General features: G+C 48.5%; 1 protein-coding gene and 1 long non-coding RNA gene across 3 annotated transcripts; one reads left to right on the top strand and one right to left on the bottom strand.

Annotated features, from left to right (window-relative positions):
* Positions 1-51,680: 51,680 nt before the first annotated feature.
* Positions 51,681-54,876, bottom strand: IRX5 (iroquois homeobox 5). Of its 2 annotated transcripts, none has more exons than XM_032424611.1 (3): positions 54,628-54,876; positions 53,161-53,566; positions 51,681-53,006 (listed from the first exon to the last, which is right to left on the bottom strand). In XM_032424611.1, the coding sequence occupies exons 1-3, from the start codon at positions 54,874-54,876 to the stop codon at positions 52,210-52,212; spliced, it is 1,452 nt and encodes a 483-aa protein (XP_032280502.1). In that variant the 3' UTR covers positions 51,681-52,209. The 2 variants fall into 2 exon arrangements, with proteins under 2 accessions (XP_032280502.1, XP_032280503.1); XM_032424612.1 differs by having other exon boundaries at positions 51,681-53,003.
* Positions 54,877-57,246: 2,370 nt separating this feature from the next.
* LOC116644543 lies at positions 57,247-67,201 on the top strand. The gene is made up of 4 exons (XR_004301778.1): positions 57,247-57,308; positions 60,841-60,963; positions 62,387-62,452; positions 67,081-67,201. It is a non-coding gene; the product is annotated as an uncharacterized LOC116644543 (long non-coding RNA).
* Positions 67,202-70,896: the final 3,695 nt, after the last annotated feature.

Genomic DNA, 70,896 nt, shown 5'->3' with positions numbered 1-70,896 from the left:
TCTGTAGTGAACTCTGCTTTCAGAGTCCAATTCGAATGACTCTTCTTCCAGGAAGCCTTCCCAGATTGGGAAGGTTAATTTTATGTGTCAACTCGGCCGGGTTATGCGGTGCCCGGATATTTGGTCAAACATTATTCTGAGTGTGTTTGTGAGGATGTTTCTGGATGAGATTCACATTTGAACTGGTAGACTGAGTCAGGTAGACTGTCCTCCCCAATGTGGGTGGGCTCCCTCCAATCCATGGAAGGCCTGAAGAGAACAAAAAAGCTGGCATTCCTTGGAGAAAGGAGCAACTCCTCCCGCCTGACTGGTTATTGTTTTTGTTTTTGTTTTTTTCCCCGCCTCTGAACTTGAACTGAAACATCAGTTTGTGGGTCCCCACCCTCTCGGCTTTGAGAGTAGAACTATACCATAGGCCGTCCTGGGGTTCTAGCTTGCTAACTACAAATACTGGGAATTGTCAGCCCCCATAACCACATAAGCCAATTCCTTATAGATGTGTGGATACATTCCTTATATATGTATGCATATTTATTTAAAAAAATTTTTTTATTACTGAGGTATAATTGACATACAATGTCAACTTGAACAACTTGGGAGTTGAAGCACCAACGTCCTGGGTGATTGAAAACTCGAATATAACTTTTGAAAATCCTCCCCCCCCAAATTTAACTACTGACAGCCTGCGGTTGACCAGAAGCCTCACCAATAACATAAACAGTCGGTGCACACATATTTTGCGTGTTGTATGTATTCTATACTGTATTCTTACAATAAAGTAAGCCAGAGAAAAGAACGTGTTACTAAGAAAATTGTAAGGAAGAAAAAATACATCTCCAGTCCTGTACTGGACAGAAAAGAATATTCATGTAAGCTTATGTTGTTCAAGAGTCAACTGTAAATATATATGAATAACCATACGCGTGTGTATAAATATATATCCCAATGGTTCTGTTTCTCTGGAGAAACCTGACTAATGCACTGATCCATCCGGGAGTTTCTCATTTCTGTTGCTCTTGTATTTTCAACTTATACCAGGGATTTCAGCTTATACCAGTAAAAATGCCTTGGCTTTATTTTAAAGCTCCACTATCCCATAAGATAGCCACTAGGCATATGCACTGGCTGAGCGCTTGAAACAAGGAAGTAGGAATTGAAATGTCCTATGAGTATAAAATACACATCGGAATTTGAAGACTGAGTATGAAAAAAGAACGTGAAAAATCTTACCAGTAATTTATTGTATTGATTACCTGTTGAAATCATAATAATCTTGATACATTGGATTACATCAAATATATTATTAAAATTAATTCTACCTGTTTCTTTTTTCCCTTTCTAATGTAATTACTAGAAAATATGAAGTTATATGCATGTCATAGTTTATATTTTTATTAGACAGTACTGCTCCAGAGCAAGGCACGGAGTGAGAAGTCCAGATTCAACACTGTGGAAAATGCTGGAACTTACCAGAGCCTTCCAAGCTCCAGAAGGTGAATTCCCTCAAGATGGTTTCATAATAAAATATATCTCAGGGCACTAGAGTAGGGATAGGCCAGGAGGCTGAATCCAACCCGACATCTACTTTTGTAAATAAAGTTTTATTGGAACAGAGCCACGCTTAGTCATTGGTCTGTTATCTAACGCTGCCTTCAGGCTCCAACAGCAGAGATGAGTCGTTGTAGAAACCATCTGGCCCTCACAGCGTAAAATATTTACCACGTGGTCCTTTATGAAGAAGTTTGCCAACCCCTGGTCTAAGGCAGAAAGTTGAGACCGTAGCTCTGGGAGGCAGAGGACAGTGATAGGGGACTGGCTCCAGTGATAGGTGACTCTGGGCATGTTACAGTGGATTTCGGAGCCTCAGTTTAGTTGTCTGTAAAATGGGATAATAAGTTAATGGGCCAATATGAGGATTGAGTGTGATGATGCATCTCCATTGGCTGGCACCTAAATAATAGTAATCATTTACTGTTTATCTTTGTTTGCTTTGCTGACTTTGGGGCCCTGCCCTGTGCCTTCAGGGCCCCCTGCAGGGCTAACTCTGTAAAATATTTGTCTGCTTCCCTGGCTGTCCCCTCCCCTGGACCGTGAGTTCCTTAAGGGCCAAAAAGCCTGTGTCTTCTTGTCCCTTGCATCCACCAAACTTGGCCCGAGGGGCACTTACTGGCTTCCTTTGTTCCATGTTCCCACTCCTCTTCTCTGTGGACAGCTAAGAGGGGCCTTTTCCGAGGAAACTGGGCGAGCATGTGGGCACCATGAGGGCCTCCTCCACACGGAACTATCCGAAGTGGCCTCTCCACTTGGGGCTGGGGGCTACGGGACCTTGGGGGGCTGGGACAGGCCCCCTCTCCCCGCAGTGCTTTGCCAGACCTGGGATGTCAAGTGGTTTCCACCCCGGCTGCTTACGGGGTGCCTCTGAGTCATCGAGGGACCCGAAGCAGCCCTCCAGATGTGACGGAAACCTATTTTTATCCTCTATTGATCTCTCTTGCCCAAAAACCATCATTATCCCGGTGTGAAATGGCAGCTCCCAAAGGCAAGAGCCTCTTGGCCTCTCTGGCCGATGGGTGCCCAGCAAATTGCTCTGAGCCACCAGGCAAGGAACCAAAATAACTTCATGAGACAGCTGTCCAGGCCCGGCCCTGCTGGGGCTCTCAGGAAAGGGCTAACTTTGACCCTTTCTAACATTATCCACGGCTTTTCTTGTCTCGTCTTTTTTTGAAGCGAAGATGAAGCTAGCCGCTAATTGGTCTGTGTCTGCAGGTCTCGGCTCCGCCTGGCAGCTGCACAGAGGTGAGGGGCCTTTGCCAAGGTCAAGCCCGGGAGGCGCTCATTCTCATGGAGCCGTTGGTGGCCCAGGGTCCTGGACTCGCAGAGGACTAACAGGGACCTCCGTACACCACTGGGTATCTGGAACCAAGAAAGAGGGTGATGTTTCGTCCCCCCCCCAAGTCAGAGCCCTCCAGCCCAAGTCCCCCTCCCCTTTCCAGCAGCCTGGAAATCAGTCCCGGCTCTTCTGCGTGGACAGATGAGCAAACCTACCTCTTACGTACCCAGAAGTGCCCTGGGGTGTGGGGATCGGCGGGGGAGATACAAAGACGCCCCAGATCATAATGCAGCAAGCACAGGCTTGGAAGCCGAACAGCATGAACCCTGTCCCGTGGTGTGCTCGCGAATGTCAGACAACTGACTTTCGGGGGTGGGGGTGGGGGGGCTCATAGCCCTTATGGTGGCATTTGCTAATGATTCTTGTGGCATAAATATTACCACCAGGGCCGATCTCAAGGCACCAGGGTGACTAAATGCAGACTTGGGGGAAGATGCGCCTGACCAGGTCTCACAAGCCCTTACCCACCAGCTCCAGCTCACCACCAGCTCCGTCTCTGCTCTTTGCTGCTCTGTGGCCTCAGGCAATGTACTTAACCTCTCTGTGCCTCAGTTTCCGCAAGTGTAAAGCGAGGATAGTATAGTGTCTACTTGTAAGATTGTTGTGAAGATTTAAATGATAAATGCCTGGAGGATATTTAGTGCTGTGCCTGGCATACAGCGGATGCTCAGGGGTTAGGAAGCGCGTGACCGCGTAGGCAGAACAGTCGACCCTCGAACGACACAGGTTTGAACTACATGGGTCTGCTCGCATGTGGATTTTTTTCGATAAGTACAGTACAGTGCTGTAAATGTGTTTTCTTTTCCTTATGACTTTCTTAATAACATTTGCTTTTCTGTAGCTGGCTTTATGGTAAGAATACAGTATAGAATACATGTAACATACAAAATATGTGTTAATCGACTATTTATGTGATGGGTCGACAGTAGGCTATTAGTAGTTAAGTTCTGGGAGAGTCAAGGGGCGCCTGGGGGACTCAGTCAGTTAGATGTGTCCCTTCAGCTCAGGTCATGATCCTGGGGGTCCTGGGATCGAGCCCTGTATTGGGCTCCCTGCTCAGTGGGGAGCCTGCTTCTCCCTCTGCCCCTCCCCCCTGCTTGTGCTCTCTCTCTCTCTCAAATAAATAAATAAATAAAATCTTTAAAACAAAAAAAAGAAAGAAAAAAGTTCTGGAAGAGTCAGAAGTTCTATGTGGATTTTCAGGTGTGGGGATCGGCCCCCTTAACCCCCCCCCCCCCCCCCCGTTGTTCAAGGATCAGCTACACATGCTCTCACTTGGAGATGGATACAGGATAGTGAATCACTAACTTGTGAAAGATCAGGCAAGGCGAGATAAGCCTTGGGCGGAGGAGTCCTGGAAGGCTTCCTGGAGGAAGCAAGATCTGGATCTGGAGGAGAGAAGAGGAAAAGGAGTGAGTGGAAGATTGGGGGCCAGGACACAGAGAGAAGGCCATGTGAGGGCACAGAGATGGGGGTGGGAGTCAAGGGGAATGAGAATTTAGCGCAGAGAGCAGGCCCGAACCCACCATTAGTACGGGACCTGAGCCAATAACTAGGGCTCTCTATCAGGGGCTCCCGATAGCCAGGCCCAGAGCAGAAGTCTGGGCCACCCAGCAGAAGCAGGGTGCCTGGAGCCCCAGGGGGGTTTCTCGGGCAGGCAGTATCCTGGACAATTGGCCTGAGCAGCAGGTCCTGTACCCCCCGTCGCCCAGAATTTTTAGAAGTCCCTTCCCCGCCGTGCCTGCCGCCCCAGCACAGCTCGGCAGCCCCGACTCGGGTAATTTCCAGTGATAATTATTGAGTGTGCACAAAGGCCTGGCTTGTTTTCTCGTCCGGGTGGGGGCCCGGGCAGCTCTGTTTGGGCCGGGAATTGTCGGAGGGCCTCTGTTTACCAGCTCTGTCTCCTCTTTGTTAACATTCCTCACTAACTGTGGCTCCTCTAGGGCTGAACCAGAGAGAGAAAAGGCGGCACCCGGGTCCGCTAGCTTCTGTGACCCCGCTCCCAGTCCCTCGAGCCCCTGGGAACCTCTCCCCGCACCCGCCGGGGACAGGAACATGGGGCAGGCTGCTGAAGGGGCCCAGAAAAAGCTCAGCTCACCTGGCAGGTGCAAGCCCCACATCTCAGGCAATGGCATTAAACACGGGGCCTTTCCCGTTACCCATTGTGGGCTGAAAACAGTCATTAGGTGTCACTTTCTATGGCAGTCTTCTCTCTTTTTGGGGGCAGAGCGGATAATTACACACCTGGCCCTCTGCTACCTTGCACAGTCCCCCAGGACAAATGCTACCTAGGTCTCCGCGGTACTTGGAGCCCATTCCCACCCAGCACTTACACGGCCGACAAATGAATGTTTTTGCCTGTCCTCGGTTCACATAAATAGCCACAAATTCCTATAATTAACTACAGTAAGCTAGGCTGGGATTAAAACAAAGACGGGCTTGTTTACTGGGATGTTCTGAAACAAGCAATTTTCAACATTACAGTGTTAACTGCTGTCTCTGTCTTTGTTAAGCAAGGCATGGGGTAAGGGGGGGCAGGCATGAATGGTGAGGGGCCCCCCGCTGGGAGATGGGAAGGAGGGGTGGGGATGATGGTTTCTGAAGTCTCAGCCAAAAACCCTTTGTCCATGGGTCATTGGGTCCCTAAGGCTCCAAGACCCACTCAGCCTCCAAGGGAGCCAGGCGTAGCCAAGTAGACACCCTGTCCCCTTCCCAGATGGTGGGGTTTGAGGGCCCCCAGAGAGCGGGGTGCCTTACTCTTGGCGAAACTGTGTCCTTCCACCTACCTGGCAAAATCCCTGAAATTTCCACCATTAAGTATTCAAGTGGGATAGAGCTTGGGAGACCATCTGCCCCAGGCCCTCCTTTTCCAGATAGGGAAACTGAGCCCCAGAGAGGCAAACATAGCTAAGTGCTCAAGGTTGCCTGCTGAGTTGCTGACCAGGCGAGATTTGAACTCAGGTTTCCTAGGTACCTACCAGGGGTCAGCAAACTAGGGCCCACGGGGCGACCCTGCCTGCCACCTGCCTTTTGACAGCCTGCGAGCTAAAAATAGCTTTTACATGTTTCAATGGCTAAAAAAAATTAAAAGAAGAATAATAGGATAGGGCATCTGAAAATTACATGAAATTTAAGGGTCCATAAAGAAAAAGTCTTCCTGAAACATAGTTTCCATATTATCTCTGGCTGCTTTCAAGCTATAGGAGCTGAGTGACTTCCAGAGGCGGGATGACCCCCAGAGCCTAAAATATTTACTATCAGACCTCTTGCAGAAAAAGTTTGCTGATTCCTGCATTGTATGTTGCCTTATTGCTCTATTAAAAATAAGGCAGGATTTTTTTTTTCCAATAGTTTATTTTCTACCTAGTGGGATTCTTTCCTCAAACAAAATCTTGGGCAGACCTCCCATGTGTAAAGCTCATGAAAGGGGCCCTGTTCTGTTCAGTTGGGTGGGAGTGGGGTAAGGACCGTGAGGAGGCTCTGTGGACTGCCCGAGTAGCTGGAAGAGAGTCTGAAACCCCCAGGTGAAAAATAGCATCTCCTGCTCAGGCCTCCTTGTCCACACCAGAGCTGCATGGTCTACACGCTTGTGTCCCATTTCAGCGGAGGAACCAGGTCTCTGAGGCGGACCCCGAGAGAGGAGCGGCCTGACTCCCAGGGGATACTGAGGGGAGCAGTTGGGACAAGGCTCCGGCCCTCACAGGGCTGACATTCTAGGAAGAGAGACAGCATGAAGATGTTGAGGAATGTCAAGGAGTTACTCATATAAGGAAGAAAAATAGAGGAAGGAGAGAGAGAAGGACAAGCGTGCAATGCTGGTTAAGGAGAAAGGGGAGGACACTGAGGAGGTCAATTTGAGCAGGGAATGAATGAATGAATGAATGAATGAATGAATGAATGAATGAAAAAATGAAATGGGAGAGAAAAATCCAGATTGTGGACGGGGTTGGGGCAGGCTGGCCCACATGGGTCACTAGATCGAAGCCTCAGGGAACCCTAGAGAGGCAGATTTGACATTGAAAAATGGCTTTGAAAACTTAGAGATTTGTGCGAGGCCACGGGGGGGGAGCGGTCCCCCTGCAGTCACACCTTCAAACCCTGTGTCCCATCACTGTGATCCTAGCCAGACCCCAAACCGCGGACGCATGTCCCCGTGGGCAAGACCAGGTGTCTGGGGCACAAAGAAGTCAGTGGAGAAGGCTCTAGGGCCTGGGGCCCCTGAGTTCTGGGGAAGCCTTCCATCGGAGCAGGGGAGGCCGAAAGCCACCCTGCCACGGCGTCCACATCTGCCACCCGTACTCTCGGATACAACGGTCTGGCGTCCAACCCCATGGAGGTTTCTTTGTTCACCTTGATGACTTGCATTAATGGTTCCGCCATAAAGGCAACTCGGCCCGTGGCAGGGTGACAAAGCTCATAAAAAGTCAAAAAGGTGTTTCACAGCCACCCAGTGGCCATAAGGGCTCCTGGCAGCCCTACCTCCGGAACCAAGGGACCAATAGCCTCGCAGGCATTAGCCAGAAGCGGGGCGAGGCGCCGAGGGGGAGAAAGGGAGGCCAATGGGGTGGTGCCCGGAGAAAGCAGGGCAAGTCAGGAGACTCTACCCACGCGCCCTTCGGCAAGTCACCCCCTCTGGGCCTCTGCGGCCACCTCTCAACCATGGGGCTGAATGGAATGATAGCAAGACAAACTCTCGGGGTTGCCGTGAAGGGCCGATGAGGTGACATGCATGAAATCCCATAAAAACTGTCAAAGAGATGAGCCAGCACTGCAGAGGGAACGACTAACAGACGCAGGACAACGACAGTCCAGTCTGGCCAGGGAAGGCCTTGAGCTATCCGAACGTCGGGGGTCTCATGAGACAACAGGCCATCCGTGCAGAAATGAAAGGCAAGGCCTTCTGGGGCCAGGCCACCTGGATTCAAATCCCACCCTGGGCTCGAATTCCAGCACTGATGCTCAGGGGTCGTGCGATTTGGGCCAAGTTGCTTTATTTCTCGGGATCTCAGTTTCATCCTCTAGAAAATGGGGACAATAAGGGGTGTCACTTGTACTTAGGGCTTCCCACCAGAGCTGCCTGTGTGAGTTACAGAAATGACGCAGTCCGAGAGCGCTCGGGTCCTTGTTCCTAAAGGGTACCATCTCTGCTGCCCAGGGCTGTCGTGAGGACAGACGGTGGGTTCTGGGCACATGGAAAGGATTGTTCTCGAGGGTGCCTGGGGGCCAGTTTGGGGAGTTTGACGCGGGGTGGGGGGGCTTGCTTCTTGCTTCTTTCTCTTCTGCTGGCCTGTCCCACACTGCGGGAGTCGGGACCTGGCCAGATCTGCTCTACGCTGTAGCTTTCTTCTTCAACCAGTTATTGGCTAATGTTGACTTTATTGAGCTCCAGCCATTAGTCCATGTGCTGAAGACACAAAGGGGACGGAGCAGACCAGTGCCCTGCCTTGGGGGGGCTGACTTTTTGGGAGGAGGCAAGAAGTACAGATGCGAACAGATATAGGCTGCCAGCCACACTATGAAGAAAACAAAGGCAGGTAAGGGGCCAGGGGTTGGGGGACGGTTTCCACAAAGTGGGTGGCCAAGGTCAGGTATCTGAATGGCTCACACTCTCACTACTTGCGAATCCCGGTGCGGCTATGACCTTCCCTGATCACCATTCCTAGCCCTTGCCCAATCACACACAGGCGCATTGGAGTACACACATTGGTCCTTCATTCATTCGTTCATTCCCTGCTCAAATTGACCTCCTCAGTGTCCTCCCCTTCCTCCTCTGAGGAGGCGATGGCCAAGTACGTGTATTTTCTTCTGTGTGCCAGGGAGACCTGAGTGAGACGTTCTCTCTGGTCCCTTGGCACACCTTGCTGCCGCCTTCAGGGCAGGGGGAGGCTGTCCTGCTCTGTCGCTGAGGGCCGTGTCCAGACCCCGAGGTGTCCATCCTCGGCGAGCCCGGCGAGAGGCCTGCACCTGGTTCCTCAGAACGAGTGCTGCAATCAGCCCTGAGGAGAGCTATTTTTTATTCGGACCAAAGGTACAATTAACAGCCTCCGCTTGGGCCTTGCCCAGCCCCGGGGCCTCCGCTCCTGCCTGACTGACCAGCAGGAGGGAGGGGACCCTCTCAGTACCCCTCAGTCAACGGCCAGGGCTATTTTGGTGACTGTTATTTGGGCAAGGAGTGGGCTAGTGGCTTGTGGGAGGGAGGGAAGGAGGGAAGATGCTAAAAATACGGAGGCCAGACTGAGGTGACTGGCCCCTACCCTCTCAACAGGCCTGGCCTCCCTTCCTGGGTGAGGAGAGCCTGGTCCTGTTCTGTCCTGGGGATAGGCTGCTGAGGGCCCCAAACCACCTGACAGCACTTTTGTTTTGGCTGATGTTAGTCATGGCCACCATTAGTCAGGAGGGCCCACTGGGGCTCGGTGACCCGCCGAGGTCACGCAGTGGGTAGGTGGAGGACAGATGTCTGGGATGTTGAGAAGCAGCTGTAAGTGGAGCAGTGGACAGCCCAGTCAGAGTGGCCTCCTGCTGAGGATATGGTTTGGAAGAAATCCATGATGACATCGCCGCCCCCAGGCTCCTCCAACCCTCCCCGAGCTGCAGAAAGACCCCAGTCACCCCACCACCTCAGCCCCTCGTCCACACACCTGAATCCCGCCAGCCAAGGTCAGCTCCTCGAGGACGGCCGGAGTGAGGACCCCAGGCAGCTGTGATCTCCCTCATTTCCTAAGCAAGTGGGCTTGGGGGGCCAGGGTCAGGAGGATTCTCAGTTACACCTTGATTTCAGGTGATCATGGACATACCACCCAACTTCCTGGGCCTCACATCGTTGGCTTTGACCACCTTTGTGAACAGCTCTCTGGTGACTCCCCCAGGCTTCTACCAGATGGCAACTCTACCACTGGATCTGTGATGTATTCAGCTTGAAGGTCAAGGTCTACTGCGTGGGAGCGCCCCGCTACCTGGCGAGATGGGGCCCATCAGACAAGAGAACCTAAGAGGCCCTTGATGTTGGATTTAGTTATTCATACATTCACTCATTTGCTCATTTGTTAATCTGTTCCTTAAATACCTCATGAGGGAGCACCATCTACACGTAGGAATTGTTCCAGGCACTGGGAATCCAGTGGGGAAGCGAATGAAAGCCCACGTTCTAGTAGAACTTACAATACGGAAGAAACTGACAGCACAGAAGTAAATGAACCACTATGTCCGGAGGTGATGGGTGTCATGAAAAGAATAAAACGGGGTTCAAGAAATAGTGTGTGTGTGCGTGTGTAATCCAACGCGCCTGTGTGTGATTGGGCAAGGGCTAGGAATCGTGATCAGGGAAGGTCATAGCCGCACCGGGATTCACAAGTAGTGAGAGTGTGAGCCATTCAGACACCTGGGGGGAGAGCATTCCAGGAGAGGGTGTGAAGTACAAGGTGCCGAGGGGGCAGCAGGCTTGCAGGAGAACGGAGAGACCTCCGCACCCTTCATCCACCCTTCTCCTGCCCCCACAGGTCCTGGGGACGGAGGTGACCCCTGCACCCTCTCTTGCCCATCGCAGCACCCTCTCCCCAGGGCAGTCCTCTCTCCCCTCTGAGCCCCTGGTGAACCTTCACCCTACAATTACCATCCTCTGCCCAGGGCTATTTCCTGCAGCCTTGTAAATAGAACCTCTTTCAGCTGCACACACATTATGGTTTGTCTAAAACGGTGTCAAAGGAGCCAATTTTCCTGAACGGGGACCATTGACAAGAGGTAAAGTTTACAGAGGACTCCCGCAGGCCCGCAGGAGTCAAAAACAAGGGCTTGGCGGGTGACACAAGCACCCAGCAAAGTCTGCTGGAATAGACTAGAATAGACGGGCAGACCTGGGGCTTCTTGAGGGGTGGATTTTTCTTTGGGACATGGAAATAAACAAGATGGTAGGCCCACAACTTGACCAGCGTTATCGGGGAGGGGCCCCAGCTCAGGCTCAGGGAGCACCTGCTTACCCTTTGTGAGCAGAAGCCAACAGTATTTGATGTGCTGGGCACCTTGCAGAAGTGAAGAAGCTTTACTGTCAGAGAGAGGAAAGAGACATAGAAAGCAAGGCAGCTCCAAGGCCTCTCCACCCTCCATGCCGGCCATCCGGTGACAGCCCCCGTGGCCCCAAGCCCATGTGACATGTGAGCCCACTCCGGGCAGAAGCAGCCCCCAGTCACAGGGCTGGGTTGAGTGGAAGGCAGGCTGGACCGGGGTCCCCCTGTGAAGTTAGGGTTATTATCCCCAGCCTACAGATGAAGAAGACAAGGTCCAGAGAGATGTCAGATGTGTAATGCTTCAGTCTCAGGGAATGCTTTAGACTTTACTGCTTAAAATCTCATGTTTGGCAAGTGGCAGAGGCAGGATCTGAATACAAGCCTGCCTGACCCCAAAGCCTGGAAGTCTTCCACTGTTCCAGAAACTTCTCAATTCTGACTCTGCTCTGCTTTAGCGAACCCCAGGCAGAGCCCTGGGAGCAGGAACCTCAGCAGACCATGACCTTCCCGCGGCCCCAGAGCGGTGTCCTGTACCAGCTCTGGGGCTCCTGGCCCTTTCCAGGACCCAGACCTGAACCCTACAAAGCAGATGCTGCCTGCTTTGGCCCAGGTTCCCGCCTCACTTATGCTTCTATGAATAAAGGTTCAGAGAGCATTTTAGGAACCAAAACCACATAGTAATCTTCCCTGCCTTTTTTTAAAAACAAAACAAAACAAAACAAAAACCTAGAACAGATGTTCAAGGAACATCTGAGCTAGAAAAGTACGCTCACTTGGATCACCTAAAGATGTCCCAGAAAACAGAGGTCCAGGATCGGTTCTGGATACAGATTTATCCCAAAGTCATTTAACTTCCCTGAGCCTCAGTTTTGTCATTTACCAAGTAAGAGAGATGTTAGTATCCACCCTGTCAATATCCCATTTGCCTCAAGAACTGGTTGGATGAGGGGCACCTGGGTGGCTCAGTCATTGGGTGTCTGCCTTCGGCTCGGGTTGTGATCCCAGCGTCCTGGGATCGAGCCCCGCGTCAGGCTCCCTGCTCCGCGGGAAATCTGCTTCTCCCTCTCCCTCTCCCTCTGCTTGTGTTCCTTCTGTCGCTGTCTCTCTGTCAAATAAATACAAATTTAAAAATCTTAAAAAAAAAAAAACTGGTTGGATGAGAAACACGGGCGATACGATCAGACTCATTTGGGTTTGAATTCGCAGCCCCACCGTTTCTAGTCATGTGATCCCTGGTATCTGAGAGTCCCCCCACTGCGGGTCTCAGTTTTCTCAGCTGCAAAATGGAACTAACAAGCCTCGCTCTGCCTCTCTTCCGTGATGAGTGTGCGGCTCCTGGGAAGGAGGGGACTATAATGTATCCTGGGTTTGCCTCCTCCCTCTGGGGACTTGTAGTTGTTAAAGGGCATATACACACACACATCTCTTTATATAGATGTAAACACATACACAAATAAAAAGTGAACATGCATTAAAGATTTTATTTAACGCATTAATTAATGAGGCAACAACTGTTCAATGGAACATCCAAAGAACCACATGGACAGGCAATCAAGAAAGCTGAAATGAATTTAGAAATAAATGCAAAAAATAACCTACCCACGCGTCATGAATCAACTGTGTTCTGACCAAACAAAATTCATTTGCATTCCTACGGACAGCAAGTATTTGAAGTATTATTCATTTTCTATAATTTTCAGAGATGTAAAATAGCTCAGAGACTATGAAGTGTGGGGAGAATCCAGAAGGATGGGCCAGACAGGACACACAGCATCGTTTTTTTCTGTTTATTTCAAAGCCTTTCACAATGTTTGCTGACATAGTCATGGTGCCCTCCCCACGCCTCCCCTCCATTTCCAAAACGGAGTAGCAAAGAAATGTGTGTCTCTTGAGCCACTCAAATCAAGATGGTGGCAGGAAAAGTTTCACCTTAGGGATGAGCTTCAGTTAATCAGTAGCAGCTAAAGAGCTGCGTGGAGAAGACTCTGAGGCTGCTCAGCACGGAAGGGAATGGGTCTGACCCGGGGGCGATGGGTACACAGAACTCTCTTGTAACTGTTCCTTTCCAGTGTGATCCTCTATGCTCTTTTCCTTTCTGGCTGGCAGGACTAGAAAAGGACCCCAGGGTGACATTGGGAGTCAAGTGCTATAAAGGACAGAGCTACAAGAGGGAAGGTGCCCGTGTCCCAGGATGGCAGGAGAACCTCCCAGTCAGAGATACTGGACCCAAGTGACAAATTAAACTTTTTCTCTATTTAATCGTTGAGGTTCTGGGGGTTATGTGTTGTGGCAGCAGGTATTACCTTATCTTATGCAGCCCTTGCCTACCTGGGTTTGCAATCTTGTTCACAGGCTGTGTGATCTTGGAAAAATGACTTTACTTCTCTGAACTGTGCTCAAATGCACAAAGCAGGGATTATGATCTATCCGTCACAACTCAGCTGGGAGAATCTATTAAGAAAATGCATATGGTAGGAGCCCGTGCCCTCTTTCAAAGGGTGACTTAAAATCTAAAACATCTTCTAGGAATTGGTCCTTTCCTTGGGGGGTGCACAGACAGACCTCTTTACAATTCTATAAGAGAAGTCAGCTTCAAGTAGGAGCAGAAAGAGAGAACTGGAAATGCTTGGTAGACCAATAAGCTTGGGGGGGTGGAGGTAGCAGTGATTTCCAGTACACAGCAGCAAAGCCCTGCTAACTGGGGAAATGGTCCTTCCTCCACACGGGAATAAACTGAACTGACTCCAAAGAAGATGAATGCTCGCTGTGAGGGGTGTGCCAGCCTCACAGGTGATCTAGAAGGAACGTTGGTACGTGTCTCTCGGATGGGGAGACCGAAGTGGAATTGGAGCACCCACTTTTACCCTCAGTCATGGGGCTTGATCCCATCCTTAGCCCCCTTTTCGGGCTTGCTGTGGCTGAGCTGGGAAAACCTCAAAGAGGGTCTGTTGGGGGCACAGGAAGCAACCTGTGTGTAGAACCCCTTTCCCTCCATCCTGTAGGAAGCAGTGTCTTGGGGACAGGTTGCAGTCACCATTTTGCAGAGCTCAAAAATGCCTGCATACAGAGAGATGTGGAAATATTTTTAAAGAAAAATTTTAAGAGAGAGAGTAATCTAGAAGATAAAGATCATCCGTGGTGGTGTGGGGTGGGAGAAGTAGGGAACCATCCCAGTGAAGGTCTGGGTTTGCAAGGACCTTCATGAAACAAGGGAAAGACCAAGCTAGTTATCATTCCCTACCTTTATCTCTGCCACCTTGTCTTTTCTGAGAAGTAGTGAACCTGAAAGAAACGTTGCTGTTACAACTAATAAATGAATTCAGTACAGTTGCGGGATACGCATCAATATGCAAAAAGCAGTTGCATTTCTATACACTAATAATGAACGAGCAGAAAAATAAATTAAGAAAACAATCCCATTTACAATTGCATCAAAAAGAATAAAATACTTGGAATAAACTTAACCAAGGAAGCAAAAAAAGACCTCACTGGAAAATAGAAGCCATGGATGAAAAAAACAATTGAAGAAGACACAAATAAGCAGAAAGGTATTCCATGCTCATGGATTGGAAGAATTAATTTTGTTTAAAAAGTCCGTAGTACCCAAAACCACCTACAGATTCAGTGCACTCCCCATCGAAATTTCAATTTCATTTTTCACAGAAGTAAAACACACAATCCTTACGTGTGTGGAATCACAAAACGTGCCAAATAGCCAACACAGTCTTGAGAAAGAAGAACAAAGCTGAAGGTATCACTCTCCCTGATTTCAAACTATATCACAAACCGGTAGCAATCACAACAGTATGATATTGAGGGGCGCCTGGGTGGCTCAGTCGGTTAAGCCTCCGACTCTTGATTTCAGCTTAGGTCTTCTTAGGTCTTAGGTCATAGCTCATAGGACCTCAGCTGGCTTCATCCGTTCATGGACATGCCTCTCTCCATTGCACACTCTTGAGATGCATCCTGGTGTGATGGTTAATCTTATGTCAATTTGGCTGGACTGTGGTGACCAATTATTTGGTCAAACATTAGATGTTGCTCTGAAGATGGCGGGGCTGTGAGTTAAAGCCCTGCATTGGGCTCCATGCTGGGCGCGGAGCCTACTTAAAAAAAAAAAAAAAAAAAAAGAGGCACTGTATCTAGAACAAGGGAGACATTGGCCTAGCACTGATCAGACCCTACTATATTATCATCAGTACCATCACTAAGACCTTCACCTTCTTCACCATCATCATCATCACCACTACCATTACTAGCATTCTTATTCATTATTACACCCTTAGCACCTAGAACAGAGTGAATACAAATGTTGTTGCATGGGTGAGAGGATGCATAAATGAGAAAACTTAAGAGCTAACAGTTCTGGCAGATGCAACTCTGTAGGTGTCTCATTCCCAGATAAGAACTAAGCTGAGCCTGGAGACCTGGGGTTCTGGGTACCACGTGACAGAAAGCAGACACTGAGCATGCTCAATCCCAGAATATTGGTGTTCCCGGCTCCATGCTGAAGAAAATAAAATGGCGACTCCCTTTAGAATTGACTGTAGGGGAAGTTTATGAGAAAAAGTACAATAGAGGATGAGAAAAATGTGGGTTCCGGTCCTTACTGCTTCATCTCTCTGTGGCTCAGTTTCCCCTTCTGTAAAATGGAATATCAATAATCCTTATTTCACAGGACTGTTCTAACAGTTAAATGAAGGCATGAATGTAAAACATCCGTTTGACTAAATGCTATCTGCTATCATTATTAGTACTTTTATCAAACGCTATTACTCATCAGAAGATTCCTGAAGCTGGAATTGGAGCTAGGAGCTTGGAGACATCAGAAGTGGAAAACACCATATATGGTCATAGCTCATAGGACCTCAGCTGGCTTCATCCGTTCATGGACATGCCTCTCTCCATTGCACACTCTTGAGATGCATCCTGGTGTGATGGTTAATCTTATGTCAATTTGGCTGGACTGTGGTGACCCATTATTTGGTCAAACATTAGATGTTGCTCTGAAGACGTTTTTAAAGATGTGATTAACATTTGCATGAAATTGACTTTAAGGAAAGGAGGTTAGCTTCATCCAATCAGTTGAAGACCTTAAGAACAAAGACTAAGTTTCTCAGAAAAGGAATTCTGCCTCCATATTGCAACAGAGAAATTCTGAGTTTCTAGCCTTTGCACTCAAGACTGCAACATCAACTCTTCCCTGAATCTCCAGGCTGCCAACTTGCCCTGTGAATGTGGGACCTAGCAGCCCCCACAAATCACATGAGCCAATTCCTTAAAATAAATCTCTCTCTCTGGATATAAATATATACATATATATGTGTAAATATGTGTAAATAGATTTTATACTTATAAATATATTATTATGTATTATTTATATATTATATATATTAGAGAGAGTGTGTTGGAAATGCTCAGAAACCTGCAAGAAGCACTTGGTTCTCAAAAGGAGATCAGAATTGAGTCTGCCTCTGCCACCCCCCCCAATGAATACCGCTTCATTAGGAGAAAATATTGGCTAAATTATGCAATCTCTGCTGACTTCCAGTCACATTCCCCTAATATCATAAGTGTGATAGTTGGAGTGACTGTGAACTCGACAGTGAGCCCTGGTGTTTCTCCGAGCCACCTGTCTTACAAGCCACATGTTCTGTCTTCAGATGAGCAGTTTGCTGCTCAAGTGGCGGTGGGTGGAGCCCGCAGGCAGAAAGGAGAACCCTTCTCCTGCACTCTGTGTGGCCACCCACAGACATGGGGACACACATCACTCTTGTGAACAGGTTTACAGCCAGGAACGGCTTCTTGGAATGGAAGCTTCGCCGTTCCAAATGCATCTATCATCTTGTCAACCTCCCTGGCTGTTGGGGGGAATTTGAGAACTGACTTTTTACATTGAAACATTCAGAATGGCTCACTCTTAAACTTAGGACTCTTTGAAGTGGAAATGTACTTGGCACTCAGACTGTTCTTTTACATAGGCTCTCAAAACCTGCACTCTCACCACCGAGACACGCCATGTTTTCCATCAGTCCTGCCTGCTGGTTACAGAGACTGCATGCTCAGCCGTGGGGGTTACTGGGAGAAGCACGAGATTTGGAATGACTTGGACGGGGACTTGAGTTTTACATCTGAATTTTTTTAGCTGTCTGACTTTGAGCAAAGTTCTCAAACTCTCTGTACTAGAGTTCCTTGTTGTGTAGAAATGAGATAGCAGCAATTGTAATCCCTACCGTACTAAGTTTATCAGTCAGCTCAGGCTAGGTCATGCTGCATAACAAACAATTCCAGTGGTTTAAAACAGGAATGATTTATTTGCTCACTCACACTACATGTCCATCACATGTTGGCATGGAGCGCAACTCCATCTTCTTTCGCATAGGCTGACAGGGGCACCAGCTGAAATACCACCGGCCATCATGACGGGGGAAGGGAATGTGGAGAATCATGAATTAACTCGGAAATGCTTTCCACCCAGAAGTGACACACTCATAGATCTGGGTAGATTACAAAGCCACACCTAACTTTAAGGAGAGAAGGAAGTGCAATCCCTCTGCCTATCTGGAAGGAAAGTAGAACTAGAAATTTGGGCTAATATTCCCCATACCAAAGTCTGAGGAGGAGCATGTGGGAGAATCCCTTAGATCAGAGAGGGTTTTGGAGACTGTAAAGCGTTTTCACATTCATTACTATCCTCAGAATATTCTGGCCACTGGGATGACTACCTTATAACTGAGAACCACCACACCTTCCAATGTCATGTCTATTTTCATGTTTACAGTCACATTGGTGTCAAGAAATACAACCGTAATTATTGAGAGCTAAGGAGAAAAAAACACAGATAAACTTAATATGAAAAGATGCAGTAGTGCAAAATGAGGACCAACTGACAGATTATGGAATGCTTCTGGAACTCCGGAAGAGCATTGGTGTAACGGTCAGCACCAAATTCTTATTTCAAGTGGTGATTTGGTTCTGTAAAACAAAAATATTCTTCACCTTAAAATATTTTTATTTTAAAATTTGAACGTTTATATTTTGAAATCTGAATGTTACTACTTTTTAAAAAAATTTATGTATTTAAGGAGGCTCCACACCCAGCATGGAGCCCAGTGCAGGGCTTGAACTCACGACCTTGAGATCAAGACCTGAGCTGAGATCAAGAGTCCAATGCTCAACCGACTGAGCCACCCAGGGACCCCAAATATTACTGCTTTTTTGGCTAAGTTTATATTTAATTCATCAATGCATTTGCATTAGACTGCTGTATAAGGGCTATAAGCTAGTTTCATATTTGTACTTTGTAGGGGACACTTGTTGACCTTTTTCGCCACCAAGGCCTCCTTCCATATAGAGAAGCTGAAACCAGGGATTTGCTTTCCCAGCTTCCCTTGCAGCTAGAGAACAATCACATGACCTGGGCCCACCAATCAGATGCACCCTCACCAGACTTCGATCAGAAGCTTAGGATGGGAAAAAGGAGAAAGGGTATAGAGAACCCTTTCAGAGGTGGTTGGCAGCTAGGGTGGCGAAGGGGGGTTTCTGCTGAAACAGCTTTAGCATCTAAGCCAGGACAGGACCCAAATGGGTCTACGTAGGGCGAGTTCTGCCTTTGTTTGGATGTTGTGGGGTCTTGTTCCTTGTTCTCTGGTCCTCAGGGAGTGTCTAGAAACCACTCTACGTCTTTTCATTAATACGTTTTCTCTTTTTCTTGGCCACCGCTGTTTTCTGTTGTTTGCGTCATACATCTGAATATTGAAGTGATATTAAAAGAAAAATAATCTGTGTCAGTCGTCAGCCTCCACAAGAAGCATCCCCTCCCCCAAAAGGATTGGGTACATAATCTAAATCTGATCGTTGCTAACCCAGTGAGCCTCTTATTTTAAAATGACAAGACGGAGGATGTGAAAGGAGAAGGGAAGTGCCAGGGTCCCGCAGTGGGTGAGCAAGAGCCCAGAGCAGGACCCAGATTTCTTGCCTTCAGGCTCCAAGTGCCTTCCAATGAAGCAGCCCAGCTGGGGCACGCTGGCCTTCTCTGGGGCTGTGGCAGGTGGGGGGGACATGAAGCATGAACAGGAGCTGATAAAGGAACCTGCACTTCTAGTTATAGCTGTCTGCAGCCCCTCTGAGCATCCAGGCAAGGGGCACCCCAGGACTCATCACTAAGGGCTGCTGGCCACGGACCTGAATGCAAGGGGGGGTGGGGTGTGGCAAACAGCCCGGGGCCCCCCGGAGCCACCAGACAATCGCCCCACAGTCCACAGCCCTCCTGTAAACAAGCTGTTGTGCCTGAAAGAACATGATAATAGCAGGTCCTGCCATCCTGCCCTCTCTCTGTGTCGGGGAAGGTCTGCAATTACCGTCTTAACCGACTCTGATATGGTTCACAAAGGGTATACATTTCCCAAAGCTGTATACAATTTCTGCAAACTCTCTCCTCCTCTCTCTCGTCTTCTAGGGCTGGGGGCTCAGGCTCCCTCCCTCCAGCCACACCCCTCGGACTTCTGTGAGGCCAATAGTGAGGCATACACAAGAGAACATAACAGCAGAGCCTTCCTTCCTCACCCATAATACATCGCGGCACCAAACGAGTTGGGTTGGAGCTGGGGGAGGTGTGGTGAGGAAGAGTCCCCATCGGATGTCCCTGCCTGACCTTCACTGCACCTGGACCTTCTATGTCAAAGAGCCGGGCCTTTTGGCAAAGTACGGCTCTCATAAACTACCTGCTGAACAACCTTTATCTTGGAGAATACCGAAGGATCTTCTACACACAAAGCCAAGTTAGATGCCTGCAAAGGCGTCTAAAAAGTGTATCTGCCCCAGGCATGAGCCAAGGGACAGGGGGTGGGGTGAGTGGTCTGGACAGGCTTGACCCGAGTCTCTGAAAAGTGGTTCTTGGCACCCACCACTCACCGTACGCCCCTCAGGCCCAGAAACTGGTGTTGGGGAGGTGCCACCAAATAAGGAGAGGGGCTGGGAAGTGCAAAGAGCAGGAGCCAAGGAAACTTCGGGGCTGGAGAGAAAGCCATCAAGAGTGCCTGAATCCAACCTCATCTTCACTTAATCTCTGTGTGCTTTTGCTCCTCACCTGCAATATGGGGGTGATAATTCTACCAATCAGGACAAGCTAGGTTATCCTGCAATGACTAACCACCCCCAAAAGCTCGGCTTCCAACAACCCAGGCTTATTTCCCACTCAGGTGATAGCTCTGTTGTGGGTTAGTTGGGAGTTTCTGCACATTGCAGTCGGAGCAGGGACCAACTCAAACGTTGCTGGTGAATGGACTAGAGGGAGAAAGACTGATGGAGGTCTTGAGCCAGCAATCCCTATAAACAACATGTGTCTCTTTTGTTCATGTTCATGGGCCAAAACTAGTGTCCCGATCCATCCAACCACAGGGAGCCAGAAAACAGAGTCTTACCATGTGTCCAAAATACCCAGTGAACAGCAGTAATGCTTACCACAATAATCACAGAATGGACTTCTAAGGATATTGAGGAAAGGAAATGACCTAAATTTGCAATAAGTCCTATATGAGATATGAGTATAGGCTGTTTGTATTGTGATGATGATGGTGGTGGTGGTGGTGGTACTTATTAGTAAGAATATTAAAATAGGACCCGAATAGGGGCGCCTGGGTGGCTCAGTTGGTTAAGCATCTGTCTTCAGCTCAGGTCATGATTTTGGGGCCCTGGAATCCAGCCCCAAGTCAGGCTCCCTGCTCAGCGGTAGTGGTGGTGGTGGTGGGGGGGTCTGCTTCTCCCTCGCCCTCTGCCCCCCCATTCATTCTCTCTCCCTCTCTCAAATAAATAAATAAAATGTTAAAAAAAAATAGGGCCCAAGTAAACTATCAATGAAGGTAATCACTGTTCTAAACTGCTATTAAAATGATATTAGAAAATTTGATGTGATGTCAAGAAGGGCTAAATCCTGGCTCTGCCACGAATTTACTCTGTGATCTTCGGAAAGATGCCGTCCACCTCTGATCTTCTGATTTCTCTTTTGTACAATAAGGATCTTGGGTTGATTACCCGACAATGAACTTGGGGTTAGTAGAATGTAAATCAAAGGAGTCAAGGGGTTGGCTTTGGCTCACCCCACTAGCTGGGGTGGCATGCGTCCCTTGGTGCTGAGCTCAGGAAAATCCTTGACTTCAGAGCTGTCTGTGTCAGGCTTATGAATCTCAATCCCTAAATTATGGGTGACAGTGGCTTCTTAAAGAGGAAATGAATTGTTGCAACACAATCCAGCCATGTTGTATCGATATGATTAGCTAGTTATCCATGGAGTGCAGTAATTTGCTTTGATTTTTAAGTATCCGTTAGCAGCCAAGTCCTAATGAGGCGGCTCTAAATTGATTAGATACTCCAAGATACAGCACAGTTCACAGATTGTTTCAGAAAACTGTCAAGATCCCGAGACTGGCATTTCATTGGATTTAATGATTGCCGGAGAAGGTGTGCATCCCAGCCAGATACAATCACATTTGTCAGCATGATCCTTTTAAGCACAATTCAATTAAAGTGTTATTCTCTAATTTTATTAGAACCAGAGCCCAGAGCTAATGCAAGCTCCTGATATTGCGTCAGGAGGGGAGTGTGCACAATTTAATTTCCCTAATTGGAGTTTAGTGATCTAACATGCTTTTCATATCTTAATTCTTGGGATAATCTCCAGTTTTTGCACCTGCTACAATTCCTTTAATGGAAATGAAGAATCAGATGCAGCGGTTATCCCTGGCATGGAATCACCGGGTCACACCTGCCTCACTGAGGGGAATTTGCACATCTGGATCTTTTGCTTTGACCTTATCCTTTCCCACTCATCTTGGTCTTGACTTTGATAAGGAGCATCTCTAGCCTGCATATGATCAGCATCTCCAACTAGGCTGCCAGTCTCAGAATGAGGCTGTGGGAAGAGCATGGGCTGCTTGGGAATCTCAGCCCCGTCATGCAGCCATCCATCCCCTTGATCGATACTTAACGGGTGCCTACTGCATGTGGCTCTGTATTAGGGGTTGAGGATCTACGCATGAGCAAATCAGACATGGTCTCTGACATCAGGGAATTCAGAGCCTGCTGGGGAGAGGGTCATAAAATAGTAATCCCTTGAATGACAAAACAATGGCCCTTGTGATAAAAGATGGGAAGGGACAGAACAATGTAAAAGAGACCCTGTCCTACTCTAGGCTTGGTCATAGGGAGGGCCTCTGAGGATTTAACCCAAGACTCTAAAGAGTTCCCATGGTCTTGGATGAGGGCCAAGGGAAGTGCTTTGAAGGCCTCATGCAGGGCCCTCCTCCTGGCCGCAAGTGCCAATCCCCTGCCCCAGAGAAGTCCATCCTCCAGGTCTTGGGCAGTACCCCAATGCAGGAAGAAGCTTGGGACATTTGTGGAGCCAAGAGTGGGCCATTTAGCTTAAATGAGGTAGAAGGTGCCAAGAAATTATGTTAGAGAGGTAGGTGGGGGCCAGATCCCCTATAGAACCTTATAGGTCTCAGTTTATATCTTTTGTCCCCATGCCCCAGTGTGGATGGTAAATTATAAGGCCACCCACTTACCAGTCAAGGTGGGGAGGAGTATTTTATTACTGACATTGTCTAGAAATGCTAGTGCTTGTCGATGATAAGAAGAAATATAGCTCAAATGTATGGAGGTCTATGTGTTTGGCCATTCTTTGCATTATCATTGGTTTCTTTGGATGCCCATAGGAGGGCACTGTGATTGTGTCCTTGCTAGAGATGGGAAAACAGGCTCAGGGAGGTAAGTACCTTGTGCAAGGTCATCAGCTAGTAAATAACAGAGCAGTCTGGCTGAGCCTTAACCACCTGATCTGCCTGACATCATACCCTACCCCCAACCCTGAAGTGCAGGGCCTGGGAAAAAGGGAGGGTCCAGAGCTTCATCCAGGCCAAGATGGATGTCTAGAGCCCTGTGGACCCCACCTATCCCCTCCTCAGCTCTAGACTGGGCTAAGCCAGTTTGGCTCAGCATTCAATGGCAGGATCTCCAGGACCTCCCTCATTCCTGACACGGTCACTCCTGGGACCTGGCCTGGCCACACTGGCTGGTGCTGGTCTCAGTGAAGAAATAACACTATCACAGTGGTCACAGCTACATGACAGGCAAGGAGGCTTCTCACTGGTCAGAAATGGATTCCCATTGCACTTAGAGCCAAACCTCAAGTTCTTTCTATGGTCCAGAGGGCTCTGGAAAATCTGGCCCCTGCTCTATCTCCAGCCCTGTCTCCTAACACTCTCCCTCTTCTGTGCTCTGACCACTCTGGCCTTCTTTTTGCTCCTCCCTTTCTTCTCAGTACCTTTGAATTGATTGAACCCTCCATCTAGAACATTCTCCATCTAGAATATTCTCCCCACAAATCCTTTTTCAAATCTGAGCTCAGATGTCACCTCTCACACAGGCTTTTCCTGATCAGCCAATCAAAACTATCCCTCTGTTCTTGGTACTATCCATCTATTCTATTTTTCTTATAGCACCTATCACTCAAAGTGTATCTGACATATGTATTTATTTGCTTATTTATTATCTCTCTCCCCTGACTAGAATGTAGTTCCATTAGGGCAGTCCTAGTCTGTCTTATTTTATCCAGCACCTACTACAGTGTCTGGTGCACAGTAGATGATTAATAAATATTTGTTGAGTGGATGGATGGGTGGACAGATGGATAGGTGGATGGATGGATGGATGGATGAATAAGTGGATAGGTGGGTGGATGAATGGATGGAAGATGGATGGATGGATGATGGATGGATGGATGATGAATGGAAAGATGAGTGAACATATTCATGGAAGTCACAGGAATAGCAACTGTAGAACCATAGACCATCAGGCCAAGAATAATTTTCAGAAAGAAGGTCTAAGCCTCTCATCTTCCAGAAAAATAAGCTGAAATCCTGAGACCAGAATAGACTCATCCAAGCCCAGACATCTGGATTATAGTGTCTTTGATTCTGGAACCGCCCCCCCCCCCCCGAAAATCCTGAGCTGCTGAGTAGCTAGAGGATAAAGTGGAAAGAGCACTGGATTGGAACTCAAGTATTTTGCCAAATGGACTCTAATCCCCATTCACATATCTAGCCTCATATTCCTTGATCAACTTGGTTTTATCCCACATGACCACCCCCCAACCGTGGCCGCTTGGCTAAAAGAGATCAGCAATCCAAAACCAGCAAATCCATTGAGGAGTCAGCAACCCTGCCTAAACACATGAGCTAACCAATCCTAGGTCCTTCCCGAGGATCTAACCCAGGAAATATCAGGAGAAGAAGAGTAGCAGAACACCGAGTCATGATAAAGAGAGAGCAGAGTTGCAGACTAGGACCCACAAACTTGTTTTATTCAGCCTTCAGAATAAAAGCTTAAAACTTAAGTTAGCTGCTAACCTATAAAACTCAGACATCATCTAGAAATCCAGCTACCTACCTTTGCTTGAGAGATAAGATCAAGCAAGCCTAGGTCCGCCTGCAGGAATTCAACAGAGGGAATTTAATGCAGGTACTTAGCTACAAAATTGTTAGAAGAGCTAAAAAAAAAAAAAAATCAATGAGGAAAAGGTGAGGCAATCCTGAGACTAGGAACTGGGACAAAAGGGACAGACGGAGGAGGGGATGTTACAACAGCTCGGGCATAGACACAACTGGCAGAGTCTAGAACCATGGAGGGCCTGCCCTGCAAAAGCGAGGATTGTGGAGAGAGGGGCCAGCCAGCAGGAGGAATCACAGACCAAGAACACCTGCTGCCAGAGACACTATCCACAATAGAGAGAGGGGGAGAAATACCCCAGCTTGTCCCTTCTTCTCGTCCCCCAGTCTCCCACCAGCAACTCCTATTGGCCGAACCTAGCTGGAAGCCAGTGGTTAAAGGATCATGGGAAATGTAGTTTACAGGGATGCACCCTGCGATGTAGCACACAGCAGGAAAGGGAAGGGGGACCCGACTGAGAGCAAACAGGTGAATGACCAACCACCCTTCAGATGTCTCAGATGGTATCCGCTTGCCACCTGGCCCGCTACACCCATTATGTTAGCTGCCTGGATCCATGAACAAGTGCATTTGTGACCCACAATCCTGAGAGAGGACCCAGAAGCCAAGCAAGGCCATGGGCAAGTTGATGTTTTAAGACAGAAAACTCTGAGGAAAGCAGGTGTAAGAGTAGAAGAACAAAGTACTTCCTGGGAGGCTGAAGAAGCCGACTCTCAGCGAGGCTTCAAGGGTGGTAGAGTCATATAGACAGGGAACCCATGCGCTGCTGACTTAGGGCTGGAGCCCCTCTTCGATTCCTACCCTTCCAGAAGCTGGTGGCCCTTCTTTCTCAGGTTCTTGCCCATGTGCCCTCTACGACATGAGGTCCCTTGAGTGAGGCTGTTTCTTGCCACCAATAGAACCCAAATGGAACAGGCAACTTTGAGCTCTGGAGTGCTTTCCCCAATCTCAGGGCATCTGCCTCCTGATTATCTTATTTGAGTTTTGTGATAATGTGGGAGGTGGGCCAACAGTCATTCCCATTCAACAGATGAGAAAACTGAGGTCAAGAAGAGGGAGTTTGTCCAAGATCACAGAGGGTGTTGCAGGCCTAGCCAGGACCTGCTCCTCCAGGGCCCAATTCTAGGAGTTTCGGCTCCTCATCACCTTGTCCAGAATGTCCCTGACATGGGTGCCCCTCCTAAGAATTCAACTCCCCTTCTGCTTCCAAAGGTAGTAGCTGCTAGCCTGAGCCTATCAGAATGATTTGGATTTTGGTTAAAAACTAAGAACTTCTGCCTCAAGCCACCTAAGAAAAAGAGCGAAGAGAGGAGAAGAAAGCCTTCAGAGATAGAAGGCAGGAGAGAAGCATTTTCTGGAAGTAACCAGGAATAACCAACACTTGCCCAAGTATTGCTCTGTGCCAAGCACTTTACTTAAATTAACTCATTTCATCCCCCCAATCACCCTATGAGGTTGGTGGGGTGCAGAGGCGGCAGTGTTATAAGCAGATGAAGTATCTGAGGCACAGAGAGGTTAAGTAACTTGTCCAAGGTCACACAGCTAATACGGCATCGAGCTGGGATTTGAACTCACAAGGCCTGGCTTTAGAATCTTTGCTCTTACCATGCGTTAGCTCATGTCCACTTCCCAACACTCCTGTACCCAGGTATTCTCGGGACCTGCAGAGCAGAGATAGCAAAACTGAGATGCAAGGAGGCAACGTGATCGGCCCAAGGTTTAAGACTTGTTAGCGGCAAGTCAACAGGCTTGTTCTGTTTGGGTCCAGGCCAGACTGCACCTCCCGTGCCTCACATCTGTATGACCAGGTTGAGACATGAGATGGTAGATACTGATGACAGCGAACACTGAATGTGCACTTGTAACGTGTCAGCTACTGTTCTAAGTGCTTTGCAAGTATTAACACATGGAATCCTTGTATGAGCCCTATGAGGAAGGTAGGACTTACTGCCATTACAAGTGAGGGAACCAAGGCCCAGAGAGGTTAGGTAGATTGCCCAGGATCACACAGCTCGGAAGTGGTGCCGTCTGGTCCAGAGTCCTTCTGCTTCTCTGTCTTATCTCCTAGACAAAAGCTCCCTTTAGGCCCGTGGGGCACTAAACACTGAGAATGGCATCTAGGGATGGGGGAAGGTATCTAGGGGAACACTGGCCTCCCCCACTCGGAACTGCGCCAGATGAATAGCTCGCGGAGCCCAAACCAAGGGTCAAGGGGCACTTCCAGCTGGGACAGTGAGGGCCCAAAAATGAGATGCTCTTGTCTGAATCTCTCCCCCCCACCAACCCCAGCAGGGGCTGGGTTCACTAATGGAAACCCACAGGTTATGCCCAGTGAAAGATGTTGCTGATGGGGAAGGTGGGCACCTTGCTTTGCACAGGGGTGAGCTCACTGTCAGAAACTATTAGGGGTCAAGTTTGTCTGTGAGCCAGGCTGGGGGCCGAGGCAGGGGAGTGGGAAGATGAGAGGAGGCTATTAAAGCAGAAAGAGAAGCAGACAGAAGAGGGGGGAGGAGGCAGGAGTAAGACGGGGAGAGAGAAGGGAGGAAGAGAAGAGAGACATATTGAAGCAATTGAGGTAAAAGCAAAAGGGGAGAGAATAATTGTGAGCAAGCGCTTCTTCATGTCCCCTCCCCCCATGTCTTTCATCCCATCCCTCTTTTCCTCCTCCCCCTTCCCCTGCCCCAAGTTGGTGACAGTCATCCTATAAATAACAAACAGAATGAGACTGGCCTTCTGGAAGATGATTGAGGGAAATGATTAAATAATTGTTTTCGTAAGCACTGGCCAAATAAAATGATTCTCTCCAGCTTTTTCTTCCCAGGAGGGGGGGCTGGGGTGGTGGGGGAAGGGCAGAGGAACCGGGTCACAGGAGAACCGGGTCACACGTCTGCTGGTGGAATTACCTCTCAGGCTCTCTCATGGGTGCTGAAGATTCATTTCATCTCATCATCATGCCTGACTGTCCTGGCCAGGTAAGTGCTCACGACAGTGAAAAATGATCTGTGGCTCCAGAAAGGGCACCGGAGAAATAAAGGCAGGCCTCCAGCCTTCTTTCTCTCTGAGTGGGAGCCAAGAAGCCAGCACCCAGGGTGACTCAGAGCCTGGGAGAGTCCCCTGAGACCCCCCCAAATTCCACAGCCCTTTGCTCCACGGTTTTAGGGCAGGAACCTCTGTTACTCTTCAGGCCCCCCGGGAGAGAGAGGTTCACCCCTAATTATGCCCCTGCTCCCACATTGCTGAGCAGGGGGAAGCAAGGCTTACAATGCTCCCTGAGTTTCATTTGATCAGATAGAAAAGCTTGTCCCCGCAAAAGAGTAACTTTAATAACATACTTTCCTCCATGACTCTAAATCCTAAATTCAGAGCTTCTGGTTAGAACTCCCAGCTACAGGTGACCAGCTCCCTCGAAAGTCTCTGCAGATCATAACGGGTGGGATTGCTTGTTGTTTTTGTATTTGAAAGCAACCTTGCTCACACCATGCTGCTGGCGCTTACCTGGGTTATGGCTCGCTCCTTCCTCCCTCCCTCCCTCCCTCCCTCCCTCCCTCCCTCCCTCCCTTATTTCAACAAGTATTTACTGCCCACCTGCTCTGGTGCCAAACACGTTCCAAGCTCTGAGAATATAACAGTGAAGAAGACAAAGGAGGGGCGCCTGGGTGGCTCAGTCGGTTAAGCCTCCGACTCTTGGTTTTGGCTCAGGTCATGATCTCAGGGTCATGAGATGGAGCCCCGAGCCCCGTGTGGGACTCTGGGCTCAGGGCAGAGTCTGCTTGAGATTCTTTCCCCCTCCCTCTCCCCCTGCCCCTGCCCCAATTCCTGCTCCCTCTCTTTCTTCCTCAAATAATTTTTTTAAAAATAGAAGACAAACAAGGTCCCTGCCTTCATGTAATTTACATTCTATAAGAAATTACAGGCATAAATAAACCCACAAACAATATTATAAATAGTGTTAAGTGCTATTTTTTTTTAAAAACGAGGGTCATGCCTGGGGGGGGCGGGCAGGGCACTACGAGGTGGGGCAGTAGGGAAGGCGTCTCTGAGGGGGTCCGTGAGCAAGCACAAGAGTGGTGGGAGGTGAGGTCGGTTGGGAAGACGTGGGGCGGGTTCATGTGGGACCGACTGAACTCTGGGCGAGATGGGGGTCATCTGGCTTCCGCGTGGGAAGCAGCCATGGAGGCAAGGGCCCAGGTGAGGGGTGCACCAGGTGGAGGTAGTGGAGATATGAACTTGGGGGGGATCCTGGCTGTGTTTGGAAGGTAGAGCTGGCCGGACTAGCTTAGACATTGGAGAAGGAGTGGGATTATCTTTGGATGATGACTGGGTGAGCGCCGGGGGAAGGGAAGGCAGCTACCCCCCGGGGGTGCCCACGAGGAAGCCCTCGCCCCCTAGCTAAGCGGGCGGGCGCCTCCACCATGGGGGTGGGGCGGCGGTCGGGGGGACGCCGAGACAACACCTTGACCTTCCTCCCAGAGCTCTCTGGTGGCCAGTGGAGAAGGCACTCCTCACAGAACATTTACTCTTGCCACCCCTGGTGGGGGCCTCTCTGCAAAGTGTTATAACCCCCTTTTTGCACAGGGAAAAAAAAAATATGCCTCGATTTCTATTGATCCATCCTGAATCAATGCTTTTAAAAAATCTCACGCACATTTGGCTTAAGAGCCAAAGCATACCTTTTATGTTTTGACATGGTGTCATCGATCGGAGGCACGCGTGTGTGTGCCCCACCTGCCGGAGCCCCCCTGCCCACCCCGGCGGCTGGCCTGGTCGCAGTGCGTTCTTAATGGCCTTGCCCCCGCCTGCACCTTCCATGCCTCCCCTGGCCCTCAGCACGGGGCCCTTTCTCAGGTTTTTTGAAAGGATCGATAAGGTGCTGGGGCCCCCCGCTGCTGCCTGTCACTCACACTCCGCCATACCATAAATTATGTATCTGCCTCTCTCTCTGGCTCTGGCTAATTTCTATTGCATTCGTCCATGGCCCTGCGATGGTGGACTCTTCTCAGCCTCAGAAGCAGGGCTGCAGTTGAACTTCAGTGAGGACGCCGGTCAGGGCAGCGGGCTTAGGAAGAGGGGCGGTAATGGGTAATGGGTAATGGGAGGGGAGGGGGGCAGCGGCTGGAGGTGGGAATGGAGGGGGGCAGTGGGCTGGGGCTCAGGGGAGCTGAGCTGTTTCCGCGGTGGTCCTGGGACATTATCGGGGGTCAGGGGGCTATCAGGACCCATCTTCCTCACCTAGGATGAAGGAACATATTTCTGGGGGAGAAGGAAGAGACTGAAGGCGGCATAAAATGGGTCTTCTGCCCTGGCTTTTATGCCAAATAACGGTTATGGAGCACTGACTAGGTACTGTCTCAGGCCATCTTCACAACAGCCTGGGGACAATCTCAATCCCTATTTACAAGATGAGCAAACTGAGGTCAGTTGCCCAAGATCACACAGCTGGAAGTGAGATTTAAACCCAGGCCTATCCAGCTCCAAAGACTGTGCTCTTAGTCACTCTGCCCTGCTCCTCTTGAGATTCCCAAGGCCCCTTCCTGTTCTCTTCCTCTCTGATTCTCTTAGAATCTGTTCCCATGGGCTTTGCCCTCTTGCTTCCCTTGCCCTCGGGGCCTTCCCCAGCTACACTCCCGTCAGGCCTCTCTTCCCAGCACCTTCTCCCTCTATCCTCAATCTCCATAACCACCATGCCCAATGGATTGGTATGTTTTCCCCACCTAAGCAAATTCTTGCAATGAAACATAGACAAAGATTTGAGCCAGAAATCCAAGTTATAATGTCTGCCTTGCAAGCTCTACCTCGAGCAAATCCTTTCCTCCATTTTGACCTCGTTTTTCTCATCTGTGAAATGAGTATAAGGTAATGCATGTTTTATGTACCGCATAGTGGACATAGGGAGGAGGGAGAGAAATGGGCTAATTCTTTAAGATCAAAGTAGGTAACCAGTGAAGAAAGATTTTTGAAGCTTTAAAACATCATACACAGGAAACCGATTGCTACAAATCTTTGTGCAAACACAGAGGTGGTTTTTTTTTAAGATTTATTTATTTATTTTAGAAAGAGCATGAGCAGGAGGGGCAAAGGGAGAGCAAGAGAGAATCTCAAACAGACTCATGCTGAGCGTAGAGCCCAAATCGAGGCTCAATCTCGCAACCCTGAGATCAGGGCCTGAGCCAAAACCACGAGTCAGACTCTTAACTGACTGAGCCACCCAGGCGCCCTGTAAACACAGACTGTTCTACTCCGCACTCCAGGGGATAAGATTCTAACTGATGCTCTGGGTGACACCGAAGGGGAAACTGGGAAGATAATCTAGCTCTGCTAGGTGATAGTGACCTCTATCTACAGGTTTTGGGGTTCCACTAAGGCCTGGGGCTGGTCTTTGGACAACGTGTTTCCAGATTGGGAGCAATCACAGTCTCCCCGATCCCCATTCCACTGATGTGAGTGTATCTCTAATGGACAGAGCCCCCAGACCTATGAAGCTCAGAGCTGAGAATATCCACTCGTGTCTCCCGGAGAGGAGGGGTCTCCAGCCCTGAGCTGAGAACCAAACAGTGAGACCCATTCATTTGATATGCATTCATATGTGCACTCATTTTATGAGTAAGTCAGTATCTGCAAAGCACTCAGCACAGTGCCTGGCATACAGTAGGTGCTGTATAAGTGCACATCTTCATCATTCATTCATCATTTTACTCACTCACTAGTCAATCACAGCACTGGTTTGCGCAACACCAGGGGGTGACACTCGGATGTATCAGGGGCCCTGCTCATGCCCTTTCTGAAGCCAGACAGTGGGCTTCACAGATGAACAAGAGAGAGCCCCCCACCCAAGGATCTCAGTCTGTTGCAGAGGAGATGAAGGTGTCTATAAACATCAGTAATTCCAGCATAAGGTAGAAAGCAAGAAATAGCCCTTACAAGATAAAAATAGAAAGTAGAGGAAGAAGAACCCAGACAAGGGGCGGGTAGGGATCTCAGTTGCCTTCAGGGCTCAGACTGTTAAAGTCAATCAGGGACGCATCAGAGGTAGAAAATCTAGGAGCGCCTGCCCCACCTGCAGGGGGCAGCAGTGACCCATCTCCAGACAATGGCTTTTGTTCAGGAGGAGTGGGGCCAGGATGGCCAGGTCTTCTGACTTTTTTTAGAGAAGCTGAAAATCCAAATTTTGTTGCAGTATTTTCCGATTTTTACAAATACAATGCAGGGGCGCCTGGGTGGCTCAGTCAGTTAAGCGTCTGCCTTCGGCTCAGGTCATGACCTCGGGGTCCTAGGATGGAGTCCCCGCATCGGGCTCCTGGCTCACTGGGGAGTCTGCTTCTCCCTCTGCCCCTCCCCTCGCTCATGCTCTCTCTCTCAAATAAATAAACTCTTAAAAAAAAAAAATGTAATGCAAATCAAACCAAAGGGCCACTGACTTACAAGTCTGGTTTGAGCTTTATAAGAAGAAATCAACTCCTTCCCAGGGAAGGCGTCCTGGTGGTGTTTGAGCCTGACCTTGAGGACGTGGTAAGACTGACATGTGAGGTGGGAAGACAGGATTAATAGGGACCTTTGAGAGAATCTAGTTCATCGATCTCATTTCTCAGATTAGAAAAGAGAGGCCCAGGGGACTGGTTCCATTTGGTTGCTAGTCAACAGGGAATGTGAGAACAGGGAAGACTTCTGAAGAGTAGGTGGGAGACAAATCGTAGAGGGCCTTGAACACCAGGCTAAGGAACCCGGATCCCAATAAGCATGTACGCCTGAGACCATGGCTTCGGAGCCCTTACTATGTGCCGGGCCCCATGTACCGTCTCATTTAATCTCCCCAGCATTAATTACTGTCACCCCCATTTTGCAGCTGAGCAAACTGAGGCTCAGCGTGTTTAAGAAACGTGCCAAGTTCACGCAGGTGGCCAGTGGCTGAGCCGCTGCTCTGACCCACGCCTTTCGGCCCCCGGCCTCTGTGTCCCTGCCCACCCTGTTAAACTTCGAGAGAGGAGGAGAGCACTGGATTTCCACAAGACGTTCCACTACCTCCCATAGTTTTAAACCCTCTCACTCATTTACTCCCAGGGCCCTGTTTTGTTTTATTGACTTGAAGATTAGGTTTCCACATTTCTGGAGAACTCTCTCCCCTCCCCTTTTTAAACACAGCTGTCTTTGAGGGTGGGGAGGAGGAGTGTTTTAAACAGGAGTTGTTCAACTAATTGCCAATTATCTCTGAATAGGGTATGGTTTCCAACAGCTGTAAGGGATTTTGGTCCCCATCCATTGCCTACTGTTGCTGGTACTTGGAGTGTGTTGAGATATTCTTGGCCTCTTGCTTCAAAGACACGAACCAGTGCGTCATCCCCACCCCCCTCCATTCCTGCACACTGTCTCAGCCCTGTTTTGTACTGACTGGCTGGCTTAGGAGGCACAGACTGTTTCTGAGTATACGAAGATGGGCAAAGACTCTCTCGCTTTCTCTCTCTCAGGGTGAATGGCTTGGTACTTATGGGGGCAGAATTCCCCCCGTCCCCCGGGTCTTCGTACCTGTGCTGTCATTTCCTGGACTGTTCTAGCATCTCCCTAAATGTGCAGAGGGTTCTTGCTCAAAGAGGACACCGGACTTTACCTTCTTCATACCCAATCCAGGAGAAAGCTCAAAAAAAAAAAACAAAAAACAAAAACAAAAACCAAAACCAAAACCAAAAAACCCTCTAATACAAAATGCCAGAAGACCCCAATGCAGATGGGTGATGTTAATTGTCCCTTCTGGCTCTGTCTGCTGGATTCCTGGGAACAGGCCGAGGGGCAAACCTTTGTAAATGTTAATCTCCTTATGCTTAAGATATCACACTGTCTTTGATGTTCCCAAACATGTTGACTCCTATCTAGGTTGAGGGTGTGTGGCCCAGACAGGCCAAATGCTTGTTTTGTCTTTCGTCTTTCTCCAGGAGAGTTCAGTGATAATATGTTCACCTCCAGCTGAAATATGAACAAGTTCCTCTTCAAAGCCAGGTTGGGGTGGGGGGGGTGGGCAAGATGCAGTGACCCTTGGGGCCGCTACACCCTCACCCCCCAGAACCCAAACTCCATCTGAGTCATTTTCTCACCCAGGACCCATTGGATTCAAGAGGATGACCCTGTCCATTATAAACTCCTCCCGCCAATAAAGAAAGGAGAAGAAAAGGATAGATTTTTAAAAAATCCATTCATTTTGGTATAGTGAGGGTCACACTAGTCACAGCAACTAATAAAACCAAAAGTGTATAATGGCTCAAATACAATAGAGGTTTATTGATTCCTGATGTCGAGTCCAAAATGGATGCTCCTGATTAGAGGTGGCTTTCCTCCAAAAGATGATTTAGGAATCCACAGGTTCATCGTCTTGAGGTTCTTTGATTTTCAAGCATGGTTTCCAAGGTGGTTGTGTTCATCTGCAACAGGCTGGGGAGGGAGTAAGGGAGGGTGGGGAAGGCCCACCCACTTCTTCAGAGAGAGTGCCCGGAGGTAGCACTTCCTATCAGATTCCATTGACAAGCACAGGTCATATGACTTCACCTAGAAGCCAGGCGGGGAACTGTAGTTCTGGCTTCTCACTGCCACCCACCGGCAAACCTATACTAGGGAAATGGGAGCATGAGTCTTCGGTGGACAGTTAGCCTCTCTGCCACGTACTTGAGCTGTCAGGCGAGCCCTGGGATCTGGTTGAGTTGGAGTCAGGAGGTATAGGCTTGAGCTTCAGATTCTGGCTGTGTCCTTTGGGGTGAATCATTTGACCTCTCTGAGCCTCAGTTTCCTCACCTGTAAAATGGAGATCATGCAGAATGGGAAGGGGAAGGGATGACTGTGTTATATACCATCAAACATTCTACCTGCGATTTGCCCACTGAGTTTGGATAGAATAGTATTTTAGGAAAAATGTGATGACGTTGACAATTTATATGGATTTCAACTTTCCCGGAGGCGGGTGGGGGGCGGGGGGAAACATTGAAAGACCTAGCAACACTGGACCTATATTCTTGTATGGTGACTCTCAGCTGGAGCCGAATGTTGAAGAGCCATCACCGTAAAGTATCCTACGGTCCCCACCACTCATTGACATGGCCCGTCTGGCCCACATCAGCAGGTACCTTTGAGACTCCTGAGCTATCCCAGCATCATAGAGGGTAATGACGATAATCACTCTCAAGCTGCAGGAATGTTTGACTCCTACTTTTCTGCTTCCCAAAGAACTGAGGCATTTGCCAAACGTCCTCCCCAGCTGCAGAATCTCGTGCATTGGCTCAATTAACTGATCCGCTCTAGAAACTGCTTATTAACGATGAAAGCCAACGTATAGGATTTTTTTTAGTCGTTGAGTTTTTGAATCTTGGCAAGAGCCTTACATGATGAAGACCACAGCACAAACTTCAGGGTCTTGTCTGTTTTCATAATATAATGACTGGAGAAGGTTTGATTCAGAGCCTTGCAAGTCCAATAATATGATTAAGAGGTTGGCCTGCTGGGGAGGTTGAAGCGCTAGGGAGAATGCCTAGCTGACTGTTGTAATTGATTGGCACTGGTATTGATGCCAGGAGCATGGCTTTGTTGGGGCAGGCTAGTTATCTCCTGCCAATGTCCACTTGGATATCACTGGGAAGGAGGTAGATGAACAATCATGAAAACCTTTAAAGGCTGTTGACAGAAGATAAGTTAAGAAATAGAGTTATGTAAGACTGCTGGGCAGAGCAGGGCAGCAGGAGAAGAGAGAGAGAGAAAAAGGGAGGGAGAAGGCAGGGGAAGAAGAGGGAGGAGGAGGAGGAGAATAATTCTGCGTATATTATTTGGGACTGGCTAACGGAAGCTGCTCTAACAAACGAGCCAACATCTCAATGGCTTGAATCAACAAAAGTTTATTTCCTGCTCACGGTACAGATCCATCGAGGGTCAGCAGGGCTCTCTGCTCCACATTGTCCTCAGTCTGGGACCCAGGCTGATGGAGCCTCCGCCATCTGGAACATCATGATGGGAAGGAAAGAGAGAGAGAGGTAGATCATGCACTGACTTTTAAAGAATCCCACCCGGAAGTGATGCATATCACTTCTCCTCACGTTTCATTGGCAAAGGACGTCCTAGGCCATGCCTCACTCGGAATGACTGGAGAAGTACAATCCTACCACACGCCCAGGAGAAAAACGGGACAGTCTGTGACCAATCTTTATATCTGCCTCTCAGAGTTCCCAGGATTCAGGATCTGGAAAGGACCTATACTAGTTGGGACTCTGTGGTTGTACTGAAGGTGAAACTACTTAGAAGGGAATTTATGAACTCACAAACCCTCAAATCCAACAGCAGATCTTTAATCTCCCTTTCAATTAAAGTAATTGTACTTTGTTTGCTGTATATATTAGGATTCCAAGGAAAAATCTGTTTGGAACCAAAAGGGGAGGTCCTCTGCTTTAAGAAAGAGAGAAAGAAAGAAAGAAAGAAAGAAAGAAAGAAAGAAAGAAAGAAAGAAAGAGAAAAGAAAGAAAGAAAGCAGGGGCATTAAACATTACTGCTCTTTGATCCCACCTCCTCATTTTACAAGAAATTGAAATTCGGCAAGATTAGATTTCTCCTCATGTCTCATTAGCCAGAATTGGTCACATGGATACCTAGCTGCAAGGGATGCTGGGAAAGTAAGCATCTGGCAAAGGGGAATGAAATTATCATGAATGGCCTAGACGTAAAGGCATATCCCCTAAGAGTGGGCACACTGCCACCCCAAACAAACTTGAGGTTCCTTCAAGAAAAAAAGGAAGGAGATGACTCTCAAGGAGCTGTTGGCTATGGTGGTATGAGTCTAATCTCACTGAAAATTCCTTAAGGCTACAGCTGGCCCTTATGCTTCTGTTTATTCCTCCACTGGTCTATGAATTTGCCTGCAATGATCTCCCTCACTCCTCCCCAGAGTCTGGAGACAACGAATCATACACTGACTTTTAAAGTGTCCACCCAGGGGTGGGTGGCCGGGTTGGCTCAGTCAGTAGAGCACGTGGCTCTTGATCTCGGGGTCATGAGTTCCAGCCTCACATCGGGGATAGAGTTTACTTTAAAAAATTAAAAAACAAAACAAAACAAAAAACAACTAAGGTGTCCACCTGCAATGGACTCATCCATAGGATTGTGTTCCTTTTACAGATGGACAGACTGAAACTCAGAAGTGAATTGCATACCCAAGATCATGCAACTAGTAAATTTTGCTTATCCTTTACTATATGCCTTCAGCACAGAGAGAGACAGAATACTGAGGGAGGAGGGAGCTTCAAGTACAGACCTTTTACCACATAGGTATTGACTGTAGAGGGTGGGGGACAGAGTGAGAATGGGGGCAGGCCAGGCAGAGGGAACAGCATGTGCAAAGGCCCAGAAGCCAAACAGTACATAGCAATGGAAAACAGTTTTATAGGTTTAGAGCACAGAATCTGAAGGAGCATCATCCTTAGGAGTTTGGGTCTTGTATGAGGCCCATAAAGAGCCATTAAATATTTTAGGCAGGGAATTATATCATTACATATGCAGTCTATCTTCAGTGGGGAAAATCAACTAACTGCAGGAGCAGGACTAGAGCTGGGAGGCCATTAAGGAGGCGAGAGGTGACAGTGATCAGTGGCCTGGATCACAGTGATGGTGGCAGGAATGAAGGGAAGAAGGAATGAAGCCTCAAGGGAAAAATCAGAGATATGGAATCCTCCAAATCTGAGTCCAGATTTGGTCACTGGAGGTGACAATTGAGAGAAGTTGGGAAAAGCTTAGAAGTGACTCGTAGGTTTCTTTCTTTTCTTTTTTTTTTTTTTTTTTAAGATTTATTCACTTATTAGAGAGAGAGAGCAAGGGGAGGGACAGAGGGAGAGAATCTTTAAGCAGACTCCCCACTTAGCAGGGAGTGCACGCGGGGCTCAATCCCACGAACCATGAGATCATGACCTGAGTTGAAATCAAGGGCCAGATGCTCAAATGACTGTGCCACCCAGGCACCCCCTGACTAGTGGTTTCTAGATGGTGTTGCCCTTTACTGAGGTGGGCAGGAGGGAGGAAAACATGGAGGACGGGAACCCAGGCAGCCTGGCTCCGAAGCCTACAGACTTTGTCACTCTGTGCTCTAGACTCAGGTCTCAGGACTGGGCTAGGGGCATTAAGGGAACCTTAATCAAAGTGAGAAAACCTCCCTCACTGGATGTGGGTACACCGGACTTCCTAAGCCCTCAGGCAGCCAGCTCCGAACCGTGCCTCAGACCACGAAGGGCCTTTTCTCCTCCCTTCTATCCAAGATACGGCACCTGAGCCCTCAGCTTTGCCCCAGGACAGACTACCGAGGAGCCTGATACAGATCCTGATGGAACTCTGGTGTGCACTTTATTACTTCCTTACCCTGTATTCCCAGAAAATCACTTGGGTCCTCTCACCCCTATAACCCTGAAGCCAAGCCTCTATGCCTGGCACAGTATTGATGGTAAGGGCGCAAAGATAAGTGATTTAAACACTTGAGAAACTCATCTTAAAACGTGCGTTGAAGAATCAACGCCCCCAAAGAGCTAAGTCAAATAAATAGTTGCAAAAAAGAAAAACCAAGAGTAAGGACCGCCCTACCAAATTTTAAGACATACCACAAAGTCACAGTAAGACAAACAGTACAGGACTGGCTTAAGACAAATAGACCAGGAGAGCTTAGAACCACGTCTCCGTGTTTATGGAAACATGTGTGCAAAGACGAAAAGCCAGCTCAAAGGTCACGGAAGGGTGTGCTTTCTGGAATCATCTTGTTTCTGTCCTGACATACAGGCACTCAGTATGTGATCAATGAACACACCGGTCTTGTAGGCGGTGCTAAAACGAATGACTTCTTAAAGCACCCCACAGACAGGCTCACACTCATCCCAACCAGACTTCCAGGACACAGATGTCATTATCATGACTTGACTGTGGGGAACTCAGGCTCCGAGAGGTTAAGAAGCTTGCCCAAGGTCACACAGCTAGTATGTGGCAGAGGTGGGATGCAAACCCAGCTTACTCTGACCCCAGAGCCCGTGCTCTCTGCTGCTTCTTGTTCCCCAGCTGCCCCACAGAGAGAGAAAACAGTGTGGGCTGGAGCCATTGAGAAAACCTAGAAGCTCCCAGAAGCTCTTGAGCTCAATCTCTGGAGCAGGAGTGGATTTAGGCAGCTGCCTGGGATGGACTGTTCTGAGCCAAAGAATCCAGCCTGGGAAAGAGGTCTCGGGGAGTGAGTGTTTAGCCAGTGGGACCACAGTACAGGATACCCATGAGGGGTCTTGGGAGACGGAGCCACATAAGAGAGAGGGGTCAAACTGATGAAGAGCCTCGAATGACAGAGAGGAATTGAGACTTTGAACCTTTTTGAAGTGCAGCTTTGATTTTGTCACTCTCCTGCTCTACAACCTTCTGTAGCTCCCTTGGCTACCGTCTCCTCATTAATACTCTCATATGTAGATGGAAAGATGTGGGGGAAAGCCTGGAGATAGACCTATTAGGCATCACAGTCCAAGAGGGAGAGGACAAGGTGTGCAGAGGAGGCGAGAAAGGAAGAGAACACACTCTGGGGCAGGATTCTGAGGGAGGCCCCCCACTGGCATCCTACTACTCTCACCAAAGTAAGCGTCACTGCTTCCTGGCAGCATCAGATAACTTTCCAGTTTAGCAATGAGCAGGTACCTTATTCTACTCACAGAAGGGACCACAAAGAGCCAGCTCTTTTAGCTACTGCTTAAAACAGCAAAGAGCAGCCAACAGCTCCTTCCTCATTTCATCGAGGCCCAGAAAATAAGGGTCAGACATTCCTAGGGGCTCATTTCCGGCACTGACTTGGGCAAGTAAATCTTTCAGTGCCTTGGTTTCTTCATCTGTAAAGTGGGGGATGCTAAGAGTGCCCACTCCAGAGGTTCGATGAGGTTCTCCTGAGGTCACGTACGTAAAAACGGGCATATACTAGTCGCCCAGTAAGGTAGCTGTTACTGTTGATAACCAAATAATTGTTTAAGTAATACGTTCACCCTTGAACCATGTGATTTGCAGCTTTTAGCAAAAGAATGGAGGTTGGGATTCTCAAATATTATGTATTTTACAGTCCTCCCCCCTCCTCCCCACCTGCCACGAGGTGGAGGCAGGTGGGCCGTAGGACTTAAAAAAATGTCAGAAGATAAAACAAATTCCACTCGATTCGATTCAAGAAGTTATGAATTGTCATTCTCCTTGCTGTGGAGATTGCTAACTATAAATGGATGGAGAGATAGGTGGGCAGACAGTAAATCGTGAAAGCTAAACATGCATTCTCTCTTTGAAGTACTGAGTGCTATAAAAAAAAAAGGAAGAAGAAAGAAAGAAGAAAAGAAAGAAAGAAAGAAAGAAAGAAAGAAAGAAAGAAAGAAAGAAAAAGAAAGAAAGAAGGAAAGAAGAAAGAAAGAAGGAAGGAAAAAAGAAAGAAAGAAAGAAAGAAAGAAAAAAGAGAAAAAAAGAAAGAAAGAAAGAAAGAAGGAAAGAAAAGAAAGAAATGGGAAGAAAAACCAGTTCCCTTTCCACAGGCCCCTGCTTGTGTGGCAGAAGTCCACAGTGTCACCTCTAGGAGTTTCTCATTATTCAGCAGTTTTTGGAATGAATGATTGATGTAATTAAAGTTATTGGTAAAGAAAGACTCAGTCACCAAGGAATAGATGAGTCAGCAGAAAGTTTAAGTAATGAAATAATGTTCCAAGGAGTGATTCTTAAAATAAGCTTTTTTTTTTTTCTTAACTCTAGACATCTTAACCACTGCTGGTCAGCAAAAAGATGTGAAGTAGTTAAGACGTGGGAAGAACACACCACGCAATTTTAGGAATTCTCAGGTGAAGTTGTTTTCGACCAAACGGAACTGTATGGATGGAATAATATTGGGAAAAGCATACATTTCTGGAGCGTCAACCACGTGCTCTGATGAGCTTTGCTCACATTATCTCATTTAATCCTCACCTCTGAGGTAAGTACCACTGTTATCCCTGTTTTACAGGTGAGGACACTGAATTTCAGAGAGGTTAAGGAAATCTCCCTGGGTTGCACAGCGGGCAAACTGCACAGATGGGAATGGAAGCCAGGCAGACTGGCACTAGGGTCCACCTGTTCAATCCCCACAGCTCCTGGGCCTCTCTGTGTAGATTTCTCAGTAACTTCATCTGGTTCACGAATACACTCCGGATAACAGAGTGCCATCCAGGTTTGAACTCACCTTGGTCTGACCCCAGAACTGTTTCAAAATTCATATTTCTGTGGGAGAATACAGACCAGTGCATTGGCTTGGGATCCATTCATTTGTTTGCATTTCCACTAACATGTATTGAATCCTCTGGCCACGTCAGGCTTTGGACTCTGTGTTGGTATTACGAAGGTGACTGGGGCAGGGAGATGGTCAGGAGGATGTGTGATAGTCCATGTGACAGATGACAAAGGCTCAGACCAAAGCAGCAGAGAGGAGGCAGTTGAATGGGATCCCCTAGAAGGATCTATGGGACCTGGGGAGTGAGGCTATGTGAGGAAAGAGAGGTGGCGGCCTGTTTTTGAAGTTCTTCCACTGAGGGGAGGGCCCACCAGGTGAGCAAGCTGGGCAGAAGGTCCTCACTCAGGGAGAAAAGAGGGGGAAGAGGCGAGATGTGGGGAGTGTTGACTTCAAGTGACATTACAGCCGGGGGCCCAACAGTCCCCCACTTATTCACAGTAAACAAGGTTGCCATGAGTCACCGTGGGTGGCTTCGGGAAAGAGGAGAATGGGATGGAAACTTGGTACTTGTGAGCAGCTGGAGAAAGAGGACATGAGGGGCAGGGGCCACCCCCTCAAGTCCACCCCCCCCACAACTTTGTTCAGAGCTGGAGGCCCCAGCCCCTTCTCCTTTCCCTAAAGAAGGAAAGAAGGACCAGAGTCTTTTGTGGTGTGAAAAGGCACATTGGGTAATTGGTCTTGGCCATTTATCCCCAAAGAGTGACCAACAGACAAGAAAAAAAGGGCTCAGGCCTTGCAGATCTAGGGGGACAGAAGGACCAACAGCCCAGCAGCTTTGCAGAGATCCTCCCCACTTTGGTCCTGCCTTCTCCAAAGTGGACGTGGAGATGAGGATTACTGTCCAAGGGATTTATTAAGAAAGGAGTATGGGGGAAGCAGGCTGGGGATGGGGAGGCGGCCATCCCTGGCTCTGTCACCAAACAGCTTTGTGATCTTGAGCACATTGAACAAGTCGGGGCCTCCGTTCCCATTTCTAGAAAATGAACAGTTACCATTTTCCAAAGTGTGGTAAGCCCATCTCCGGGGGCCCCATGAGGTGGTATTAGGTTGGACGAAAGGAAGCTCATGTGGCCCATGTAACTTTGAAGGCAACCTGCAAAGCAGAGGAATGGGGTGGGGGGGCGCCTCTGGGACCAACCAGAGACTCTGAGAGATGCCGCTTACCCAGGGCACCAAGAACCTCATTTCATGAATTTGCTTTCTATCACTGTTTTGTGTCAATGGCAGGTGGTACTTGTTTTTCAGTTACAACACCAGTATAAATATTCCTTTCAAAATAAGTAGGTGGTGACAAAACTCCAAAACTCGAAGGAAGTTATTATGGAAATAATAGTTGCAATCGTCGGAGGCTGGGACAGGGATGTGGAGGGCGGGAGCCCTGAGGGTTTTGAGGAGTGCTGAGCAAAGTAAGGGCTCATTCCTTACAGACTCAAGTCCTATGGAACCTTCTCAGACATTCCTCCTGCATGGTATAGCACCTGGCAGGTGTTTGCCAGAGCAGAAGGGAAAATTAAAAAGGAAAAAGAAAGTAAGTGAGAAAAAAAAAAAAGTCTGGAGAGAAAAACAACCCCACCAACCAAAATAAACCAGGCCAGTGATTTTTCTACCACACTCTTCAAGAGAGCAAAGAGGTGGTGTTTATTCTAAATGAGCCCTTTTCTCCAAGTTGCCACTAATCCACGCTTTTATGTGATCCAGGAAAATCGGTCCTCAATGGCCAATGAACATCTTTGCGCATATGAGTATTTGGAAAAAGAGCCACCTATTACCACAGGGTTTGGATTTAGATGCTGGATACAAATAGAGGGCAAACAAAACTAACAAACAAATTAAAAAAAAAAAAAAACAACACAAAAACCTGTGGTTTGGATCTAAAAAAAAAAAAGAAGTCTCAGAAATGACAACTGTGTGGTAAGTCTGATGTCAAACCGAGTTAGCTGGGAAGGTCTCTGGGATGCTCTGGAACTGTGAGGGTATTTGGAATCTAGGGCTAACAGATGTCTCACTCTGCTTGAAAGATGTCAAGACGCTGTTCCTAAGGGCCTGTGGGTTCCCTTGGGGACAAAGCCACTGATAGTTTTACAGAAAAAATGCCCAAGCTGACGACCATATATCCAACACAAGAAGTCAAGAAAAGAATTGAGAAAAAAAAACAGTCAAGCTGAGACATAAGGAAGAGACGGAAGGAAGGGAGGGAAGGAGGAAGGGGCGGAGGGAGGGAGGGAGGGAAAGAAAGAAAGAAGGAAGGAAGGAAGGAAGGAAGGAAGGAAGGGAGGGAGGGAGGGAGGGAGGGAGGAAGAAAGGAATGAGGGAAGGGGGAAGGAGGCAAGGAGGGAAGGTGGGAAGGAAGGAATTCAAAAATAAATACATAAAAGATCCACGATTTGGGACCTTGCCCCCTACTCAAATCTTTGTTTGATAGGAGTTGCTCTGTGAACCTGGGGGTAAAGGAACATTGATTTTTGTTTGCATTATGTAGGATAATGGCGGGCCGGTGGACAGTCACTTCCAACAGGAGAAATGAGCAAATCTTTTCAGATAGCAATGATTTATGGAAGAAACCCCTCCTTGGCAGGGGCAGCAGGCTCAGTCCCTCCTTGCTGTTGAGTGTCTGCGAGAGACAGCACATTCCTAGCTCTCCCCTCATCTGTACTTCACACACGGGATCGTGAAGAGGCAGCCGTTCTCCAGCAGCATTGGAAGAGGGCTAAGATGTTTCCCAGCCCAGCCTAAAAATATCTCCCTTGACAGGCTGTCACCGTGTCTGATATTCCACCATTATAAATTCATTCTTCTCTGTTAAGGCGTTTTGTTTCCAGTTCTCTGTTAAAATACAGATATCCCAGAGAATGTAGCTTGGGTGAGGCCCAGGCAGACCACAGCCGAGGAGTTAGCAGACCTGGATTTCTGGCTCGGTTCTGCACTGTGTGAGCTTGGGCGAGTCATTTTCACTTTCTGGACTCAGTGGCTCCACTGATTAAAAAAAAAGAAAAAGAAAAAAGGACAGAAATAAAAGGGCAGATGTGGTGGTCAGGGAGCTCTGAGATGTCTGGTTTCAACACAGTGTGTTCATTTTAGGGTTTGTCACTGGAGGCCCAGCATGTCCATGGGAGCAGCTCTTTTGGGCCAAAGGGCATGGAGGTCAGGTCAAATAGTGTCTTACTTTCTCCCTCTAAAAAAATAAAATAAAATAAATAATAAAACAAAATCCCTGTTCCTCTCTTATATTTGACATCTCAACAAATGGCATCTCTCAAGCCCCTAGTGCCCAAATCCTTGGAGGCATCCAGAACTCCCCTCCGCACACCCCCTCCCCCCACATTCAATCTATCAGCAAAGCCTGTTGACTCTACTTTCAAAATATAGCCTAAACCTGATCACTAGGAGCAACCACTACTTTTCTGGTGACCACCATTGTCCAAGGTCCAGCATTACCTCCCCCTGGATTCTCCCATCAGCCTCCTAACTGGGCCCTGCTTCTGTCTTGCCCACCCAGAGCCTCAACTCTTCATGCCTGGGGATGCCTTGAAGACATAAATTAAATCCTATCACTCCCCACCCCCCGCCCATCCCTCTCTTCTTTTCTCTCTCTCATCATTAAACCCAAAGATCTCACCAGGACAAATAAAAGCCCCCATAACCTGAACCTGGCTTTGCCTTGGCCTCATCACCTCCTGCAAAGGTCCCTTTGCTCTTGCTCAAATCTGTTCCTACCTCAGGATCTTTGCACTTGCTATTCTTTCTGCCCAGAAATTGCCCCCTCCAATATCTTTATGGCCTACTCTCCAACTTCTTTCAAGTATCTGCTCAAGTGCCCCCTCCTAAGGGATGCTTCCCAGACTGCCCTGGCTAAAAGAGCACACTTCCTTCCACGTCCTCACCCTACTTAATTTTTCTGTCAATACTCATCACCCGGACATTGTGAGAGGCCATCATCACACTCATTTGCTCACTTTCTGTCTCCCCCTCCACAGTAGAAGGTCTCTACAAGGGCAAGCTTTGTTTTGTTCACTGCTGCAAAATCACATTTGGAATGGCTCATCCGGGATATTTTAGGTGCTCAATTAGTATATATCGGAGGAAGGGAACAGAACAGGTTAAGCAGAACAGCACTAATCCAGAGGGTAATCTAAGCATTCCACTGGAGGGGTCAATGCCAAGGTCTTTCTGGCACTATGTCAGCAGGACAGGATGTCCTGGGGAGTCAAAGGTAGAGCAGTCTCTTGGGAGATCAAGGTGGGGCAGCGTGGGGGAAACAAGGTAGGCAGTGGAGATAAAGAATCTCAGCCAAATTTACAAGTTCATGGGATGCAACTTCTTGATTGAGACCAGAGGACGCTAAAAGGCCCTTGTGGACAGATTCCAAAAGACAGGACCCTGCAGACAAAGGATAGGTTGTGAGTGGGAGGAGCTCTGAACCACCCAGAGGACTGATCTGAAATTGAGTCTACCCCAAAGCAGGTCCAGCCAGCTTCCCAAAGCTCAGCTCTGACCATCAGGTCATTCCTCTGTCTGACTGCTTTCCCAGGCACTCAGTGTCCTCCCACCCCCCCACCCCCATCAAGCCCCAGGGAGCGCAGTGTGGCAGAAGAAGGTGGGAGGAGGGGGCACTGCTAAGGAACATCAGCCATTCTCGAAAGGATCCTCCCCAAGACAGAACTCAAAGCCTCAGTCTCCTGCCCTCCCCCTCTTATCCCCAGGCCTTGGCTAGTGTCTCTCATGAAGTAGTCTTAAAAGAGGGTGACCCCAGTAACTATATTGAAGGACAACTGTGCGCCACTCACTAGAATTCTGGCAAAACCAGGGGTGGTACAAACTTCATTTTACAGATGATAGGACTTAGCCACCAAGGCCCAAGCACCCAACCAGTAAGCCATAACGTCTCTGGACAAGAGCCCACGTCTCCATCCCCGGGCTGCCTGGGGTTCCCTGGTCACACTCGTCCCAGCTATTACAGGGCTGAGGCTGGAGAGGCTGCAGCCCGCTCTGGGCCTGCAGCCCTGGGAGTCCAGTCTCTCCACCCCCCACCCCTCCCCACCCCCGCGCCCCAGGCCTGAGCAGCCCGCCCGCAGGGGGGCGATGGTAGCACGTCTGGAGTCGCCCTGAATGCAGGGTTAGCCCGCAGAAAGCAGCTAAGGTCAAGGAAAGCGCCCAGGGCCAGGGCCAGGCGCTAGGGGAAACCCTTGCAGCGCTGAGCACCCCCCCCGCCCCCAAACCGTACCCCAGCTGTGCTGAGCGCCGCCGTCAGGCCGCCAGTGCGGATGGGAGCTCTCCAGCCCTTGTTTGATGAGCAGCGGCCAATAAATTCATTAATCATCATTTTATGCCTCATCAAACCCCCTCCAAGCCCCTCCATGGGAGTTACACAAATTAGCCCCTGAAAAGACAGTAATTTCAGTATAGCGAGGTAAGTGCTTTCTGATGGGCTCCGCGCACAGAGCTCTCCTGACAAGCCAATCCATCAGCGCGTTGGGGATGGGGCGCGGCCCGGCCGCCCAGCCTAGCCCGGGCCTCACCGGGCCCAGCCCTGGCCAGCCTCCCCTGCTCCAGCCCTCCCGGTCCCTCCCAGTCCCGCCCAGCCTAGCCTCCGGGAGAGGATCTCCGACTAGGGCGCCCCTTTCCCCAGCTCCTTTACCACCATGCACCGCAGGCTGTTGTGTCCGGCCTCCTGTCCTCACCCACCCCGACTTCCTCCCCAGCCCTCCCGAACAGAAGAAAAATGGGGCGGGGGGGGGGGGGAGGGGGCGGGGTGGATGAGTCCCAGGCCCAACTTGGGGAACTAACTGAGGATGGTGGAGGAGGACGCGCTAGCGCTGAAGTTCTGAACTCCAGCCCCGGGAAAGGAAGAGCCAAGCGGACCTTTCTCCTCCTAACGCCTAGATGTCGGGGTTCCGTGACCCCTTGAAATTACTAAAGGGCTGTGTATATTGCAGGCGCACGTTATGGGGCGGGGGGGCGGGGTGGTAATCCACTGCGTCCTGACGATTCTGAAAGAAATCCCAGGCTCCAAAAGAGAGCCATCTGGGAACAGAGAAGGGGGTCCTTCTGTCTAAAGGGCGGCTCCACGGGACCCTGGTGGCGGGGGGTGGGGGTGGGGCGCGCCTAGCCTTCTCCGTGGCCCTGGCGTCTTTCTCTCTGAGACCGCCACCTGGGGTGAAAGACGACGCCTGGGGAGGAGAGCAAGAAAGGATTTTCTCTGGAATGGGCCGGGCCGGTTGGACTCCAGCATGGGGAGCTGGGTAAGAGAAGAGAGGGGAAAAAGCCGGAGAAAACTGTGGCGAGGAGGGGGATATTTGCAAACGCGAAGCCCGCGCCGCGCCTTCTCACTTTCTGGTCCTGGAGCACAGAAGGTCCCACGGGCACCCTATCCGGCGGGCAGGGGCCATGCCAGGGAGGTCGGCGAGGAGCCGCAGGCCGAGCCGAGCCTACCGGCCAGAGCACTATCACCGTGGAGAGCTGGAGCGCCGAGCGACGCGCAGCTCCTTCATTAGCTTCCCCTCCGCGGCGCTGCCTGCCTCGGAAAATAAGTTAGCAAACGGGGAGCCGTTTATCTCTTTTATCTTGGGGCCTGATCCAATTAAATAAGTGCACATTTACATTTGCATCCATCAGGCGGGAGCGCTGAGAGCCCGGGGTTTGCTCGGAGCAAATAAAAGCAGATTTCATTGGGAAAAAGTGGCGTCTGAGCGCGCGGGGCTCGTCCGGGCGCCGGAAACGAGCGCAGCCAGGAGGGTCGCCTTGGGGACTCAGAGCTGGGGCCTACGGCCGACGGGAGGACAGAGACCCCGCAAGGCCCCAGAAGGGCCGGCCTGGGCAGGGGGTGCAGCCAGAGCTGCATCCCCGCCCCAGAGGCGATCCTCCGTTAGGCCACAACCTGGGCCCCGTCTTGTGCCCTGGACCCAAGTCATATTTAAACGAAAACGAAAAGGAGACCAACTCCGGCCAGGTCACCGAGGGAGACCCGTGGGGTGGGTCTAGGGACAGTCCTGCAGTTTTGGCCAGCTTGGAAGGAGGGCAGATGGCAAGGTCTCAGGCAGGCCCGATTTTCCTATTCGGTGGCCGAGTGGAAAGAGATTCCAAGAGCCAGGCCGAGGATGCGCCTCCGCTTTCCCCCAAGATCTCTGCACCAGGGGGAGACCAGTTGATACTATCGGTTAGCGCTTCTGGAAGGGTGAAAGGGACTCCCATGTGTGCACCTCTTGCTTTGCTGCGCCGACCTCATTAAGATGTTTTCGAAATAGGAGGGTTTTAAGAATGCGAAGGTAGTTTTGTTTTTCCTTTTCCTATGGAGGTCCAACGCATAGGCCAAAAGACAGAAACAGTTTTGGGGGGTGCGGCTGCGTGGTAGACCCCGGATAGGCCAACCCGCCAATGAAACAAAACTGTGCGGGTTCCAGAACCCTGGCCCAGAAAGGCCAGCAGAAGCGGAAGCGCGCACCTGAAGCGGAGCGGGAGCCCCGGCGCGCTGCCTGGGCCACGCACGGCTGCGGCCCCCCACCCACACACTGTTTCAACCGTGGGCATATTTCTCAATTGCCTGCCGCCTGGTTTCCGAGACTGTGCCCAAACCGTGGCGGGAATCGGTAGGGTTAAAACTGTTCTAGTAGCGAGCCCTGCTCTCCAAATCTGCAATGCTAACTGAGTCGTGGGACCCGAGCCGCAGCGAGTGCGGTAGCTGGGCAGTTTCAGTTTGACCCGCTTGGGGTTCAGAGCTAAGACTCCGCTGGGGGTGGGGGACAGAGCCAGGTCTTGCCTAAACTCCTCCTCTCTGCGAACCTCGTGGCGCCCGGGGACCAGTAGGCGGCGCCCTTCCTAAACTGCATCCGCGTTCCGCTCCCTCTTGGGAGCGCAATCACATTCCTTTCACTTTGGGCGCTTTGGAAAGCGCTATTCCTTGCCTCTGCCCGAGTTGTCAGGTAGTCGTGGGGGACAGGTGGGCTGGGAGGCACGGCCAGTTCTGAAACTGCACGTACGACCCTCCCCGCAACCTTCCAGGCTCCAAGAGCAGCGCACCTCTAGCAAAATGAGAGGCCCGAAAGGGTTTGCAAACCAGAAGGCCTCGATGCAGGCCCCGCACCCAGGCCAGGGAGCATTTCGGGCCCTAGCACCCCGAGCCAAGGAGCGGGGAGGGAAGCAGCAATGTCCCCTTTCTGTAGCTCCTCCTCAGTGCCCGCTTATGCGCCCTCGGGGATTGACTGGGCTGTTGGCTCTTCACCCCCAAATCCCACGAACTGATTCGGACCCGCACAGAGAGGTAAGGGAAGGAACCCAGTCCGTCCCGATTTGGCGCTGCCTCAGGGGGGTGACTGCATAGACCCCACGCAGTGATCCCGCTGCCCCTGCTGCCTGGGATTCGGCCCTCCTGGTCCCTAAGTGCCAAGCTAAACGCTCCTCGAGGGGGCCGGAACCAGCGCAGTCAAGCGCAGGTGGCAAACGCCCGCGCAGCCCCAGGACCCAGGTGTCTTAGTCACTGCCTCGCGCAACTTCCGCGACCCAGTCCAAGCCTGCGAACAAACCTCGACCCCACTGCACGCCGGAAGTTTGCCCCCAGCGCCTCCAAGACACTGTGCCTTCGAGACGGCCCAAGACGCGGCCAAGCGGGGCTCGAGGAGGCACTTGGGACCGTTAAGACACGAAACTACTTCTAGGATTAAACGCTGGAGACATCTCCTAAATATCCGAACCCCGAACTGCCCGCCAGGCTTCCCTCAAACTGGAAAGTCTCTAGACACCAGAAAAACCACTGGCCACGAAACCCACTCTGCAAGGAGCAAACCCCAAACTTAATTGGAGGCTTGTATTCAACATGAAGTACGCAAAGAAACCCGTAGACCCTGCGGAGGCCAAGGGCAGGAGGGATACGGACAGGGGGGCAGCGACTCGGGCTCCAGCCTTCCGGCCCCTGGTGGTTTCGCTCCCTGGCCCGGAGGCTCCTCGCGCAGCCCCTCGTTGGGGAGAAACGCCGCGGGCTCCCCGGTGCGCCGTTCCCGTTCCCAGGGAGCCCCGCGGGCATTCGGCTCCCAGCCCCGAGCCTCTGCGCTCAGACTTGGGAGGCCCGCTCCGCGTCATTTGCATATTCCCGGGAACACAAGGAGGCCTGTAATTTTCTTTTTAAAATCGTTGGGCAGGGTTTAGGGCCAGCGCTTCCAAAACCCCGCAGAGTTGATGTCGTCCTTAAACTCTCTCTTAAGAGAAGGGGACTGGCCTATTCTTCTGACTTTTTTAGAAGAAAAGGTGACTCCTGGGGCTGCATATTCAACAGGGGGGAAAAGCTGATTGTGAACCAGGCTGTCGGCGGGGTGGGTGGAGGGGACCGGGGCGCGGGGGTGGGGGGTGGTGGTAGGGCAAGTCATCTCTGGAATTCAATTGTTTAAAAAATCATTTATAATTAAAGGGACAAAATAAAATACGATCATCTTATGCATATTTAATCATTCACACTTCCAGCTTTGAAACCATTTTCCCTGCGTGAATTTTCTCACTAATTTAAACTCTTAAGTCGACTGCTGTTCGCAAAAACATCTGGACAATGCAGTTTGCAAACTTGTTTAAATTCGAATAAGCGAATGGAGCCCCTTCGCAGGTTTTTTTTTTTTTTTTTTTTTTTTTTTTTTTTTTTTAATAGCAAAAGTTAAAACTCCGGTGAAAGTTTGGGGTGTGTTTAAAAAAACAAGTAGGGTTAAAGTAATCTTGAGTAGAAATGCAAATATGTGCATTCTGATTTAGCCTAATTAAACCGTTGTTATGTGCAAACACATTCTCTCTACACTCAAGCTTGGGCTTAATAGAGCAAATTAATTCCCCTCGTTGGAGTATGTTTTTGCTGTAAACCCTCCCCTCCCCCCGACCACCGAAAATTTCCCACGAAGTAAAACACACCCGCGGTTCCACCTCTCCCGCGCAAAATGGAGACGCGAACACCGACAGTGTTGGCGGGCCTCGGGCACAGGGCGGTGTCTCTTCCTCATTTGGGATTGAGACTCATCCTGATTTTTCATTTTGAGATGAAACATGCGGGATTAAAACGAGAAAAATAAAGCCTCAAACATATTTTGCAGCTACTTGGACTCTCAAACGAGAGACAGGAAAAGTGCTAACGCGACGACAAGCCTGATCGAGTCCACAACAGCCTCATTATCTAGGCAAATGTCCTCGAACTTTTGAAGGCCACTTGTCCGAAAAGGGGCCCATGCGGGAGCGAGGGCTGGGGGCGCCCTCCGGTCCGTTCGGGGCTCCCCTCACTGCCCCCAAGCGACTGTGGCTCTCCCTCCCCCACTTCCGCCCACTCTCTCCAATCGCCGACTCTGCGAAGTGCAGGCTTGTAATTCAGGACAAGTGTGACACCTACCTGTGAAAGGGGGGAACCGTCCCCTAGCCGTCCCGCGGCCCCAGCTTCGCTACTGCGCGGGGATCTACGGGGCCGCCTACCACCCGCACTGTCGCGGCTGGAACATTTACTAATTTAATCAAATCCAACGAAGAGATCAATGCCCAATTTTGAAGGGGTAAGGAAAACAGTGACTTGGGAAAGCCTTCTCCTTGGCATCCCCTAACGCTCCCCGCCCGCATTAGCCCACAGCACCTTTGAAATAGTAATAAGGACTAAATCCGGCATAAAATCGAACTCATTAGCAAAGTTCACCAGCTGATTGCTTTGCATAAAACACGACACTGATTGGAAGTAATTAGGTTAAGCGATGGAGCTCGGGTGGTGCGTGTCTCTAGCAGGCTTTGCCATCTCTTCTCCCTTCTGGGCACACACTTGGGTCTCTCTCCTCCTTCCTCCAGGGTCCAATCTCCCCCAAGCAGCCCGCATCAGTGATCCAAATCTGCATTCCCGGCTTAGGCCAGGGTCCCCGGGGCTTGCCGCCTAATTACGGTTTCCCCCTGACACACTGAGGTTCTGTGGAACCTTTCATTCCCCACTTCGGAGAAAAAAAAAAAAAAAGTTGCAGTTTCCACCTTTTGTCCAAGGCGATGGACAGTTTATTGAGGCTTCTAAAAAGTAATGAGTGGCTCTGATTATGTTAAAATCTCTTTTAATTAAATATTTTGCATTTTACAAAGGCGGCTGCCGTTTCTTTTACTTTTTAAATCTAAGAGTATAACCTGTTTCCTTTCTGCAATAATACTTTAGCTCATACCCAGAAAAATCAATAGGTGTAAAAAATTAAATTAAACTTGTATTTTTAAACTATGAAACAGTTTCGGGGGAAACACAAATGTATATACTTATATTACAAAAAAAACATTAAATGCCTGTACAGGTGTCTTAATTTCATAATTTACTTCAAAGATACTGAATTATCAATTTAAATACAAAAATGCTACATTAAATATACAGAATAAGATTTAATACAAATCTTTTTTTAATTTTTCTTTTCGGTTGGTTAAGACATTTTTGTGTGGGGAGATGTTTACATGTGTATGTCATCCATCTCCATGAACTATAAACTTTTTAATAGGAGGGGTAGTTTTGTTTCTCTCTCTTGTTGATGGAAAAATAACTGCCAAGGCCATGTTTTTTAATAAATTAGGAAAGTCCGGGACCGACGCAGCCCGCGTTAAATGTCGGACATACCTTTCTTCAATTCATAGGGAGAGTCTTTGCACAGGTCTAGCTGAGACTGGCTCCGCAACATTTTCGGGTCTTTAGCCAAAGCGTCCGCTCGGTTCAACACGGTCTGGTTTAATCCATTGAAATGCGAGCCCGGACCGGTTGTGGGGCCTGGCCCTGGCCCTGGGTGGCCGTGAAGGTGTCCGAAGGAGCCATAGTTCGTGTAGCCGGGATAGAAGGGCGCCGTGTAGTAGAGAGGCCGGGACAGCACCGTCCCGCCTGGAAAGGGACACTGCGCCGAGGGCGAGCGCGATGGCGCCGGGGCCGGCGACGCGCGGCTGCCTCCTAGGGCTTGCCCCGCTACCGGCCCGGGGCACGGTGGGCATGGAGAGCCTTCGCTCCCGCCGCCCCCGTCCTTGACCTTGTCCGAGGATGTGGCGATCTCCGCCAGAGACCACAGTTTGGGCTTGGCGAGCACCGCCTGCGGCGGCGGCGGTGGCGGAGAGTGTATGACCGAGGGCCCGCCGGGACCAGGGGGCAGCTCTCCCACGGTTGGGTGAGGGCCCGGAGCCGGCGCGCCCGAGGGGTAGTGAGGGGCCGGGTCCTCAGCCAGACGCGCTGTCGCTGGCCCGGCCGGGGAGGGCCCGCCGGCGCGGGGGGGCCCGGGCAGCGCGTCCAGACGGCCCTCGGATGGCGGCTCCTTAAAATCCGAGTCGCTGAGGCTGCCCTCCGTCTCCTTGCCGGCGGGGGTGGGCGGCCCCTGCAGCCGTTCGCAGCCCGAAGCCGCCTTCTGCTCCGCTCCTCCTGCGGGCGAAACCCCAGGCCGTCAGGGGCGCGGAGGCCGCGCGGCGGGGCCCAGGCCCCCGCCCGCAAAGGCAGAGACCCTAGCCCCCAACCTCCAGGCCCCCCTTTTCCTTCTTACTCCCGCTCCAACACACCCTTTCCCGCGTCCACCAACCTGCTTCGGGGCCCTCGGAGTCGCCCTTGTCCTCCGGCTTCTGGGGCTCATCCTCGTCGTTCTTCTCCAGATCAATGTTCTCCTCCTCCTCCTCGTCCTCGCTGCGGTTCCGCGGCGTCCACGTCATTTTGTTCTCCTTCTTGAGGCGCCGGCGCGCGTTGGCGAACCAGGTGGACACCTGGGTGAGGGTCATCTTGGTGATGATGGCCAGCATGATCTTCTCGCCCTTGGTGGGGTAGGGGTTCTTGCGGTGCTCGTTGAGCCAGGCCTTGAGCGTGGCGGTGGCGTCTCGTGTGGCGTTCTTCCGGTACGCCGGGTCCCCGTAGGGGTACGAGCCCAGGGGCGCCGCGTATGGGTGGTACCCCAGGGAGCCTGCCATGCCCGGTGTATGATCGTAGGGAGAGCCCTGCAAGGAACAGGCAGAGAGAAGGTGAGAGTGGGCCGTGGTCCCCAGTACCACCTAGACGATCGAAGCACACTTCCCCTGCGCCCAGGGGTCCGCGAGCTGCGAGGCCCAAACTCCGACTTCCCCTGGGGTAGGGCTGGCGGGCTCAGACCCAGGGGCAACTCCTCCTCCTCCTCCGCAGGCAGCGGGGGCGCCAACTCCTGACTCCCGTCCTTCCGGGGCGCTTGAGCCGTCCTGGCCTCAGCGGCACCCTGTGGGCCCCCGTCTGCCGGGGCAAGGCCGCCCCCCATGCGCAGATCCGGCCACCTCGGCCAGGCCCTCCACCCAGACAGAGGCCTGGGCAGCGGCGGCGACTCCGCACTTCGTGCCCGGGTGGCCGCACGTTAAGCGCAAGGGGAGAGAGCAAGGGAAGTCAAGGCATTTTTCCCCCCACAGAGAAAGGCAAAGGAAAAGCTAAGCCTTGTCCGGGCACTCCCACCCCTCCAAAAATGTTACCCCAAACCGAAGCCACGGCGCTTTTCCAGAAAGTGCACCCGGCCGAAAAATCCCGGATGCACCGCAGCTCGGCCGACTTTTCAGAAATTTAATACCTCCAAATCGGATTGCGAAGATAGGATTACGGATTTGCAACATTTTGGAGGACTAATTAAAGGCGAGGCCAAACACATTTACATAGACTTAGCACGCTTCTGCTCAGATTTCTGGTCCATTTCTTTTGAACTACTTTTCCAGAATGGCAAAACCAAAAAATAAAATAAAATTTGCAGGGCGGCCTGGAGCTCACATTTGAACCAAATGCTGCTCTTTAATTGCAGCGACCTCTCCCCAAAAAACCCTCTCCGCCAGCTCAACGACCCAAGCAGGACGCGGCTCTGCTCTCCGAGCAACTCCTGAGCCCGAGGCCCGGACGAAGCCGAGCGAGACAGTCGCCCAAGTTTGCAGGGGCCGCGGAGCTTGGCGGGGGCGGTCCGCGGTGGCGCCAAGGCCCGTGTCCTCCGCAGCCCCCGCCCGCCCCGCGCGGCCCCAGCTGCCCTTGCCTGCCGCGGGTCCCGCTCACTCACCACGTACGAAGAGAAGGCGGCGGCGGCGGCGGCCGCGGGGTCGGCACCGTACTGGAGGTGCGAGTTGTAGCCCGGCGAGGGCGCCGTGAAGGCGGTGGAGCCGGCGTAGGGCGAGAATGCGGAGCCCGACGACGAGCGGCCGAGCTCATCCGTGCGGGGCCCCGAGATGACGCTGGTGCTGTACGCCGGGCACGAGTAGAGCGCCAGCGAGGCGGACGGCTGGTACAAGTAGCCCTGCGGGTAGGACATGGCCACACACGGGCATGGGGCGCGCCGCGCCGCGGCCGCCAACGAGCCGGGCGGCGCCCTGCGAGGGCGAGCGGGCGGGCACCTGGCCTCCGGCTGCCCTCGGCTGCCGCTTCTCGGGCCCCGGCTCCCGGGCTCCGGCCCGCGGCGCCTCCTCGCTGGCTTCCCGCGCGCCTCCGGCTGCGACTGCCGAGCCCTCTCCTCTGCGCGCCTTGCTCGCCCCGGCTGGGTTTCCCCCCCCCCTCCCTTGCCGCTTTCTCTTTTTCCCCCTCGCTCTTTGCACTGGGGGGCTCTGCTTTTGGCTTCGCAAAGGTCCTGCCAAGATGCTAAGTTGGAAATTGAGGATTCTGACGCCTTGTGCGCGCCTGAAGCTCCTCCTTCCCGGGGTGTAGTCGGTGGGAGGACTGGCAGGAACCTCTGGGCGGCCGCAGCCAACCCGGCCGCCAGGCGCGCCTCGCCCTCTCCCTCTTCCTCCCCGGCTCCCTCTCCCGCTCGCTGGCGCTCCCCTCGCCCCTCCCTCGCGCCCGCCTCTCCTCCGCGGCCCTCCTCTCCACCCTCCTCTTTTTCTCCCCCCCCACCCCCTTTCCCGGGTCTCTCTCCCTCTCTCTCTTTCTCAGACTCTCGAGCGCCGGCCCCAGGATGACAATCACATCCCAGGCGCGCCGATTTCTTCCAACTTTCCTTCCCTGCTAAGTCGGGGTGGAGTGGCGGTTCCGACACAAGGCGGGCCCTGGCGGCGGGTCCGGTCGCTCCGAAGCACAAAGGCAGCGAGGCGGGGGACTGGGCGCCGGCGAACGCTCTGCTCTGTGCTTGCCGCAGTAAACCGCGGAGTTAGCGGATTTCTTGTTCCGCAAGAGGCTGGGCTCCCAAGCGGACCGTCGCCGACCCGCCCCTGGCTTCTCCCCCAAGCCAGGGAGCCGGAGAGCGAGTTGGAGACCAGGAATGAAGGTCCCTGGGAGAGACGGAGGGATGCCCTCGTCCGGGGCGCGAGGAGGCCGAGATGACTGTCCCTCTCCGCCAGCAGCAGCAGGTGGGCGAGAGACAGGCCTTGGACGTCTGCACGTCTCCGGCCTCCCTTCCACCAACTCCCAGCCAAACGGCGAGGGAGGGGCGGGGCCCGGCACTACGGGAGAGCCTTTCTCTAGAGGAGAGGTAATGGGCAAGAGCTGCCATACGAAGAAGCAGCTGTATCGGAGTAGGTCTCCGGACCCCACTACACGCCCTCACGCCCCCGCCATGCCTCGCCGCCTCTTCCTCGGGACTCTCCATCCGCAGCTCCCCCTGCCAGGCGGGTGGCGGTGGTGGAAGGTGCGGGTCCCCTTCCCCTTCGCACTTTAGCACCCGCCCACGCTCCATTGCAAACACTCGGCATTGCCCAACCCAACCACTGTTTGTTCAGCGAGGCGCTGGCAAGGCAAACACACACAACTGAGTCACAGGCAGAGCCCTTGCCCACGACGGCCACACAGTTAGAACACAAAACAGACCGCCTGCCTGTCTCTCCACCCCGCGCGGCCACAAGCCAGACGCACTCGAACTCTGGGACAGACAGGGGCGCTGGTGAACCAAAACAGGGGCTGGCACAGTGTTGGGCACTCCACTGGAGCTCAGTCTATCAGGGACTTCGTGATCTCTTATAAAATTGGGTCACACGCAAGCCGGAGGACAACTACACAGTTCCCCGCGATGACTTTGACAAGCAAGATAGACTTCATTTCCGGAGCTCCAGTCCCCGCACACTAACCCACTCAGTAAACTCGGACGCGCTCGGCGGCCGGACTTCACGCACGCGCGCTAACTCCTCCCCCTCCGTCAGCTTCCCCCCCGGCTCCGCCCCTCAAGCAGACATTCGACAATCTCTCGGTCAGCCCCGCCCTGTCCCTCCCTGTCTCCATCTCTAATTGGACGCTGGCCTCCATTGGCCCCGCCCCCTCGGCGACGTGAGCCCGCTTCCCTCCGAGTCACGGCGCCGAGGGGGTGGGGTTGGGCGGGGCGCTGGTGCGCTATTGTCATGGAGACGAGAAGCCGGCGGCCTCGGAGGCGGGCACAGCCCGGCCCAGGTGGCTGCCAGCCTGCCGAGACTGAGGCGAGGCCGGGCGGCCGGGACGGCCGGAGCGGGAGGGAGCGCCGGGCTGGCCAGTGGTGGCTTCTCGGGCAGCCAAGGGGAGGTGTCCTCCCGGGCTCGGTGTAGGCCGGGTGGTCGCGGGGAGCTACCCCGCCCCGTTCCCATCGCTCCCGCCTCTCGCGGCCCTTGTGCTCCTCAGCGCCCGCCCCCGGCTCCGCCCGCCGCCGCCGCCGCCGCCGCCACCGCCGCCGCCGCCGCGGCAGCCCCTCGCGCTAACGGTCGGTAGCGGCCCGCGCGCGCCGCCCGCCGGGGGCTTGCGCCAGCCACCAGGCAGTGTCCGCCGCCCGCGCGCTCGCGCGGCGGAGGAGAGGTGAGTCCCGGGTCCCCCGTCCCGCCGCGTTCCCGCCCGGTCGCGACCGGGCTCACTGCCTCTCGCGCCGCGCCCGAGTCCCTTCGTGGACCGGATGGACGCGGCGGTGCCCCGGGCGCCGCTGGGCGCCGGGTGGGCGTGGGCCGCGTGAGTGTTGGGCGGGCCTCTCCAGATGTCACGGTCCCCGGGCGGGCGCGCGTGGGCGTGTCCCCCCCATCCACGCGCGGCCGCAGCACCCTCTCGGCTCTCGTCCAGGATGCTGTTTTCTGACATGGAGCCATGGAGGTTTGTGCCACCGAGAATCTGAGTCTGTCACAGAGACATCCTCATTACATCATCCGGCCACTCTGGGCCGCTAGGCTATCCCCCCCGCCCTCCCCTTTCCTTTTACTGTCTTCTTTTTGGTGTCAAGGTCTGGAGAGAATCCTGAAAGATATTGAAGCATTTCGAAGTTATGGTTCTGTTGCTGTGGTTGTCACCTCCGCTCTACGTCAAATTTAAGGCTCATTTCTTAAGGATGTCTCTATTTTCTGCTTTATTTGCACATTGATGGCTCCGCTGCTCGGCGGGCCACGGCCGCCCGGCGTCTCGGCGTCTCAGACTTGTGTTAATATGTGAAATGGAAGAAATGATCATTAGCAGGCAGATGGGATTCAGATAGCATCTGGCGGGGTGTCTCAGTGTTCCTGTGAACGTTTTTACGTTTTTGCTGGTAAACACGAGGTTTTTACCTTTTCATCTTGGTAGTGGTGACGGTTAAGGTCCTCTCTGCCCTGCCTTTCTTCTCCTTTATTCATCAGCTTTCCCGTTTGGGAACCTGCTTACTTGTTAAGCTGTAGTTTCACTGGTCTCTGGTCACTGAAGCTTTCTCCCCCCGCAGAGGTGGGAGCTCTCTCCCTCTCCTTCCACTTTACCAAAATGACTCCATTTTTGGCGGGGGGCCGGGGGTTACTCTTGCATTTATATCTTTCTGAACATTTCAACTTAGACTGGGGATAGGCATGCCCTGATTGCTTTAAACGTAGGACTTTAACAAATTGTAATTTTAAGACTTCCTAAGGGTTTATTGGTTCGTCCTGTCCGCACGGATCCAGTTATGCATAACTCTTAAAATTTCAAGCTTTAACGTAAGATCCACAATTGTATTACTAAGACATGGCTGCAGAGCTTGCTGTTCGAGTTTTGGCTGTACAGTTGTCATTGTTTAAATCAAGTGCAAAAGAGGTTATTCCTGTTTATTTAGTGTAATAACTGTTTACAGTTAAAACTTTAAAGACTCATAAAAGTAGGTCTGCTGTATTTTAAAGATCTCATCATTCTTGTGGGAGAGACACAACACTGCCGCTAGGAAAGGCAACAGATTGCTTCTGTCATATCGCTTTGCTGTTTTGGAGTGTACTTAAAGGATTATGATTGATAAGGCTGTCTTGCCAGAGAATGTTGACACAGGTGTGCATCGTTATCTTAATTAAGATCCTGAGAAAATGTTGTCTATAAAATGGTGACATAAGAAGGGCGGCATATTTTTGTACAGTTTTGCTTTTGGAGAATTTAATTGCACTTGAAACCTGTCTTCGAGCTTCCAGATTTTGTGAGCACTCTGGCAACAGAAGTTTTAGAGAGAAATGGTAGTTTAATGTTAAGTGCTCTGGCATGTAGTCATACTACTTGAGGCTTTTTGGCCATGCCCTTGTCAGCTTTCTTTGTGCTCTTTGTGGAGTCGTGGTTGCTAATTTAGAAAGAAAAGCATAAATGGGACAGTCTGTTATTAAGCAAACATTTATTAGTGTTGAGAATAAATCTGTAGAGGAAAGCTCGCTTAATGTGCAGAGACAGGAATATAATAAAAAGGTAAATATATGAGAAATTTATGTCACTTTATATTTCGGAAAACCATCTCCTAGAATGTTTTAATGATCTAAAGTAGTTTCTCTTTTCACATCACCAGGTGCTTAGCTTGTTTATGGAATGCCTTGTTTTTATTTCCAGAAATAGAAGAAAACTGTTTTATTTCTTCCCAAATATTGTTTATAAATTCGAATTATGAGCAAGTGAAGGTAGTGCATTTAGCCTCTTATTAGTTTAAGGATCTGAATCATAACCTGGGCGACCACTGAAATAATATTACTGTCCTTTACGTCAGATTTCTGAATGCAAAAACAATAGCAAGAGGGCTGCTGCTGATTACATTACCCTTGGCTCACCCAGCACCTAATACCCTTTAACATAAGTATTGCATTAAGATTTCCCCCCTCTCTTTGTAGCTCATGATTTCCTGGAAGCTGGCTGTCCATCAATGGTGTATATAAGATGTGTGAGTGTTTTCCTTTAATATTAAAACTCATTGTAGAAAGAGGAAATGAAAGTGGAGGAGGCCATAGGCATATGGTCGGAGAAGCCAGGTTACACTCACAGCTCATTCGTGACTCCAAGGATAATTAGCTGGCTAGAATTACATGGTAAACTAAAATCAAAGAAAGACTTATTTAGATTTGTTTGCTGAAACTAAAACAAGAGCATTAATTTTGAGATAATTGCTTTACTTATCCCCCGACGTCCCCCATCAAAATTTTTGTCCTGGCAGCTAAGATCAGCATCCCTATGCTATTATCCATGTGTTATTTTCAAATTTTATATGCTGCCTTAAAAGAAATGAAATAAGAATGGGAACTAATTACCTATTGTCTGTCTTAATGAATAACACCACATAATTGTTAATGTATTTTTACATTATAGAAATCTTAGGAAAAATTTAAATGCTCTTCCGTTGATAACGTGCAAGTAAGTGAAATCGCGTAGTCCTAAGTGAATTGAACGTGTTCTTTATAAGAGAATATGAAAACAGTATCATATTTTGGTACAATGTTTTAACTCTGAGGTAGCACAGCCTTTTTTGTGTGGTAATAGCTCAATATCTGTGTGTTTTTCTCTTCAATTTCTACGTTTTATTGGCTCCTTTAATTTTAACATCTTTTTGGTATATTGTTAGCTGTTTTATAGAGAATAATTGTTCTTAAAAGATGCAAATGGTGCAACCCTAAGAAGATATAAAATCCTGGAATTGTTTCTTGTGCAGTAATGACTGGGGTTTGCTGTCACAGCACTACTCCGAAGTGTGATACTTATAACTTATTTCTGCATAAATTTGCAGTAGTTTTATAGCTAGAATATACCTAAGCACCAATTTAGCTGGGCAAATTAACTTAGATGCTTGAAAATTGAAAACCAGTATATTCTAATGTAGTTCAGGTTTAAATCTTTATTAGTAAAGATGCACTTAACATTTGTTCAGGAGAAGAAAATATAATTTTCTCCTGCAGTTGTCATTTAGGTAATTCATTTTTCTAGCCTTTTCTCAGGCTAATGATATTCCACACCTCGATACAGCCTTTATTTGTTTATTTGGCATAATATGGAGTGATACCTTGGAAGAAATTAGATTAAGTATTCATATCTAACATCCCAAAAGTATTTAACTAGTCTTCTGTGTTTCTTTAAACAGAATCATTTTTATTTTTTTATGTGTGTGCAGGTTATAAGTATGATGCTTCCATAATACATTTGGATGTTTTCAGCTAAGTTCACTTCTGAACGATGGGGTTCCTCCAAATGTTGGCTGAAATTTGTCCTTGCATATCCCCAAGCTCATCTGCAAGTGAGTGTCTGCAACACGGTGTGTTTGTGTGTGGAGTAAACCCAAAATAGCGTCAGTGTTGGTTTTACCAAAGTATTTATATTAGTAATAGGAACAAAGTACAAATTGTAAAGAATGTCACTTGAGGCCTTTGATTATTAAAATTTTACTAAATGCATTAAACAAAGTTCAGTAAACAGAAAAATTTCTGATTCGTGGAAATACATTGAATAATTAATTTTTAATGATATCATTGGATGGTGAAATTTATAAACTCAGTGCTTGCCATAAAAGTCAAGACTGAGGTTATATTTTATAGAAATGGGATTATTATTTAAAGGAAATAATCTGTTTATACCAAATTACAGTTTTTGATCATTTTCATTACCCAGTTCTTTTAAGAGTAAACTTAATGGGAGGATCAGCTCCAGGCATGGGTTCTAAACTCTTTTAATTCAAAGGGTGTAAAGGTGTGTGTAAAGCTTGTCATTTCTCATCAGAATAGGGGCTGCTGAATAGAAGCAGATGAGAAAAAATTATTTTGCAGAATATTCATGTTGTCTATTGGGGAGAGCAAGGAACTGGGTTTAGTGATAGAGAATATCTTGTTAAGTAAAAAAGATGGCTGTCGGACCAAAGGAGAAAAGGCTGATTGAAACAGAAGGCAACTCTAGTCAGGACAGCCTGCAGCAGAGCAACTGCTTCTCTGTACACTTTCAAAGGGCAGAAGGTGATTTTTAACATAAAGGTGAAGTGATATATAATTGTTTTTAAATAACACACTTGTGTTCCCCTGTCGGTGCTTGGGTCTTATGGAGACAGGGCTGCATGTGTGACCAGGGGCTGATGCCTCACAGCCAGTTAGAAAATGCACAACAGGAATCCAAGGAAAATGTGAAGCAGTGAGCAGTCTGATTCCTCCCCGTTTGCCTTTAAGCTTCAGCTTTGTTGTTGTTGCTGTTATTGTTGTTGTTTTTAACCACATGTAAAGTTGTTGAATTTAAAAGACAGAGGGTTGGGTGGGGTTTTTTTTCCCCCCCTCTAAGGAAAAATACAGGAAAAATCTAAACATACATGCAAGTGGGTTTTGTCTTATATCTGTTGTCAGCCAAAATTGATTATTAAGATTCATATTTCATGTATATTAATGATACTCAAATGTATTTAAACTAGTACTCCTTTTATATAAAATAGGTGGGAGGGTTCCCTGTTTTTTAAAAAAAATATGAAGAAAACATGTCCTTTCAACAGTAATGGGTTATGGTTGATTAATTGAGAAGGTTGTACTAAATGTTCTCTAGTGGAAATAGCTAGAGTATGCTTTTTGAGAAATGTGTCATTCAGGAATAAAATCAATTGAAGTATTGGTAATTAAATTGTAATTCCATGAAGGAAGGAAGTGGAAGGAAAGATGAAGCTAACTATTGCTGTTTTTCTTTTTAAGAATCTACAGTTCATAATGGAGCTACTGTACTGGCTATCGGAAGGAGGAGATTCGGAAGATAGGGAGGTAATATTATCTCTTTTAAAAGAATACTTTCCCCTGTAATCCTGAGCCTTTATTACATATAAGAACTTTATCTACCAGGCAGCAATTTCTTTAAGTGTGGGGTATGAAACGATCTGACTTTCCCGTGCTGAGTTTTGAGCTGTTTCTCCAAGGGCTGTGGGCTGTGCTGGGAGAGCTGAGAAATCTCATCTAGGCGTACTCAGCACCCTTAAAATAGCTTCTTTCTGAGAGTTAGATCTGTGATGGTGGCCTCCCCAGTTCTAGTAGACGTCATCTTAGTTTGTGGCTGATGTGCGTGCATTCGGCATGTTGCTTGGCTGTCCTCGTTTACCTCCCAGTCTTTGTTGCCTTCTCTGGGAAGGCACTCTCTGCAGGGCCATCCACTGCCAGTCTCAGGCCTACTCTGAGTGGGAGCCTTGGTGTTTGACAGCTGGCTCCAGAGCTCTGCCAGGGAGGGAGCCGGGCCCAGGCTGGGCAGCTCTGGCGCAGGGGCTCACACACACATGGGTCCTTTTCCTTGCTCACCCCTTGAGGTCCCTTTCCATTTTCCTTGCAGTCCTAGGCTACGGGTAATACTTTGCTTTTCCTCTCACTAGCTTGGCTTGCCGCTTCCTCTGCAGCTGTTGCAGGGTTTCACATGGAATGGAGGACTCTGTTTTCCTCTGGATGATATCTTTGATCATTTACCCGGGTGTTTCTTCGTTTTCAAAAATCTAATGGTAGTGTTAAAGAATGACTCAAAGATTCTTGAAGGACAAAATTCACGCTCAGTTGGTATCCATAAGAAAAGCTTCTGTCTCCTCATGCTGTGTTGCCACATTGAATATGCAGGTGAAATTAAAAACAGACTAAAACCCTTTTATGCCTGGGTCTAAGAATGTTTATATAGGCTTAAGTTGTGGAATGGTATTTATATCTATTTTTTTTTCCTTTTTAAGAAAAATGATACACTTTTCTAGTCACCAGAACCCATCTACTTCTTGAACTATACCTATAGAGGGGTATTAATAGGATAATAAAGGGTTTCATGGTGTCCAGTGATATAATTCGGAAATTGGTAAGCAATGTGGTAGCTAAAAGCAAGTTCTTCCATTAAAAGGGCTAGTGTACATTTAAAAACAAAAACCTGCAGAAAAAAGACTCTTTATCAAAGACATCAAATGATGTTTTTGGTTAACAGAACAAGAAGTACCAATCTCAGATTCTTGTATTGATGCCGAGGTAGAGGTTGTAAGCCGAGGAAGCCATTAAAATGTAGCCTAGAAAAAATGGTGATATCAAAGCGATCACTTGGAAAGCAGTTTACATTCACAAAACAATTCAATATTAGGACCTTGACCAACTTTTACACTTCAGATACTTGGGTTATTACTTCAGTTTTTAAAATATCAGTCTATAGCTTGGGTGTAGAATGCGAGGGTATTTTTGAATTGACTGGGTCTTGCTGGTCATCTTAAAATAGGCTACAATATTACAAAGTTGAAATGTAATATGTATTAATAGAAGGAAAATATAAAATTTAATATCCGGGCAACTGAGACCTTTAAACCTACTTTAAAAGTATAATCTTGACATCTATGACACTATTTTTTGTCTTGGTTATATGGGCAGAATTATGGATATTCTACAATCCAGATGTCTTATTTATTAATTCCAAATTTCATTCTCTGTAACAGACCTTGAAAATAAAAGGTGTACGTGGGAGAGTCAAGTTTTGAGTCAGAGGCTAATTTATTAAGCATTCGTACGTAGAACGGCAGCCTTGATTAATGTAGGACTGTGAAAGGGGACAGGTGAAACTGTTTTCAGCTGAAATTTACTAATGCTGCAGCCATTAAAATTAAATGTTTGTTAACATAATGGCGATGGCGTTTTCTCCTCCTCCTCCTTGTGGTTTTGTCCAACTAGATGTTACAGTGGCAGTTGCACTGACTGTTGAGTGTTTAAATGATGACACCATTATGTGAAGTGATTTTGAAATGAGAGATTTCAGCCAAGAATTACATCTGCTCCCATCTCCTTCAAATCATACTCTCTGGCAGTACAGATTATGATTGATTTGTTTGTGACAGATTGCAGGAAACAGTCATTGATTTTTCAATATTTTACCTTAAAATTATTTACAGTTGTAACCATGGGGAGGTATTTCCATGGGCTGTCAGCCCCTGAAAGACTAGGATAATATTCCCTGCTCTCTGACAAGACAAATTACCTGTAATGAGTGCAGTAGCTGAAGGGTATACTTTTATTTTAAAATATGTCAATAACCCCAGTGACTAAACGAATATTGATTTAGCATAATGAAGCCTGAGTAATGTGAAAATGAGCTTTTTCGAGGAGCCTGGTAAAGACTTTCTTTTTAGCTGGTTGTAAGAAGCTTTTCATCCTTTTCAACTAGCTAGTGGAGATAAGGAGTTTTATATGCAAACCATCAGGAATGATAGTGTTGTTTGTGATTACAACCAGGGTCCAAATATTTTGCCTTTACTTTTATCCATTCTTTTTTTTCAGATCTTATTTTGAGTCTTACTTTCAGTTTACAGAATTTGATTTGCTTGATCTTATCTTTAACCGACTGAGTGTTTTCACCATTTCAACTTATTTTGCATTAGAACCTCCAGTAATGAATATTAAAATATAACTCTATGTACGATCATTTGTAGATGACATAATCATTATCTTAGGACATCTCAAATGGGTTATTGTAGTATTTAATGTGCCGTATTTTATGGTAGAATAATTCCCAGTCCCTGGACATCAGATTGCTTTCAGTGGGAATGAAGATTAATTTACTTAGGCATCAGTGCATGTTTTCATTTTTGTCCGACTTCCCTTCCTTTTTTTGAATGTAATTCTCAACTTTTTATAGATTAAGATCCCAATACATGAGGTCCTTCAAACAAGGATAATAGTGGAGAAGTATATAGCTGTATTTTATAATCCATCAAGGAGCCTGAAGACTTTGTGCCTGAAGAAGTATCTTCATATCTAACTTGGTTAGGAGAAAATAGGGTAAACGTTGCTGGTAAGAAATAGCAGAAAAGTAAGTATTTGAGCAAGATGTCAAACTGATACTTCATGGGAATCCAGCATATCTTATGATAACTAATAGTAATGGCATCTTATTAAAAAAGTAGTAGGTAAAGTTCCTCTAAAAAGTAAAAATGAGTTCCGAGTGAAAGAAAATTCAGATGGCTTTTTGTGAGTGCTCGTTCTCTTATAGGACGGCATTGGAAATGTTGCAATAAAATGAAAAATATAAACCTGTCTTTTAATGGAAAAAAGGATAGACTCTAGAACAAAAAAATTACTGTTTTTTTCTTCCCCAGGATTTTGCCTAAGGGTGTGACACAGATGATCTCTGTCACTCGTCTTAGTTGTGTTCTGCAGTAGATTGGATGCTTTATAAAATACTGGTCCCATGGTTTCAAATGCTGTAAGATTTCATTTCTCCTTCACCCCTTCACCCAGATTCTTTCCCTTTTTCTATAAACGGACCTTTGAAAATAGAACTGTGAGGAGTACACCATCATCATATACAAAACTGGTAGCCCACAAATTCTTCAATCAATTCGCTTTATAGTTGTTGTTTTTTAAGTTGATGTAGAATCTATACAGCTTATCCATGGATAAGGGGATATCTATAGATATAACTTCCAGAAAAAGAAATGAATATAGGGTTTTTTTTGCAATAGTTTTTTTAAATAAAACATTTTTTTTTTTTTCAGACAGATCTAGGCTAATGAAAACATCTATATTGTTGTTTAGTTTATTTTGGAGTTAAATAATACATGTATTATAGTCAGCACCTCTTGACCCCATCATGTAGTTTAAACCTGTGTGTTCATTTTACAGTGCAGATGTACAACTGCTTATGTGAAGTAAGTTTTAATAAATATGTAGATAAAGGAAGGCTTCTTCTGGGGAAATTATTCTCTTTTGGATACTATGCCCTTCTCCATTTTTTCCCCCTTGAAAAAAATACTCTGCCCTTGTTCTTCTTTAGGGAAAAATTATTTATATAGAGTGTTTTCAAATCATGCAAGTCATTGCCTGGGGTTAGTTAAAACATTTATTTTTTGAAAAGGAGAAAATGCCCTCATTTAAAAAAATCTTTCTTGTATTTGTATCTATTAAGATAAACAGTTTACTTTGATACGGTACATACCAATCTACTTAGTTAATTTTTTTTCTAGAATTCATTTTGCTGTGTTTGGTCTGACCTTCTATGATAACTTAATATAGGAACAAATTAGCATATAATTCTATTTTCCATGTGACCTCAACCAGTTGCAGAATCGTAGCACTACTTTTGGAGGGCAATTCGATAGTGTATGTAGACTGTAGCATTAAGTGTTTGCAAATGTTCAGTGCATCCTGCCTAATGTGATAGCGAAAAGGTTTCAAAGTCAGCGATGAGAGGAAATACTCACCCCTATTACTAGGGTATGAAAACACCTCCTAAAGGTAGCATTTTTAATTAGTGTACATAATTGATTAGTGATTTGTCTTCTCCCAAGCAGAAAGCGGCATGGCGAAGTTGAGTGCGGTCCGGGAAGTCTGAGATATTAGGGATTGATGGTGACAGTGATCATGACAACTAAATGAATCTTTTTTTTTCCTTTTAGATTCAGCTATCGGGCTTTGAAACTTCCTGTGGTCTGTTCAATCTAGATGCAAAGGACCTGGAACAGTCAAGTGCTCAAGAGGTTTAAATTGTTTTGGATATTCCTATTTATAGACAAAAATATTTTTCCAATTCAGATCCTCAGTTGTTATGCAAAAGAAGGTCATACTCTTCTTCATCATCCATTTTATTTGAAATGATTAGTATTGTAGAGTATCACCAAGCATTTTCTGTTTGAATCAAAGTATAGAAAAAATAAAATCAATTCTATATGTTGACTTTTCTTCTAAAATGTCTTTATTGGATTGAATGAATGTTTGTACTTGAAAAAGAGGGTTCCAAAAAAAAATCCCTGTCTCCATCATAGCGATTCTTCTAGTGGTCCAGCGTCGCCAGTACAACTATTACATTTATAGGAGAAAAAAAGACTTGAAAGGAATCCATACATATATTTTATTTCTCTGTATTAGTCCCCCTGGAATAGAACAGTTCTCCTCACAAAATCTGTTCGCTCAACTCAGATACAAGAAAATGTTGCCTTAACAGGCAGATCATTTGTTACATGTTTGAATATTTGATTTATGTAAATAAGGTTACATCCAGTTCTCTCACAGAGTTCTTACATTTGTGTAGACTATTGCCATTGGGCAGTGCCTTGTTATGGCCTGTGGCAGCTGAGGAAAACAGAGGGATTCAGTCCTCTGGCCTCTGCCGTGTGAACACCGCGAGGGCGTATGTCTGATCAGAGACGGTCCTCGCTGAGGAAACGGGAGAGTCACAGGTGCTGGTGACACCTGGAGAAGCAGCTGTGGGTCACGATTTTGTGCTTGACCCACTTTGTACTCTATCCACTTCTGTAGTTTTTAGAAAGCATCAAAGATGCTGTGAGGTATTCTTAAGCTCGGGTCTCAATATGGTCAAGTAAATTTTTTAGGCTAGAATATTTCTTTTTAAATTTTTAACTAAACTTTATATTTCAAGATAAGTACAGATTTCACAGGCACTTGTACTAACTAATGGAGGGACCCCTTGTACTACTTCTCACCCAGTTTTGCCCAGTAGTGATACTTGTGATATGTAGTATAATAGTATCGCAGCCTGGGCGTTAACATTGATACACTCACGGTACAGAACATTCCCATCCCCACAGGGATTCCTCCTGTTACCCTGTCATATCCATACTCACTTCTCCCCTGCCCCTCTCCTTAACCCCAGCGACCACTCGCCTGTTCCCCATCTCTATCATGTGGTCTTTGCCAGAGTGTGCTATAAGTGGGATTCCAGTGTGTGCTACCCTGGGGGATTGGCCTTTCTCACTCAGCATAGTTTTTCTGGAGATTCAACTTGCGCTTCTCAGGACTTTGTTCTTTTTTATTGTCGGGTAGTATTCCAGGGTCTGGTCGTCCCGCAGATTGTTTAACCATTCGCCAGTCGGGACTTCAGGCTTGTTTCCAGTTCCTGACTGTTACGAATAAAACTGCTATAAACATTCGTGTACAGGTTTTTGTGTGAACATAAGTTTTCATTTTTCCTGGGAAAAATGCCCAGGAGTGCAATTGTGGGTCATATGATAATTACACAGAGTCTTTCTTTTTTACGACTAGACTTGATTTTGTATGTGTGGAAGAGGGGCGACGAGGCGGACATCGACATTTTTGCGGTGGCTTTGCTTTAACTGGATTTGTTTCTGATTTTAAAATATGCAGACTATCTTGAATAACTTGTAGCCAGATATCGAAAACAGTTCTCCACAACCTAGATTTGGTTCTTATTTTTAGAGAAATACGTTTGAAAAACATTGCTGCTTTTTTTTTTGGTGGGGGGGGAGGTAAACAATTTTTATGTAAAGGTAGAGATATACTGTAGAGAAGATGCTGCAGAGCTGACGGGTAACTTGGAGAAATGTAGTGGGAGTTTTCCAAGTGTTAGTAGAGACTTGGCATTCAAGGATATATTTTAATAGCTTCCGAACTGATAGACTCATGCTCTTGTCACTATCCCCGTGCCTGGAGTTTTTATTTGTAGAGTTAATTCATTATCTTAACAGTTGGTTTTCAGTAGTGTTGCGTTTCATGCTCATTTAATTCAACTATAAGACTTGTGTTTGTAAGAAAAAGAAAGGAATAAAAACCAAAAAGTGTCTTTTCCTACTACACGACCCCTAAAAATGCAGCTACTTTATACGATGCTTACCAGAAGAAACAGCTCTGTTCCCAACCCTAGTGGAAATTATACTGTTTTATTACATTTACCTCGACATAATGAGACATGTACAAACCATGTATGCTATATCTGGGGGGAGACCCACTGAAAAGATTTTTCGAGGACCATTTTTACTCTGATTTTTCACCGTTACATATATTGACTTTAGAATTCTCACCAAAGACTGAGCTCCATTTCGTTTTCAGAAGCATTGGATGTCATTTACTGGTTACAGTGATCCTGCTAACAAAAGTCAAAATTATAAATCTTTAACTTTTTCGAGTGAGGCACTAGGCTCAGAGGACCCCAATCTTTCAGTGCTTCTAAATATAGTTTCTATCTTTAGCCCGTTATGTTTATGACCACAGTGATAGAAATGACCTAAGACAATAAAATAGTCCTTGCCCTTAAAAAGGACCTGGATAAAAGATAGCATGTGCACGTGCGAGCTTTAAATACCAGGAGGTCACTCATCATTAAGCAGCTATAGAAGCACCCCATGTTCCGCCACCTCTAGGCGCTGGGAACTGAACAGCAAAGAAGGCAATAGGCAATACAGTCCCCCTCTTAGCCTGGTCCTCATAGGGCATAGATTAGGGGGTGGGGACAGGGGAGAAAGTAAAAAGAAACTGAGAGACCAACATGACTGTGCATTACTAGAAATCCAGAACCTTCAGAACTCAGGAGAAAGCCTAGGCCAGCTGGAACTGCCAGAGCAGGCCTCACGGGGGGAAATGACAGACAAATTTTGAAGGAGCATATACGTGATATGGAGGAGGATATCAGCAAAGAGACGGAAATGAGCTCGTGTGTGGTTTGTTGAAAGTGGAGTGGAATCTGGTCTGGCTAGAATTTCTGGGGCATCGAAGGGGTGCGTCACTGCCAAAAAGTCTATTTAACAGCTTCCTATGTTTTAGGAACTCACCCGAAATGAGGCATGTTGTTTAAAAGAGTCATACTTGAATTTAAATACATGGGTTTGAGGGGAAAAAACAAATGGATACTCTTCCTCCTAAAACTAGGGCTTAGAAGTATGTTTCAGCTTTTAAGCCTCCATCTGTTTGCGTGTGTGTGTGTGTGTGTGTGTGTGTGTGTGTGTGTGTGTGTAAAACAAAATATTTTATTTCCCTCCCTTCATGTTTGATAAGGAATAAGAGGTTTTATACTTTTCTGGTGTCTTAAATGCATAATCTATAAGACTATCATACTTCTTACGATTTTTGTTTATTTTGGGCTTTAAATAACAAAAGAACTTAAAGTTCTTAAAGCTCCAAAATGAAAACTGCAAGATCACATATAGATAAACCTTTTACATCAAGAAAAGATTTGTAACGTATAGAGAGAGCTGATGGCTTTACTAAGGAACAATTTTGAGTAAGCTAAGAAAATACAAGTATTTCTGCTCTCTTTTTTTTTTTTAAGTGCTTAAGGTGGTAAGATTGTTAAGGTCCTTTTCTAAATATGCGTCTAATTTTAGGAAACTAAAATAGGAAGTTCTAATATCACCAAGGCCCCTTGAACTTGGGAACTTGGAAAAGGAAGAGACCTAAGGGTCTATTAGAGTTTCTTTACATTTGTATAAATCATAGATTTGATCAAAGTGATTATAAAAGAC

Source organism: Phoca vitulina, unplaced genomic scaffold (assembly GCF_004348235.1).
Source record: "Phoca vitulina isolate PV1807 unplaced genomic scaffold, GSC_HSeal_1.0 scaffold30, whole genome shotgun sequence".
NCBI classification, from domain to species: Eukaryota; Metazoa; Chordata; class Mammalia; order Carnivora; family Phocidae; genus Phoca; species Phoca vitulina.
This window is presented reverse-complemented; position numbering and strand designations above follow the sequence as displayed.

Excerpts from the sequence above, each read along its gene's own strand:
- IRX5 (XM_032424611.1), bottom strand. The coding sequence starts at position 54,876 with ATGTCCTACCCGCAGGGCTACTTGTACCAGCCGTCCGCCTCGCTGGCG. Across the intron at positions 53,567-54,627 it reads CCGCCTTCTCTTCGTACGTG|GGCTCTCCCTACGATCATAC; the intron begins GTGAGTGAGCGG and ends TGTTCCTTGCAG. Across the intron at positions 53,007-53,160 it reads CTCCGAGGGCCCCGAAGCAG|GAGGAGCGGAGCAGAAGGCG; the intron begins GTTGGTGGACGC and ends TTTCGCCCGCAG.